Source organism: Orcinus orca, chromosome 11, assembly GCF_937001465.1.
Source record: "Orcinus orca chromosome 11, mOrcOrc1.1, whole genome shotgun sequence".
Classification (NCBI taxonomy): Eukaryota; Metazoa; Chordata; class Mammalia; order Artiodactyla; family Delphinidae; genus Orcinus; species Orcinus orca.
This window is the reverse complement of record NC_064569.1, coordinates 9974868-10046956: the sequence shown is the minus strand read 5'-3', so window position 1 is coordinate 10046956 and position 72089 is coordinate 9974868. Positions and strand designations below refer to the sequence as shown.

The 72089-nt window shown below is 43.2% G+C and overlaps 2 protein-coding genes across 4 annotated transcripts in view; both read right to left on the bottom strand.

Moving 5' to 3' along the window:
- Nucleotides 1–30138: 30138 nt before the first annotated feature.
- DDX47 (DEAD-box helicase 47) lies at nucleotides 30139–50399 on the bottom strand. The gene is made up of 12 exons (XM_004281132.4): nucleotides 50241–50399; nucleotides 49468–49561; nucleotides 38798–38986; nucleotides 38479–38550; nucleotides 38142–38260; nucleotides 36511–36582; nucleotides 36269–36385; nucleotides 35569–35715; nucleotides 34883–35020; nucleotides 33135–33205; nucleotides 32428–32557; nucleotides 30139–30719 (listed from the first exon to the last, which is right to left on the bottom strand). The coding sequence occupies exons 1-12, from the start codon at nucleotides 50325–50327 to the stop codon at nucleotides 30588–30590; spliced, it is 1368 nt and encodes a 455-aa protein (XP_004281180.1). The 5' UTR covers nucleotides 50328–50399; the 3' UTR covers nucleotides 30139–30587.
- Nucleotides 50400–68277: 17878 nt separating this feature from the next.
- The window catches only part of APOLD1 (apolipoprotein L domain containing 1), a 5357-nt gene continuing 1545 nt past the window's right edge, over nucleotides 68278–72089 (bottom strand). For all 3 annotated transcript variants that reach the window (XM_049693889.1, XM_049693892.1, XM_049693890.1), the window contains exon 2: nucleotides 68278–72089. This exon is cut by the window's right edge. In XM_049693889.1, coding sequence (XP_049549846.1) covers nucleotides 71524–72089 — 566 coding nt within the window. In that variant the 3' untranslated portion in view covers nucleotides 68278–71523.

Here is a 72089-nt window from a genome sequence, read left to right as displayed (position 1 = left end):
AATGTCCTTATGGGTTGGAAAATTAGCAGATTATCACCTTGTGTTGCCTGTCCTTCGGTTGCTAAGTGTATTCAGTGTGTTGGAGGGGGACTGCAAGGAATATGGCCCAAAGGGCTAATGTCCCACGGGGCTGGAATGAGAGGGGTCCCCAGTCTGCTTTCCAGCCCCCAGGCCACATCCCCGTCTGGTTCTGACCTCATCCCAGAGATGGACAATGGCTAATTCCCAGGACAACACAAACCCAAACTGGAGTGAAACTCCTGTGGAAAGATTCTGGGCTGGCACTTGGGTGACACCCCGGGGCCCCCACCAGCAGAGACACACTGCCGTGGCACCTCTAAACCACCCTGGCCCACAGCAGGTGCAGAGCAAACTAAGGGTGCTGTTGGGCTGCCACCTACGTGCCAGTCACTTCCTTATTTATCTGGTGCTGTGCCAAACCATGACTGCTTGAAACGTCTCTTCAAGAAAATGATGGGTGTGACCCTGGGAGGGAACCGTGTAAATAGGTACCTACAAAGGTGAGCATTGAGGAAAGAAGACGATTTTAACGGAAAGTGGGAGAAGACCAAGCTACCTTCAACTTGGTAAAGGCATTTCTGGGTATGACTACTCAGTTTCCCAGAACCAAGGCTTGTCTTGGATCTCTTGAGAAAGAACTTCTGAATTGAGACCTAAGGAAATATTATTTTCCCATTGTAAAGAAATTTGGCTCTCCTCCAACAGAATAATAACCATACTGTGTGTATGTGATATACATATATACACACAGGCTTTGCAATGTTGAAGTGTTAGTTAATAATATTTGGGGGTGAGGGGAACACTTAGCATAATGTGTCTGGCCCATGATATAGCATCAGTAATTAGCAGCTCTAGGTGGGAATAAGCTTGACCAATAATAGGACTGAAGTTCAGAGAATGAGAGACATATCTTAAGTCCCAAATCTAGTGAACTGGGGAGTCAGAACTAGAACCTAGGTCACCAGACTCCTGTTCCAGGCGTCCAGCGGTTGTATCACCCTAATTCCCCTCTCATGACTTATTTAAGGATAACAACTTACATAGCAAACCCTTTTGTACCTTGCATTTTTTTAAATCTTGCATTTTTACTCCAATCTGCCAAAAAAAATGGAAGAAATTCCTTGATATTCTCAAGGACCACCAACATTCCCTATTTTCAGTAGCGCAGGGGTTCATGGTCCATGGACCATAGACACACAGACACACACCAGGGATCCAAAGGTGGATTTCAAGTTGAGAACCCCTCTCCACTGTCAGAAATACGTGTGCATTTTCCTTGAGAAAGTACCATAGGGAATTCCCTGGTGGTCCAGTGGTTAGGACTTCGTGCTTTCACTGCCTAGGGCGCGGGTTCGATCCCTGGTCCGGGAACTAAGATTAAGACTCCATGCTTCCACTGCAGGTGGCACGGGGTCGATTCTTGGTCAGGGAACTAAGATCCCGGGCATGCCGAGCAGCACAGCCAAAAATTAAAAAACAAAAAGAGTACGGTAGTGACATACCAACAAGACTACGCAGGATCTTTTCACTAAAATACATAACATCATGGAATATAAATAACATCACGGAATATACATAACATCACAGAATATCCATAAGAAGGAATGGTTTCTTTCTTTTTTTTTTTTTTTTGCGGTACGCGGGCCTCTCACTGTTGTGGCCTCTCCCGTTGTGGAGCACAGGCTCCGGACGCGCAGGCTCAGCGGCCATGGCTCACGGGCCCAGCCGCTCCGCGGCACGTGGGATCCTCCTGGACCAGGACACGAACCCGCGTTCCCTGCATTGGCAGGTGGACTCTCAACCACTGCACCACCAGGGAAGCCCGGAATGGTTTCTTTTTAACCAGTGTAATGGACTTGATGTTTGTGTCCCCCCCAGATCCCTATGTTGAAGCCCTAACACTCAGTGATGGTATTTGGAGGTGGAGCCTTTGAGGAGTAATTAGGGTTAGGGTCACGAGAGCGGGGCCTTCATGGTGGGAATAGTGCCCTTATAAAAAGAGACACCAGAGGAACTTCCCTGGCGGTCCAGGGGCTAGGACTCCGCACTTCCAGTACAGGGGACATGGGGGGTTCCATCCCTGGTCAGGGAACTAAGATACTAAGATCCCACATGCCACACGGTGCAAGCAAAGAAAAACATGTGAGCACACAACGAGATGGTAGTCACCTGCGGGCCAAGAGAAGCAGCCTCGGGATGAAATGACCTTGCCGGCACCTTGATCTTGGACTTGCAGCCTCCAGAAGAATGAGAAAATAAATCTCTGTTGTTTAAGTCTCCCTGGGCATGGTATTTTGTTAAGGCCGCCCGAGCAGATTCAGACAACCAGTTTACTTTCTTTTTCATGATCAGGACACCTGCTATCCAGAATTTTCAGTTGCCGCAGCACTTGTGTTTTCTGTCTCATGTTCCATCTTTCCAGAAACTCTCCAACGCGGGTGTTATCATCCTCAATTTACAGATGAGGAAATCGAGGCTCAGAGAGGCAAGCGACCTGCACATGGTTCAACCTTCAGAATGTGATGCCACGTCCACGCAGCTGGGCCCTCCTCACTCCAGAGTCAGGCCGTCTTTGGGGCCTCCCTCTGCCCTTGGCCTCCTGGTCCCCCTGCGGCTGACTCTGCAGGGACCTCAGGGCTGTGTCTCTGCTGTGTTTTCCCTGGAGCTCTGGCGGTCTCCCTGCTGGTCTCGCCCTTCTGAGCTCATTTGCAGCTGGTGTTGCCCTGCGGCCTTCAACAGCCTGCTTTTCCACAGTTTAGGTTTGGCAGGAACTGCGGCTCCTCCCTTCGTTTCTCTTTCCCAAGTGAAAAGAGCTGACAAACTGACTTCGCTGGGGCCAGGCTGACATCTCTGAGCAAACACCTCCATTCACCACTTGTTTTCCGTGACTCGGATTTGGTGCTGCTGCTGTATTTCTACACATTCTGAGATACATCCCTGGGCATTAGTCAGGGACTTTACCTCATTTCCTGGTTGCAGCTCACCTGGAATCTTCAGGGCTTCCCAAACAAGCTAGGAAGGGGAGGCTCCCTGTCCTGGGTCTCCTGTCCCCGCCCCCCTACCCCCCACTGATTCCACATCCCTCCCCATAGCTCTTCCCTGTGCCGGAACACCTGCCCCGTCTAATCTGCTCTTCTGTTTTGTTTTCTGTTTTCAGCTTACATCTGTTGGGAACCTTCCTATGCCAGACACAGCGTTATCTCAATCCTTTACATCCATTATCTCAATCCTTTCCCCCTCCCAGGAAGAAGCTGATAAACACCTTTACGACAAGGAATATAGGACAGATAAGGTTTAATGGGTTAACCCTGGGACACTCTAGGGGAAAAACAGAACTTCCACCAAAGCTGTCTGTCCGCTGTAAATACAAATGTATTTACAGTTAAGGAAGGCGGTGCATGGTTTGATTTAGTTTGATAGGAGGTACCTTCCTTTAAGAGCTTGAATCATGTTACCAGGTGCTCAGTCACTTGTAGCCTCTTTTGCAAGGCTGTTTCCTTGGCATGTATCATTACTCAGTAGGATTCAACACAATGGTACTTACTAAGCACCTGCGGTGTGAGGGGATTATATTACTCTGGTAACACAAAGGAGGCTGCTGAACTCTTTTTCTTTTACTTAATTTTATTTTTGGCTGCGTGGGGTCTTCATTGCTGCCTCAGGCTTTCTCTAGTTGCAGCGAGCGGGGGCTCCTCTTCGTTGCTGTGCGCGGGCTTCTCATGGCAGTGGCTTCTCTTGTTGCAGAGCATGGGCTCCAGGCGCGCGGGCTTCAGTAGTTGTGGCTCGAGGGCTCTAGAGCACAGGCTCAGTAGTTGTGGCACACGGGCTTCGTTGCTCCATGGCATGTGGAATCTTCCCAGACTAGGGATCGAACCCGTGTCCCCTGTGTTGGCAGGCAGATTCTTAACCACTGTGCCCCCTTGCCAAACTCTTGAAACTACAGAAAGTTCATGACTGTCTCTTTACACCTCTTAAGGAAGAAGTTTCATATCTTTCTGAGATTTTCAAGGACCTTCAAGCCACTTGTGGTTCAGAACGACTGCTTTACAGATTTCAGTTATAAGCCCCCAGGTGTTAAGATACTTTGTAAAAAGAATGAACGTGGAAGCAGAACTAATACGTAAACACATAGAAAAATGAAGTCCCCTCTCTCTGTCACCATCTGTCATGGAGGCATGCTGTGACCTTCGGGAACAGAAGGACCCTCTCCTCACTTGCACTCTCTCCTCTGCTCATGGAGTATCAGTCTGGACTCAAACAAAGTAAGACACTTGACTGAGTCGGAAAGGCCCATGAGCTGACCAATCTCTTCTTTAACCTCATCCATTTGGTGCTATTACTCCTTATAAATCTACTGTTTAGTGTGTTTTCTTGGCTAGATTTGCCCTGAGTGAAGGGAGTCATCGAGAAAAGCAATTTTTTAAGTTCATGCACACAAACACACACACAGACACCCGTGTACATATTTATATTGTCATTTAAGTCAACAGACACCCTGCTTAGCCAACCGGTTCATTCATTCATTCATTAAATAATCAACATTTATCGTCCTACCTGGAACCAGGCTCTGGAGTTAAGGACAGAAGTAAAGTAGGTTCCATACTTAAGGCTCTCACAGTCTAATGAGAGACAGACATCTAAGCACTTGATTACAAGACAGTGAGTTAAATGCAAAGAAGTAAATAATTGGAAATTCGAAAGAAAGAGAGCAATTTCTCCTGGAAGGATAAAGAAAGCAGGAAAGGTTTCACAGGAAAAGTGACTTATGAGCTGACGAATAAGTGAAGACCAGACTAATAAAAAAGACACAGTGCCTGCTGCCCCCCCAGGGGGCCACCTCATTCCTGCAAAGCACTGACCCAACACACACTGATCCAACACCCATGCACGCTATGCACTAACCATACAGCCTTCAACTCTGCAACGGCAACAACACACAGTCAAAGCACCCACGGCCTCTCCCCCTTTCCCCTTTCCCCACGGAGTGAGAAAACCTATTTGCATTGCAAACATCTAGGCTGGGGTGGCAGACACTTTACAGCAGGGGTTGGTGAGCCCAGGCGCTTTATAAGTCCAATTCAAGCCTACTCCCATTTCTGGCTAAGTGAAAGCCAGACTTTGACATAAGCTGTGTCAGGAAGGCCCATCTACCCCCAAATCTCCTGCCAGAAAGAACCTTGTCATCTGCCTAAAGGTGGACCATGACCATTAGTAAGAGTCTTACTTCGATTTTTTGGGTTTTTTTTTAATTTTTGAATTTTATTTTACTTATTTTTTATACAATCGCCCAATTCATCACCCCACCACCCCCATCCCCCCACTGCTTTCCCCCCTTGGTGTCCATACATTTGTTCTCAAGAGTCTTACTTTGAAATGCCAAGGTGCCATGAAACACCAGTATTTTTTTTTCATTTTTAAATTTTTTATTTTTTTATGTCTTTATTGGAGTATAATTGCTTTACAATGCTGTGTTAGCTTCTGCTCTACAACAAAGTGAATCAGCTATATGTGTACATATGTCCCCATATCTCCTCCCTGTTGAGCCTCCCTCCCACCCTCCCTATCCCACCCCCCTATGTCATCACAAAGCACCGAGCTGATCTCTCTGTGCTATGCTGCTGCTTCCCACTAGCCATCAATTTACATTTAGCTGTGTATACATGCCAATGCTGCTCTCTCACTTTGTCCCAGCTTCCCCTTCCCCCTCTGTGTCCCCAAGTCCGTTCTCTGCGTCTGATGAAACATCAGTATATTAATCTGGTCATTAGCTGATTATTATTCATACCTTGTGTGTAAATTATAATTCAATTCTCCTCTCCTTTTTTTTAAATTAAAAAAATTTTTTTTTGGCCTCACGGCATGGCAACGTGGAATCTTAGCTCCCCAACCAGGGATGGAACCCATGCCCCCTGCATTGGAAGGGCAGAGTCTTAAGCACTGGACCGCCAGGGAAGTCCTCTCCTCTCCTCATAGTTGTTAGATATCATCCACCTTTGGAGCCCACTCTGCCTGCACCTGTGAAGAGGCAGCAGAATCTGGGCTCTGATGCCTGCTCTCCATGGCCCTGAACCCAGGCCCTGCTGTCTGCTGGAACAGGAGTTTGAAAGTCCGGGTCGGTCCAGTCTCCTCACCTCTCACTCCCAGGCAGACTGGCAGGGCCCCACCTTGCCTGGAGCCTTCCTTTTCCCCGTGCGCTGTCCCCCATCCCCCCTGAGAGCACTTCCTTAGGGATCCTGCCCTCAGGTAGCTGTACCAAGGAGCTGAAGAGGGAAGACGGAAAGGCCTGGAAAATACATTCCCGCTGTTGACGGTGTTTCCTGGGGAGGCCCTCTGAGAGGGAACACAGGGGACTGAGACACCGTCTGTGGAGAGTCATGGGCAGGGGCTTCCCTGGCGGTCTAGTGGTTAGGACTCCGCACTTTCACTGCTGAGGGCGCAGGTTCAATCCCCGGTGGGGGAACTAATATCCCACCAGCCGTGCCGTGCAGCCAAAAAAAAAAAAAAAAAAGTGATGGGCAAAGTATCCCAGGGACCCATGTTGTTTTGTTTTTTTAAACTTTTCTTTTTGTTTGCCCTGTATATTTTAATTCACCTTTTTTCTTTCAGCTTTTTGAGTTCCTTTGTTTTATTTTTTTATTTGATATTAATTTAATTTTTTTTTGTCACTCCACACAGCTTGCGGGATCTTCCCTGACCAGGGATTGAACCCGGGCCATGGCAGTGAAAGCTCCGAATCCTAACCACTAGGCCACCGGGGAAGTCCACCAGCGTTGTTACTGGTCCTCATTCCCGTTCCTGTCTCAGGCCTTTAAACAGCCCACAACCGTGGCTGCCGTCCGCCGCATGCCGGGAGGAGGCCCACGCGCACGTTTTCTCATTTAATCCTCACCACGACCCCAGGAGGCAGGCGTTACGTGTCTCCCCACTTTACAGGGACAAAATGGAGGCTTCCTAAGGTTCAGTGACCACAAACCCGGCCAGGAGGAGAACCAGGACCCACCCCAAGTCGCCCTGACCAGAGACAGGGCTTTTCAGCCCCACCGTTGAGGTGAGTGGTCACTCTCTCCAAGCATTTCTGTGGATTGAAACTAGACCCCTAATCCCGGAAGGGAGGCCCAGCCCAGCAGGTCTGAAGGCTCCTGCTGTCCCCAAGGGAGCTTCCTGTGCACCTCAGTCCCAGCCTCCTGCCATGGGGCCTTCAGAGGAAACCAGGAAGGAAGAGGTTTCTGACGGCGCCACCTGGAGGGGAGTAGCGGCTCCCGTGAGGTCCTACCCTGAAAGGGCCGGACAGAGTAAGCTTCCGCATAGGCCGTTGCTCAGCATTTACTGAACAATCTCTTACTGGACATCAACTAGGTCTCACGATCTGTGCTAGGCCCTGGGGTCACCGAGATTTAAATGAAAACAAAAGCATAGGCCCTGCCCTCAGAAAAGGTCATGGTCTCACCTGTAGAGGGGACAGGTAGGTACACAGGTGCTACGAGGCAGGAAGTGATGACACAGGAAGCAGCTGGGAGCCAGACCAGCTGGGTTTTAGTTCTGGGTGTGTTCGGCACACGAGTGCGGTGGGCCTTTTTGAACACCTGTGCGTTTCTGTTTCCTCAGCGGTAAAACGTGGCTACTAGGACCGACCTCTTAGGGTTGTCGGAAAGATTGGAAACAAATGTAAGGGAACTGTTAACTGGGGACCGTTCCCACTTGCCTCCTGAACAAAGGCCAGCCTTCACAAGCTTGGGCAGGTGACTGAACCCTTTCCTCCTCAGCTTCCCAATCTGTAAGTTAGAGCTAACACATCCTCCAAACTTCTAGATCGGTCCCTCAACAGAGGTTGCCTGAAAACTCTGAGACGTGTTGTGGCCACAGTGGAGGGAAAACCATCAACCCTCAGAGGGCTTCCAGTAAAGCTGGGAGATGCTCGGAGTAGCGTCCTTTTGGAGGAAGAACATACACAGCATGTGAGTAAGGGCGGAGTTATATGGCGCCTACACTTCCTCTGGGGTTCTTTAAATGTTGGGGGCGGGACACAGGTGTGGGGCAGTGACCCACAGGGGCTAAGAGAGCGAAGAGAGGTTCCCACAGACGTGGGACCTGAGCTGTGCCTTGAAGGATGTGTAGGCCCCATGTGGAATCAGGGGCAAGCATGGGGTGTTCTTGTGGCTCCTGTCAGAGGCTAGTTATTTATTTTATTTATTTATTTTCTAAATAGACACCTAGCCATTTTATTTTATTATTTTGCCACACCACGCAGCATGCGGGATCTTAGTTTCCCAGCCAGAGATGGAACACGTGCCCCCTGCAGTGGAAGCATGGAGTCTTAACCACTGGACCGCCAGGGAAGTCCCTGTCAGAAGTTATTTAAAACATAATCTTAGACCTTCAGGGTCCCCTAGTTCAGTGGATGAGACACCATGAGGCTCATTCTTTGCCCAAGGTCCCCTTTGCTGCCACTGGGGTCCCCTGTTCCCAGCTGTTCTCAGACCTTCTAAGAACTGTGGGCTCCACAACCAACTTGTGTCTACAAAGAATGTTTGAGAATCACAGCTTGAAAGGCCAAGGATACCCCGGCAGAGTAGCCAATCAGAACTTCCTAGTGTTTTACACACCAAATAAACCAGAAAAAGCAAATAAACACTGCCAGTCCGACCCAAAGGAGAACAGGTGAGGCAGTTATGAAAGACGGGGTGTGACCCTTCCAATACAGCTGGGAAAAAGCTTCTCCTTCAAAGACATTCACTCACCTTGCTCAGTCTCCCTTCAGGGCAGTGGCACCTGCAGCAAGCTATTTATTATTAGCAATTGCAGGCGTAAACAATGGAAATGGGACCCATACCTCCCAGCTAAACCATCTCTTCCCCTTTACTTGTAGCTACTTATCTGTCTCATCAAATTATACACATTAAACTGGTGCCTAAATAAACAAGGGAAAAATGTTAATTTCCTGGCAGGAAATTCCTGTGTAATTAGTCAGCAGCTCCAGTTCCTGCTGTGTCACTAACCAGCACTGTGACCTTTAGCAGGGCCACCTCTCTCCAGCCCTGTAATCATCACCTTAGGCCAGGCCACTTTGTCCCTCTCCTGGACCACACAGCTTCCTACTGATCTCTGTCTCTAGTTTTTCTCCTCCCCCTAGTCTTTCCCACTCTGGAGATCTTTAGGATAGAGATCTCCCTAAATCCCAAATCTCATCAAGTCCCCCCTCCTTAAAATCTCTTCATTTACTCTTGGATAAAATTCACACACCTCTGCACAACTTACAAAGCCGTGCTCCGGCCTCTGCTTATCATTCCAGACTCCTATCTCCCCCTTCCCCTTTTGGAGTCCTATGTTCCAGCCGTGTTTCACCTCCCACATTCCCCTGTATGGTACTAACAATAACCCATGTATTGAGTGTTTTCTATGTACCAGATATTGTTCTAAACAACTCTTTATGCATGAACTAACTTAATCTTTATAACACTACTGGATAATGCTGTGATCCATCTCCATTTCACAGATGAGGAAACCGGGATGCAGAAAGGTTAAATAATTATCCAAAGTCACCCGGCAAGTAAGTGGTAGAACGTGAGTGCACCGTACTTACCGTCCCCTCGTCCCCTCTTCTTATCTCTAAGTCGTTGTACACGGGGTCCCTTTCACCTGGAAGACTTCTCTTCCTACCCTTTCTCTTCCCACCCTTTCTCTTCCCCAGCCTTTCACCACTTGGCTAACTCCTACCCTTCGTCTGAGATTCCCCATGTATGTATCTCCTCCTCTGAGCTTTCCCTCCCCAGACTGCCCTCTCCCCAAAGATGGCCCCCCACGAATGATGTCTCCTGACCGTCATGCCCTGATGTAGTTCCCTCACGTATTTAATCTCAGCGGGCCCCGTGACTCACAACAGAATATGGTAGACGTGATGCTAACTTCTGGGCCTAGGTCGTAAGAAGTCTGGCAGCTTCCACCAAAATCTTCTGGATCACTCACTGTGAGATAAATCAGACACTGTGTAAGAAGTACCTCATGCTGTGGGGAAGCCAAGGTAGCCACATGGAGATAGAGAGACACCCAGCCAATTCTCAGCTGTTCCAGCCATCCAAGGCCATGCACCAGGTGGGTGATAGAGCAAGTGTCTTGGACATCCAGCTTGGTTGAGCCTTCAGATGACACCATCCTCAGCCACCCACTGACTACAACTGTATAAAAGACCCCAAGAGGGAGCCACATAGCAAGTCCAGTCAACCCACTGAACTGTGACTTGTTACTTTAAGCCACTCATCTTTGGGGTGGTTTTGTTAAGCAGTAATAGATAACCAGAATGATGGGGATACAGTGGTGAACCATAGATTGTGTCTACCCTCAAGGAGTCTTAGTCTAATGGCAAAATCAAGCAAACAGGCAAGTACAAGATGCAAGTACAACACAGTGTGATGAGTTTGAGTGGCGGGTAAGAGCAAGGGGATGACTGTCCAGTCCTTAGCGCCACCAAGCTGAAAACCAACAAAAGAAAGGAGAATGGTGTGGGTGATAAAAGCATGGGCTTTTGAGTCAAAAGGAGGTCTTCGAATCCTGGCCCTGTACTTGCTTTTGGAGTGACTATATTACATATATATCACATGTGATTAAATATAGTTAAAGTTAATTACAGAAAAAGAATATGGTCCAACAATAATCCGGGCTTGTCAAAGTTCACATCAAACTAACACAGCGGAAAATTCCCTCTAGACATATGACCTCATCTCCAGGCTGTACATTTTATGACTAAATCATTCATTCTATTCCATTTACTGGAAAACCCATATCTTTGGGAAGAGCATGAAGAGGGGGATTATTCCTTAGACTTTGGTGCATATTAAACGGGAGACTGGACTGGTCACTGTTTCAGGGAGAGAACTGAATCTCGGTCATCCTCGTTTCTCCATGCTGATAACGGCATCTGGTACGTGGTAGCTGCTTACTAAGGGTAAGTTGAATGAATGAATGAGTGAATGAATGAACAAAGGAGAAGGAGAACTCACAATATGAAGTGCAAGATCTAGGCTGAGAATTTTACCTAGAATATCTCACCTACTTCTCAAAACCACCCTATGATATAGGTTATATAGCTGCTTCTGATTGAAACCACTCTCCAGCATTCAACACCTTGCTTTATATTACTTGTACCATGGATTCAGGGATGATGTTTTTCATCTATTTTTTTGGGCTGCGCCACGCGGCATGTGGGATCTTAGTTCCCCAACCAGGGATCAAACCCTCAACCCCTACATTGGAAGCGCAGAGTCAACCACTGGACCGCCAGGGAAGTCCCCAGGGATGACCTTTTTCAGAAAGGAAAAGTGTGGCTTGACTTAACTAGCTAGAGAGCACTTTCACTGCCACAGAGAGTTTATCTTCAAATCATTACATAAATATGTAAATAACCTTTGAAAGGTAAGATAAGTTGGTGAAGGCAATCTAGCTGAGATAACTGTCCAATACTGGAGCAGAATGAGGGCCAGGCATGTAGATACCCTCAGAATCATAACTGAATATGTGCAATTCATGGATGAAAGGAATCCCAGTCTGGGAGATCAAACAAGTTATCAGGAGACAAAGAACCTCTTTAGTAAAACAGAAGGCTCTGCATTTTAGCTTCCGGTCAAAGAGGGGATGTACCTGTATCAGTCTGGGTCCAATCAGGAGGCAAAAACTACACAGTAATTTAACAGGGAAAGTTTAACATAAAGAATTATGAGGCTGGGCTTCCCTGGTGGCGCAGTGGTTGAGAGTCCGCCTGCCGATGCAGGGGACACGGGTTCGTGCCCCTTTCCGGGAAGATCCCACGTGCCACGGAGCGGCTGGGCCCGTGAGCCATGGCCGCTGAGCCTGCGCGTCCGGAGCCTGTGCTCCGCAGCGGGAGAGGCCACAACAGTGAGAGGCCGCGTACCGCAAAAAAACAAAACAAAACAAAACAAAGAATTATGAGGCTAAGATAGGAGCATAACTATAAGATGTAAAGAGAACTCTAAAGGGTACTTTAGAGAATTCCCTGGCAGACCAGCGGTTAGGACTCAGGGCTCTTACTGCCAAGGGCCCGGGTTCGATTCCTGGTCGGGGAACTAAGATCCCGCATACCACATGGCGTGGCCAAAAAAAAAAAAAAAAAGGAAACATAGTTTTTATTTGTCCAGCTAAAAATTAGAGGATTTATTACCAAGAAAGAATGGATGGAACAAATATTGGAGTACAATTAGCTGTCTCTGTCACAAGGATTATCAAAAAAGGGATTTGATTAGATAATACATGCAAAAGATTTGGCATACAATAATCACTCAGTAAATATTAGCTATATTTTGACACAGAGTTTTCTCACTGTATGTATTCTTGGGAGCTACTTGTCCTCTGCCTTGAATGCTTCCTCTCACCTCTGCAACTCTTTTCTATCATTAGGCCCCTCCATGTTCTAGCTGCAATGTGGAGTCTTCCTTAACTTATCCTTCAACTCATTCCACAAATATTCATTGAGTGCCCATTATGTGCTAGGCATGTTACTTGGTGCTGAAAGTACAATGATGGGTAAAAACATATTCAGTCTTACGTCTCATTGTGCTTATAAAGTAGTGAGAGAAATAGATACCACTCAGATAACCAGGCAAATATAATACATGACAAGTGTTAGTTACCAAGTTACCAAGAGATGATACTAGGAGGATTTAACCTAGTCAGTGTTGTCAAGCAAGACTTTCCTGAGGAAGGGTATGACTGAGCTGGGATCTGAAGGATGAGTAGAAGTTGCATAGGTGAAGAGAGCAGAAGAGGAGAGCAGGTAGAGAAAACAGCATGTGCAAAGGCCCTGTGGCAGGCAAGAGCTTTGGGACTGAAAAAAGGCCCATGGGGAGGAAGGACAAGTGAAAGAGTTGCTGGAGAGGTCAGTGGGGCCATGTAGAGCCTTGTAGGCCATGCTAAGTGGCTTTGTATTTATTCTTTCTCCAAAGAGCAATGGAAAGACAATGAAGGGTAGATGGGTGGGTGGGTTAGTTGTTGGTTTGTCTTTTTGAGGGTTGACAAGTATTGCTTCACCTAGCAAAGAACTCTGGGAAAAGACCAGAATTAGTGACAAACCTCTACTTGGGCTGACATTGTCTGCCTCCTCTGGACTCATCTACTCTGTGTTGTTTTTGTGCCCCCTTCCCTGTGCAACCTTGAGCAAGTTATTTGTTTGAGCTTTAACTTCCTCTTCTGAAAAGAAAGATACTGATAGTAGCTACCTTTGAGAATTTTTGTGTAAATTAGATTAAATTAAATCATGCATATAAAGCACTTAGAAAAGCATCTGATAATAGCATGGGCTCAGGAATATTAGCTGTTGTTATTTCACTATTACATTGTAAGCATTATATTATTTATTGATCCATTCTTTAATTATATGCCATATAACCAGCACTCCATTTAAATTTTCTTGAATCATCCTTTAATTGCATACTTAATTTTAAGTATACAATTTAAGACTGAAAGCTCCTTAGAGGTAAAAACTATTAGCTCTCTCATCATCTGACATGCTGCTGACCTAAATATTTGTTGATTGATTAGTTTTTCAGAGTTTGATCTGCATCTACTCCCATTTATTTATTTAAAAAAATTTTTTTAACATCTTAATTGGAGTATAATTGCTTTACAATGGTGTGTTAGTTTCTGCTGTATAATAAAGTGAATCAGCTATACATATACATTTATCCCCATATCTCTTCCCTCTTGTGTCTCCCTCCCACCCTCGCTATCCCACCCCTCTAGGTGGTCACAAAGCACCAAGCTGATCTGATCTCCCTGAGCTATGCAGCTGCTTCCCACTAACTATTTTACATTTTGGTAGTGTGTATATGTCAATGCTACTCTCTCACATCGTCCCAGCTTACCCTTCCCCCTCCCCGTGTCCTCAAGTCCATTCTCTATGTTTGCATCTTTATTCCTGTCCTGCCCCTAGGTTCTTCAGAACCATTTTTGTTTTTGTTTAGATACCATATATATGTGTTAGCATACGGTATTTGTTTTTCTCTTTCTGACTTACTTCACTCTGTATGACAGTCTCCAGGTCCATCCACCTCACTGCAATGTTCTTGGTTTGGAAGAATCAACATTGTGAAGATGACTATACTACCCAAAGCCAGCTACAGATTCAGTGCAATCCCTATCAAACTACCAATGGCATTTTTCACAGAACTAGAACAAAAAATTTCACAATTTGTATGGAAACACAAAAGACCCCGAATAGCCACTCCCATTTATTTTGAATGATGGAGGCAGCATAGGAAAGTGGAAGAATGATGTGGGCAGGTGAAAAGAGGTCGGAGAAGGGAATTTGGTTCTGATTATGAGCATTGATCTTCAGAGTTGAGTGGTCCAAAGTGCACATGCCAGGGTGCACTTAGAAACTGCTCAGGACCCAGAAACAGAAATCATCATCATCATGATGATTACCATCATCATTAATATTTACTGAGTGTCTATTAGTACATGAATTAATTCTTTTAATCCTCACAATAACCCTGCAAGGGTGGTATCATTACTGCTACCCCCATTATACAAGAAGGAAGGTACAGCAGTGCAGAGAGCTTAAACACCCAGTGTGTTACAGCCCACACGTAGCACAGCCATGTCACGGAAGTATAGAGGACTCGAGGTTTCTGCCACCACCTTGGGTCTCTGCAGGACTCCCTTTGCCTTCCCTATTCCTTCACAGTCTCTGCTGCATCGGGCTTGCACCGCAGGCAGCAGGGTGCTGCCCAGGTCAATCCTGGTTGTGTTCTGCTCCACCTAGTTAGAGGTTTAAGGCAAATCACCTGAGTTCTCCATTTGCCGTTTCCTAATTTGAAAGGCAAGAGGTGAAAAGAAGGGACTCTCATCGGAAATTCACATTTCAACAGCGTAGAAGTGAGCTGTAGCTGTTCTCCACATTTACCTCTCAACCGTTGGGATAAGGTCAGACACGCTTCTGTGCCATACATTTTCCTGGCCTCTGTAATCCCACTGCAGCCCCTGTAGCTAGTAACTTGGTTTAATGCTGTGCTTTGTACAGTACTTTGTGCATTTTGGCATCTGATAAAAGTTAAATTAGAAAACCTTATGTGGCATCACTGCATTTATTTTGACTTTTTAAAAAATTAATTATTTATTTTTAAAAGTTTATTTATTTTTGGCTGGATTTGGTCTTCATTGCTGCACGCGGGCTTTCTCTAGTTGTGGCGAGCGGAGGCTAGTCTTCGTTGTGGTGCATGGGCTTCTCATTGCAGTGGCTTCTCTTGTTGCGGAGCACGGGCTCTAGGTGCGCAGGCTTCAGTAGTTGCAGCACACAGGCTCAGTAGTTGCAGCACGCAGGCCCTGGAGCTTGTGGGCTTCAGTAGTTGTGGTGTGTAGGCTCAGAAGTTGTGGCTCGTGGGCTCTAGAGCACAGGCTCAGTAGTTGTGGTGCAATGGCTTAGTTGCTCCGCGGCATGTGGGATCTTCCTGGACCAGGGCTCGAACCTGTGTTCCCTGCATTGGCAGGTGGATTCTTAACCACTGCACCACCAGAGAAACCCTATTTTGGCTTCTAACTTGCAGAAGAGATCCTCATGTTATTTTTCCAAACTCAGGTGATGAAGGGGAAAATGAGCCAAGCCACTCCAAGTTGAATTGACAGAGGGCTGAAAGCAGAGATGAATGAGTATTTTTATCACCCACTTAGGCAGCTCTTCCAAAGGAAAGTGGGAGAGTCATGCACCATATAACATGGCGGCAATCCTAGGTTTAGGTTCAACACCAACCAAACCTGTCTCTGATTCACAAGGTGTGGCAAAAGAAGATGCTGCCTACAGGGCAACCTGAGTTGAAAATAACAGTACAAATTCATGATTTTTTCCTCTTGAAAAAAATATACAAGGAACAGCAAGACAGTAGGAACAGAAAACAAATGAGCATTAGGAAAACTTCGGGAGTTATAAGTGTTCTAAAACTGAATTATGGTGATGGTTGCACAAATTACCAGACCAGAAAGGGTAAGGGTGAGGTAGGATGGTATGTGTACGGGAAGGGAAGGGGTGTCTGGAGCAGAGCCAAGCTCAGCCTAGGATCCTGAATCTGCTAATCAACAAAAGTTAAATGTCCCAAACCATTAGGAAGTGGGTCATATAACTAACAATAAACCATTTGTGAGACATTGGCTTCTATAGTTTTTCACCTCCCTTTGATATAGCAATTATCACTGCATCAATTACATTATAGTAATTTGCATACTTATCTTTTCACTCCCACTAGGTTATAATCCCCTTAAGTGTAGGCACTGGGATTAACTGTTTATGAACTCCACAGTGCCTAGCTAATTGAGGATATTCATTCAATAAGTTATATTTACATGTTACTTATTTTTGTTTTTGATACGTATTCACATTGTTCAAAACTCAAGTTACTTAGGGGCATATATGATGATTTTCCCTTCCTCAGCAACCCCAGATCTACTGGCAACAAATTTCCTCCACGTTGTCTGAGAAAGTCTTTGTTTCTCCTTCATTTTTGAAGGATAATCTCATAGGGTACAGAATTCTAGGTTGGTGGGATTTTTTTTCTCTTAATGCTTTAAATACTTCTCTCCACTTTCTTCTTGCTTGCATGGTTTCTGAAGAAAAGTTGGATGAAATTCTTATCTTTGTTCTTCTATAGGTGAGGTATTTTTTTCCTCTAGCTTCTTTCAGCATTTTTTCTTTATTTTTGAACTTCTGTAATTTGAATATGATACGCCTAGGTGTATGATTTTTGGCATTTATCTGCTTGGTGTTTTCTGAACTCCTTGCATCTATGGTTTGGTGTCTGACATTAATTTGGGGAAAATATTAATAAAGAGAGAAAACCTAAAAAGAAACCAAAAACAAATTCTAGAACTGAAAAGTTCAATAACTGAAACGAAAAAATTCACTAGAGGAATTCAAAGGCAGATTTGAGCAGGCAGAAGAAAGAGTTAGTGAATTTGAAGAAAGGAAAATGGAAATTATCAAATCTGAGGAAAAGAAAGAAAAAAGATCGATGAAAAGTAAACAGAGCCTAAGGGACCTGTGAGACACCATCAAGAAGACCTGCATACACATAGGAAGAGTCCCAGAAGGAGAAGAGAGAGAAAAGAGGGCAGAGAGAATAGTTGAAGAAATAACAGCTGAAAAACTTCCCAAATTTGATGAAAGACATGAGTATAAACATCTAAGAAGCTTAATGAACTCCAAATAAGATAAACTCAAAGAGATCCTCACTGAGACACATTATAACCAAACTTTCAAAAGGCATAGACAAAGAGAGAATATTGAAAGCAGCGAGAGAAGTGAATCATCACATACAATAAGAGTATTAATATTATTGATCCTCAATAAAATAATCAGCATAGTTCTCATCAGAAACTTGGAGGACAGAAGCCAGTGGGCTGATAGATATACTCAAAATGCTAAAATGACAACAACAGAAAACCTGTCAACTATGAATCCTAAGTGGCAACTGTCCTTCAAAAGTAAGGGATAAATTAAGACATTCCCAGATAAACAAAAGCTAAGGGACATTGTGGCCACTAGACCTGCCCTGCAAGAAATGCTCAACAGAGTCCTGCAAGGTGAAATGAAAGGACACTAGATAGTAGCTAGAAGCCATATGAAGAAATAAGGACCTCAATAAAGGTAAATACATGGGCAATTATAAAAGCTAGTATTATTATAACAATGTTTTGTAACTGTACTTTTTGTTTTCTACATGATTTAAGAGACTAATACATTTAAAGGAAAAAAATTATTTGTGTAAAAGCTATTATTACTATAACTTTGGTTTGCAACTCCAAATCTTGCTTTCTACATAACTTAAGAAACAAATGCATTTAAAAGAATTATTAGCTCATGTTTTGGGGCACACAATGTATAAAAGTCCAGTTTTGTGGCATCAACAGAAGAAATGACTGGGGACAGAACTGTAAAGAAGCAGAGTTTTTGTATGTTATTGAAATTAAGCTGGCATAAATTCAAATTAGAGTGTTATAACTTTAGGATTTTAAATGTAATCCTCATGGTAACCACAAAGACAACAGCTAAAAGGAAATGAAAAAGGAAAGGTAAACACTTCATTACAAAAAATCAACTAAACACAAAAGACAGCAATGCAGAAATGAGGGACCAAAAAAAGCCATAAGGCATATAGAAAACAAACAGCAAAATGACAGAAGTCCCTCCTTATCAGTAATTACTTTAAATGTAAATGAGTTAAACCCTCCAATCACATGACAGAGATTGGCAGAATGGATAAAAACACATGATCCAATCATATACTGTCTACAAGAGACACACTTCAGCTCCAGAGACACAAACAGATTGAAAGTAAAAGGATGGAAAAGATATTCCATGAAAATAATAACCAAAAGAGAGCAGAGATGCTATATTAATATCAGACAAAATAGACTTTATTTATTTAGGCTGAACTGGGTCTTAGTTGTGGCATGCAGGATCTTTGTTGCAGCATGTGGGATCTTTAGTTACAGCATGCGGACTCTTAGTTGTGGCATGTGGGCTTTTTAGTTGCAGCATGTGGGCTTCTTAGTTGTGGCATGTGGGCTTCTTAGTTGTGACATGTGAACTTTTTTTTTTTTTTTTTTTGCGTTACGCGGGCTTCTCATTGTTGTGGCCTCTCCCGTTGTGGAGCACAGGCTCCGGACGCACAGCCTCAGTGGCCATGGTTCACGGGCCCAGCCACTCCACGGCACGTGGGATCCTCCCAGACCGGGGCACGAACCCACGCCCCCCGCATTGGCAGGTGGACTCTCAACCACTGTGCCACCAGGGAAGCCCCATGTGAACTTTTAGTTGCAGCATGCATGTGGGATCTAGTTCCCCGACCAGGGATTGAACCCAGGCCCACTGCATTGGGAGTGTGGAGTCTTACCCACTGGACCACCTGGGAAGTTCCAACTTTAAATCAAATAAGTTTACAAGAGACAAAGAAATGCGTTATATATTATAAAATGTTTAATACAGCAAGATGATGTAACAACGATAAACATTCACGTACCTAATGATAGACCATCAAAATATATGAAGCAAAAACTGGCAGAATTGAAGGGAGAAAAACTTCTACATAATAGTTGGAGACTTCAATACCCCACTCACAATAATGGATAGAACAATGAGACAGAAGTAAGGAAATAGAGGACTTAAACAACAAAATAATCCAACTAGCTCTAGCAGACAAACACAGAACACCCTACTGAACAACAGCAACATACACATTCTTCTCAAGTGCATGTGGGACATTGTCCAGGATAGTCCACAAATTAAGTCTCAGTAGACTTTTAAAAACAGATATCATACAAAGTATGATCTCTGACCATAACCAGATGAAGTTACAAATCAATAACAAAAGGAAAGCTGGAAATTGACAAAATTGTGGAGAAACTAAACAACACATTTTTAAACAACCAATGGATCAAGGAAGAAGTCACAAGAAAAAGTAGAAAAGACTTACAGTGTAGTGAAAATGAAAATACAACTTACCAAAACTATGGAATGTGGCAAAAGTGGTGCTATGGGGAAACTGTACAGCTATAAACACATCAAAAAACAAAAACAAAAAGGAAGGAAAGAGGAAGATAAAAATAGGATCAAAAAAAACAAGTGCAATGATAAGAAAATAGTTACACATGGTAAATGTTCATCTAGCTATATTAATAATCACTTTAAATGTGAATGGTCTAAACATACCAATTAAAAGACAGAGAATGCCAGAGTGGACCAAAAAACAAGACCTAGTAATATGTTGTCTACAAGAAATCCACTTTAAATATAAAGACACAGGTAGATTAAAAGAAAAGTGATAAAGAAAGGAAAAATAAAACCAACAAAGACCTCAAATCAACAACCTAATTTTACAACTTAAGAAACTAGAGGGCTTCCCTGGTGGCACAGTGGTTGAGAGTCCACCTGCCGATGCAGGGGACACGGGTTTGTGCCCTGGTCCGGAAAGATCCCACATGCCGCGGAGCGGCTGGGCCCGTGAGCCATGGCCGCTGAGCCTGCGCGTCCGGAGCCTGTGCTCCGCAACGGGAGAGGCCACAACAGTGAGAGGCCCGCGTACCGCAAAAAAAAAAAAAAAAGAAAAAAGAAACTAGAAAAAGAAGAAACTAAACTCAAAGCTAGCAGGAGGAAGGAAATAATAAAGATTAGAGCTGAGAGAAGCAAATATAGAATAGAAAACAATAGAGAAAATCAATGAAACCAAAAATTGTTGCTTTAAAAAGATCAACAAAATTGACAAACTTTTAGCTAGATGGACTAAGAAAAAAGAAGGCTCAAATTACTAAAATCAGAAATGAAAGTAGAGGGACTTCCCTGATGGCACAGTGGTTAAGAATCCGCCTGCCAATGCAGGGGACACAAGTTCGATCCCTGGTCCGGGAAGATCCCACATGCTGTGGAGCAACTAAGCCGTTGCACCACAACTACTGAGCCTGTGCTCTAGAGCCCACGAGCCACAATTTCTGAGCCTACACACCACAACTACTGAAGCCCACGAGCTCTAGGGCCTTCATGCTGCAACTACTGAGCCTGTGTGCTGCCACTACTGAAGCCCGTGCACCTAGAGCCTGTGCTCTGCAACAAGAGAAGTCACAGCAATGAGAAGCCCACACACAGTGACAAAGAGTAGCCCCTGCTTACTGCAACTAGAGAAAGCCTGCATGCAGCAATGAACACCCAATGCAGCCAAAAATTAAAAATAAAAAGAAATGAAAGTGGAAACATTACTCCTGATTCTTCAGAGATAAGAAGGGTGGTAAGAGGTACTATGAACAACTGTATGTCAACAGATTGGATAACCTCAATGAAATGGACAAATTCCTAGAAACACAAGACCTTATGAAGACTAACTCATGAAGAAATAGAAAATCTAAACAGATCTATAACTAGCAAGGAAAGTAAACCAGTAATAAAAATCTCTCAACAAAGAAAAGCCCTGGACCTGATGGTTTCACTTATGAATTCTACCAAATATTCTTTAAATGACTTTAAACCTCTTTAAAGAACTGATACCAATCCTTCTCAAACTTTTTCAAAAAACTGAAAAACTGAAAACTTTTTTTTTTGCCATGCTGTGCAGCTTGCAGGATCTTAGTTCCCCAACCAGGTATTGAACCCGGACCACAGCAGTGAAAGCACCAAGTCCTAACCACTGGACTGCCAGGGAATTCCCAGGAAGGAATACTTTCTAAGTGATTATCTGAGGCCTGGATTACCCTGATACCAAAGCCAGACAAAAACACTACAAGAAAACCACAAAACAATATTCCCCATGAACATTTATGCAAAAATCCTCAACAAAATAGGAGGAAACAGAATTCAGCAGCATATTAAAAGGATTACAAGTGACCAACTGGGATTTACTCCTGGAATGCAGGAATGGTACAACATTGGAAAATTGATGGATATAATGCATGACATCAACAGAACGAAGGGGAAAAGACACGTGATCATATAATTAATGCAGAAAAAGAATCTGATACCCTTTCATGATAAAAACATTCAGCAAACTAGGAGTAGAGGAAACTACTTCAACATAATAAAAGCCATATATTAAAAAGCCATAGTAAACCTCATATGCAATGATAAAAGACTGAAAGCTTTTCCTCTAAGACTGGGAACAAGGTAAAGATGTCCGCTTTCACCCTGTCTATTTAACATAGTACTAGAAGTGCTAGCCTGAACAATTAGGCAAGAAAAAAGAAGTAAAAGACACCCAAATTGGAAAGGAATACATTATCTCTGTTTGCAGCTGATTCAAAACTGAGCAAAGGACTTGAATACTTTTCTCCAAAGAAGATATACAAATGGCCAGTAAGCACATGAAAAGATATTCAACATCACCTAGGGAAATTCAAATCAAAACTACAATGAGATTCCACCTCACACAAATTAGGATGGCAGCTAACAAGAAACAAACAAAAAGCAGAAAAAAAACAGCTTTTGGTGAGGATGTAGAAATTGGAACCCTTGTGCACTGTTTGTGGAAATGTAAAGTGGTACAGCTTCTGTGGAAAATAGTTTGGTGCTTCCTCAAAAAATTAAAAATAGAATTACCTATGACCCAACAATTTCCCTTCTGGGTATATATACCCAAAAGAATTGCAAGCAGGGTCTCAAAGAGGTATTTGTACACCCACATTCATAGCAGCCTTATTCACAATAGCTAAAACATGAAAGCAATCCAAGTGCACACTTAACAGACGAATGCATAAGCAAAATGTGGCTATACATACAAGTGGTCTATACATACAACTCTTTATTGCCTTCTTTAAAGGAAGGCAATTCTGCAATATGCTATAACATGGATGAACCTTGAGCATATTATGCTGAGTGAAATAAACCAGTCACAAAAAGACAAACACGGTATGATTCTACTTACATGAGGTACTTAGTCAAAATCATAAGGATGGATAGTATAATGGTGGTTGCCAGGAGTTGAGGGGAGGGGAGAAAGGGGGGTTATTGTTTAATGGGTAGAGTTTCAATTCTGCAAGATGAAAAGAGCCATGGGGATGGATGGCGGTAGTGGTTGCACAACAATGTGAATGTATTTAATACCACTGAACTGTATACTTTAAAATGGTTAAGATGGTAAATTTTATGTTATGTGTATTTTACCGCATTAAAAGAGAAGTAGGGGGAGGAAAAACCTGCACAGGAATGTTTATAGCAACTTTATTCATAATTGCCAAAACTTGAAAGCAACCAAGATGTCCTTCAGTAGGTGAATGGATAAACTATGATACATCCAGGCAATGGAATATTATTCAGCGCTTAAAAGAAATGAGCTATAATGCGATGGAAGCTAACCGGAAAGGCTATATATATACTGTATGATTCCAACGATGTGACATCCTGGAAAAGGCAAAACTATGGAGACCGTAAAAATATCAGTGGTTGCCAGGGTTTCAGGGCACAGGGAGGGACAAACAGGTGGAGCACAGAGGATGTACAGGGCAGTGAAAATACTCTATGATACTACAATGGTAGATACACATCATTATACATTTGTCCAAACCCATAGAAGGTACAACACCGAGAGTGAACCCTAAGGTAAATTATGGACTTCAGGTGATTATGATGGGTCAATGTGGGTTCAGTGATTGTTAACTGTACTGTGGTTAAATGTACCACTCTGGTAGGGGATGTTGATAATGGGGGAAGCTATACAAGCATGGAGACAGCAGGGTATATGGGAAATCTCCATACCTTCCTCTCAATTTTGCTGTGAACCTAAAACTGCTCTTTAAAAAACAATTCTTTTAACTGTAAGGATATATCAGAGTTTTGTTTGAAAATTAATTTCAGAATGAAACGTAATTCTTCTAAAGGACTGTTGTCAGAATAATTTCCTAGGGCTTTAGTCTCCAACTTTCCCAATAGTGCACCCCTAATTAACATTTTTAAGATACTTCCATACTTGTATATGTTGTCATTAAAATATTATTTTATGTGCATTATAAAAAATATACAAGAATAGAAATTCAAAAAGGATGAATTAAATATAAGTAAAAATTCTAGTGTCTTCTTCTCATACTCCGATAAACTGTCATGCACTCCCCTGGATGTCTGTGCTCCACTGTGGCCACTGCTCCTCGAGGTCAGAGGAAAAAGAAACGAGCCCTGGCCACGGGCCACTGACCAGTGAGTGACTCAAGGAGTCTGCAGAGTGGAAGAGAAGAGGCAGGAAATGACGGTACTCCTGCCAGTACCATAAACTCGGCAGCCTACGTCAGGCTGTCAATCTCAGAAGATACACTCACTCCTTCTTTCCTCTCCCTCCCCACACCCTACCCAGGTTATCAGCCCAGAGGTGGCTCTTCTCTCTTTCCCACGTAAACTGCTGGCCTGAACCTTGTCCTTTTGGGGCTTTTGGCCTCCTTCCAGGCCGCTCTTGGTGATCACATCAACTGGAGTTCACCTGGGCAAAGATGTTAAAGAGGTGAGCTATGAAATATGACTTACCCGTACTCCTCCCAAGATAGCACCTGGAACCTGGCTGGGGACAACACTGGCGTTCATTAGGAAAATTAGGCTAACCAGGGCCATCTAAAACACGTATTTGTGCCTCAACGTCTTCCACCACGTTTCTCAAAAAGGAGACTTCAGTCTTAAGCTATTATCCTGAAAAGCAAGCGTTTTTCCCCTTTAGGCAGGTATTATGAACAAAATTCCATCAGAGCTTTTTTTTTTTGGCTGTGCTGCATGGCTGGTGGGATCTTAGTCCCGAAACGGGGGATCAAACCCAGGACCTCAGCAGTGAGTAGAACTTTTTTGAAGAATAGTGTCTCTCTTTAAATTGTTATAACCTTGTGAGCATGTTATAAAACAAACACAAACTTACACATTGTAAAACATACACAAACTTACAAAGATACACATACTGCCTTTAAGTATCCTCAAAGGAAAAATGAACGATCTGGTTGACCACCAAGGTCCCCTCAACCCTAAAATTCTGGTTTGGGGTGAGGTTTCACATGAATATTATGATAGAGTCCAAACATCAAATTTATTCATTTTATAGAGACTTGGTGAAAATATAAAACTATGGTGAAGAGAGGCATCTCTTCCACTCCCCCCTCACCCTCAGGCCTTTGGATTCTACCCAGATCAACGAAATGGACAGAGAAGTCACAGATTATCTCTGATGTGATTAAATCTCTCTTTCATTTTGTCAGCATCAGCTCACCATGCTAATTTCCTGAACAGCTTTGGATGAATTAAAGAAATCACGGAAGACAAAGAATAAGGAGTGACCAGGTTGTGATTTTAAAATATCACAAACAAGCTTTTCTGTTTCCTCAAGAAATGACTCATTATCTCCAGTAAATGGAACAGTATATGCCAAGCACCTAGCAAATGCCTAGCACACAGCAGGCTCTCCACATCCTTATGTAAAGAACAACAAACAATCCATTACAAATATACAAGTAGAAATATGTCAAATAAGAAGCCTTCTCCTGGTCCCTGCTGTTTTGACCGACCCAGAAAACACAATAAGGATGTTGGTTTGAAGTCGGCACAGGATAGAACAGCTTGGGTTGGAGAGTTTCTAAGAGGTCAGGTATTGGGCAGGAGTCACCAGTGGACTCCTCCCCCAAAAGGAATGCGTGAAGAGCGAGCCAGCACAGAAATCAGTGACGGTGGAGTTAGCGCCGTTATTTCTGACCACCACACCTGAAGGCTGCTACCACTCTTCTGGAACCAGAGGGACAATGGCCCATCACTTGGAGCTGAAAGATATGTCTTTAGGACAGAATGAAGGAACAAGTGGCTCTCCAGTTCACCAGCACCAGGCTTATCTGACAGAGGAGTGAGGGCTATGGACAAAGCTTACTAGATGGATGTGCAGTAAAAGACAAGGTTCAACAGAAGGGGGGTTCATGGCTCGGCAAATTTACACTCAGAAACACGAACACGTAGTGGGAGTAGGCAGTGATGTTGGGGGGAGAATAACAGTACTCTGAGGTTACAGACTGGGGTGGGAGCTGGAGGGGGCATAAACGGAGGACAAGGGACTTAAAATCCCAGGAGGGAAGGGCAGACTTTTCAAAAGAACAAAGCTGCTTGCAGGCTGAACACTAGGGAATGCAGGCTGGGAGCGTGAGGAAGAGATAACAGTGGAATGCAACTTCTTCTTCTTACTACATCTGAGCCTCAGTTTACTTCTATCCCCAGTCCCCATCTTCTGGGTCGACCTAGTAGACCTTCTTGAAGGCTGACACCTTCAAATACCTGAAGGTAGTTCTCATACCCACCCTGACCCCCGGGCCCTTAGTCACTGTGGGCCAAACATTAGACAAAGAGCTCTTTTAATCAGCCACTGTGAAAACTCCTCCCATTTAGGGGTATCTTTTCTCCCTTCTGCCATCTACTGGTGGAAATGAAAATGTCATATTCTCCCACCTGGCCGTTCCAATCTGCAAATATTGAATAGGCTGGAGTCCGAAAGCTCATTTGTGTCATACTTGTTTGTTATGTGGAATACATTTTTCCAAAGGAAGAAATTACAAATGATGGCTCAGTCTTCATGCAATAAGCACTTGCTGAATGAATAATATGAAATTATATGCACACACTTACCACACACATAGTGTATTTAGCATAAAGAGTAGAGGCTTGAAATCAAATTTGGTCCATTACAAGCTGTATGACAAGCTGTATGGGCAAGCTACTTAGCCACTCTTCATCTGTAATAATAGTAATAATAATGACAATCACAATGGCTAACACTTACTGATCACTATGAGGACAGCCGCAGTAGAGTTCATTTAAACCTCACAAGGTAGGTTTATTACTATCTGTGTTTCTTCAGATAAGGAGATTGAAACAAGAAAAGGTTGAATACTTTGCCCAAGGTCTCACAGCTGGTAAGAAGCAGACTGGATAGTCCGGCTCCTTAGCTTATAATGGGAACAGTAACATCCACCTTTCAGGACTGAAGGGAACTAAAGACACGTGTGAAGATGCCAATACACAGTTTCAGAAAAGGACAGATATTGAACCTTCACTGGGTGCTGGGCCCTGCGAGATGTTAGAGTCACACCCACGAATAGGCCCTGCTCCCTGGGCAAGCACGACCACAATACCAGGCTAAGACTGAGTTCATCCAAGACAGCGTCTGACCTTTCTCTTCAGTGTGGTCTTCCTGGTACCTGGCACAGTGGCTGGGACAGAGCAGACACTGGAAGGGAGAGAGGGAGGGAACAGAATTTAAAAATCAATAAAACCAGCTTCAAGACTCTGAGGCAGATTGGCAAGATGCTCTTATTTTCGTATTAACAAGTGAGAGAAATCGAGGTTCAGTAACTCTCACGAGGTCACAGAACTACAGCGTGAACAAGTCTCTTAACACTTTCCCCACACTTTGCTGTGTTCCGCATCCCTCCAGTTTCTTCCAGTCCCTAGATGGCATCCACAGGTTAATGAAGAATTATAGTTTTGGAAGGTATTGGGTGGACTACAAACAGATAAAAACTTCAAGAATATGAAGACATCAGGGCCCAGCAACTAGAGATTACACAGTCTCTACATGAGCCCGTTTTTCCCCATCTCTCTTCCACTGGGCACAAATCAACTCTTTCTTCTAGGTGAGACTGTTCAGTGTGATTTCCCAGAGTTCAAGTTTCTGCAGTTATTTTTAGTGCATACCTGGGACAGGTGAGGCATGAAAAAGAATGTGGGTGTGGGTAGCCCTTGAGTCTCTAGTGCCAGGGTCTGGGTCTCTCGTCATTCCTACTGAAGAGGGGTGACTCACACCCTGATTTATTATCAGCCCTGAGGCTAGATTTCACCTTGAGAACTATGTGGATTAAAACTTCTCGTATACTCTCTAATTCTGCATTCAAGTCTTTGGAGCATACTTGCTCGATGTTATTTTGTTACCTGCTTTTGATAACTTGGACGCCTTCATTTTCTGTAACCAATACCACAGCCTGTGGTTCTTTCTGGTCTCATTTCCCAGGGCTTTGAGGGACCTGGGGTACACAGAGTCTTTGATTTGGATTTTTGGATATATCTGCAGGTAGGAAGCTACCTGGAAAACACTCTGGCTGTAAGCCAGATGTCTTTATAGAGTCAGCCAAGTTCTAGGATATTCATCACATTTTTGAGGGACTAAGAAAAGAATCATCAAGATCTAGTTGAGTCTAGATCCCTCTGGGCAACTACTAGAATCCCGAGCGCCCTTAAATTCGAGAGCCTGGAATTCTGGGCCTGCTTTTAAGCCTCGAATAGCCTGCTCAGCTGGAACCCCATCACTGGGATCCTAAGACCCCTTCACAAGGTAGAGATATTTTCCTCGTCTCACTTTAGCTCTGTACAGAGGAAGTAAAACCACGTTAGCTAGTATGAAGCCATGATACAATGAATACTGTATAAAGTGGTTTTATGATTCGGATGAGAAATAAGGGAGAATTTTCTCTGGGCCAGCATTATTAATGACTATTGCAAGATACTCCCTTTAAGTCATAAAAGTTAGGTGTGGGAATCGTTTGCAATTGAGGGAGGGGGAGAGGTTGGTTGGTTGTTTTGAAGCCCTCAGTTTCTTAAATCAGGAAAGCAGAATTAAGGAATTACACTAAAATGGGACAAGAAGAAAGGCCGGAAACCTTCTCCATTTCTAAAACGAGACCCTTTGGGACCTTGACTACAAAACAATTTACATTTCATTTCAGAGCATGTCATTGTAAATTTCTCTACTTCTACCCATCCTGTTTCTGAAGACCTATCTCCTGTCTTTTCTCCACTTTCTTTGTAATTAACTCTATCTACCACTTGTATTCCACAACACAATCTTAAACCCCCCAAAACACAACACTCCAGAAAGACGGTTTGTACTGGGCTAAATGGTGTCCCCCCCAAAATTCATGTCCACGTGGAATCCCAGAATGTGACCTTATTTGGAAATAGGGTCTTTGTGGAGGTAATGAGTCAAGACGAGGTCATACCGGATTAGGGTGTGCCCTAGATCCAATGATCGCGTCCTTATAAGAAGGCCATGTGAAGGCAGACACACAGGGAAGAAGGTTACGTGAAGACATGGAGGCAGAGACTGGAGCTACGTTGCCACAAGCCAAGGACCCCTGGCCACCACCAGACGCTAGGAGGCAGCAAGGACAGACCCTTCCCGAGACGTTTCAGATGGAACCCTGCTGATAACTTGGTCTTGGACATCTAGACTCCAGAACTGTGATCCAACAAATTGCTGTTTTAAGTCCCCCGGTTTCTGGTACTTTGTTTCAGCAGCCCCAGGAAACTCATAGACACCTCGATTAGGGTTTCAGCCTCAAGACTTCTGCAATCTTGCCTTTGCAGACAGGGAGCATGAGAACAGTTCAGATTAGTGATACAAACCAGCAGCTTTGCCCTCCTTTACTACTAGGTCGCATTCGTTTATTTCTGTGCCTCCTGCCTTCACAATGGCATTTTACCTGTTCTGCTTGGGACTCTAGTTTATGGTCTGGGCCTACTAATATGCCTGAAGACACATCATCCACCTTTCTCCCCTTAGAGTCCTATCTTCCCATCCTAGTAAAGCATAATACGTATATACTTCAGAAACAACAGATAAGCTTTAGAAGAGGTTTTTAACCTTTTTAGTCTCCCCAGAAATATGCATATACCTCAGGGGTCCACAGACCCTAAGTTAGAGATCCTGCCCATTTAGAAAGTTCAGACTCCTTCAGGATAATTCCAATCCCTTCTTATCCACCACCCATAACCCGATTCAAATTCAGCTTGCTTCTGAAGTCTTCCACTGAGCTGAAACAGCACCCATCCACTGGCTTTTACCCATCAGCCCAGAGGGAGAGAGAGCTGCTATTAGCTAACCCACTCTGGAGAGTCCCATCAGGGAACAAATGGAGAATTAGCCCCCCAGAGGTAGGCACCCCACCCCCTATTTTTATAAAGATCTTCCTGCAATCAACATCCACACTTGACTCCCACAGAGAATATATTTTTTTAATTTATTTATTTTTGGCTGTGTTGGGTCTTCATTGCTGCATGCGGGCTTTCTCTAGTTGCGGCAAGCGGGGGCTACTCTTCGTTGCAGTGCGTGGGCTTCTCATTGCAGTGGCTTCTCTTGTTGCAGAGCACGGGCTCTAGGCGCGTGGGCTTCAGTGGTTGTGGCACGTGGGCTCAGTAGTTGTGGCTCACGGGCTCTAGAGCACAGGCTCAGTAGTTGTGGTGCACGGGCTTAGTTGCTCCGCGGCACGTGGGATCTTCCTGGACCAGGGCTCGAACCCATATCCCCTGCATTGGCAGGCGGATTCTTAACCACTGTGCCACCAGGGAAGCCCCCCACAGAGGATTTTAATCCAAGGAGCCAGGGATGTGAATCTATTCAGGGATCTAAGAGACTGCTCCATCCCCAAGAAAAACACAACCTCCTTTCAAGCAGGACTTCCCTTTCAAAGCCATCCATCCTCTTGTTTCTTTGTTGATTTTTTTAAAGTCATAAATAATGTTTACCTCAAATTAAGGACAACCAATGAATCTGCCATGGAATCACCACTGTCAGTTTCTTACCTATTAGGAAGATCTTACTAAATCTATAAAGTCTGTAACCCAAAAAGGTCCTCAAGGAGTTTGAATTTTTTTTTAATAATATTTAAATTTATTATTTCCCATTTGGTCTCACGAAACACAAGCTGAGACTGCGGAAGTATCACTGTTTTTAGATCTAGAAGCTCCTTTCCTTTACAATCACAGGTCAAGGGCTTCATTAGCCCAGTCCTTGACTTGCAGCTGAAAAAAGCACAGGTCTGTGTGAAGGGATAGGAGAACATATCTTACTAGTGTCAGGAGCAAGGAACCAAAGCTGAAGAACAGTCCGAGTCTTGACATCAGCACTTCAAAAATATTCTGCAGGCAACGATGTTCTAACACACGGAAAGGGGGATGAGCACTGAGTGAGCTGGGCAGATTCTGGACACAATTCTGATGGATTTCGGCCTGCAGCACTCTGGAGGGAGAGGTCCCATTCTCTCCTTCAATCCTCTTTACAGAACAGAAAGCAGAAGTCAAGTCTTTATAAAAAAGATTAATGGCCTTTCCGTTTCTTCATTTTTCCTCCAGCCACCTTGTTCCTGACACCGATTGCACCCTCCCTATCGTCACCATCCCCAGCAGCCTCCCACGAGCGCTTCTTCTTCTCTCCATGCTCCCTTAACTCCTGCAAGAAACGGAAAGGATGGGATTGAAAATGAATGGCTGTCACTGAGAGTGACACATCCTAGTCTCTGCTCCTTAAAATCAAACACTAAGTAACTCCCTAACACCTCACATTAGCAAAGGAATAAGACCAAAATCCCAAGATACAAAAATGTTAATCTTATTAGTAATCAAAGACAGGAAGATTAAAACAATAAGCTATTATTATTATTCTGGCAAAGATTTAAGAGAATGGTAATACCTAGACCTGGTCAGGTGTGCGGACAGTCACATACACCGTCGCTCATCGTGTAAAAGTGCTTTAGCTTTTCTAGGGGGGCAGTTTGACATTATGTATGAATTCGAATTTTAACTGTGTATTCTCCTCCACCCAACAATTGATTCTACTTCTAGGAATTTATTCTAAGGAAACAAGACAAGTGTGCAAAGCTGTACATATCAGGATGTTCAACAGAGTTCTAGTTAAAATACAAAAAACTGGGAAAAGCATAAACACACATCAATGTAAGTCACGTTATATATTCATGACAGAATTCTCTGTAGCCATTAAGAAATGATCCCATGAGAATTCTAAGATGCTAGCGTCTAAGATATCAGTTTCTAAACTTGCAAGCAGTGCTATTTTTAAAAAAAACTTAATTCTCTCCCCTCAGATTACCAATTTTCAAAACATTGGAAAGTAATAAAATATACCTAATGCAAAGTCTAGAAGACCCAATTTGGTTTCCCTTGATGAGTCAGAAGGCAGTTAAGGACCTTGCAACAACTCCAAGAGATTACTCCTGCCACTGGTGTTTAGGAAAGTTTGGTAACTGAATCGATTCAGGGCTAAGACACAGCCTAGATGACATTTTTTGAATAAAGTTTAAAAATGTGAAAAAAAAAAAAAAAAGAAGTGATCGCATGAATCTCTGCTAGTTCAAATAGAAAAATGATATACATTTAGATAAAGTCATATACAATTAGATAAAGTCTAATTATGGCTAAGGAAAGAAAAATAGCCAACTGTTATCAGGTTTTCTGCGGGGGGTGGCTTACGTGTTTCACTTACTATTTTAATCCTTTGTGTATTTTCTAAAAATGTTTCCCAACGCACATGCAATATTTTTATAAACAAAGATACCAAACAAAGAATTCCATGTGGGGAGAAAAACAAAAACAAGTCCACACCTCAGCTACTCAGAAAGCACCCCACGGGCGAAGTTTCTTCACCCCTCAGACCAGCACCCCAGAGAGCAGACGCCACTTGGAAGGGGCTCCTTTAGAACCTTCTCATCGCCACTCCTACCGCCACCGCTATCAGTAACTACGCTGTTTACATCAGCTTGATCGACGCTCATAAAACCCTGTATTCAAGGTAACTATTATTCCCAATCTACAAATGAGGAACTGACTCTGAGAAGTTAGACACCTTGTCCAAGCTCACAGTTCACAGCTGCACCTCCTGATCTGATCTCAAGTCCAAAGGTTTTTTTTTTTGCCTCATGTGAAACATGAACAGTGGCTGGGAACGTGGTCACTGTGGTCAGACTGAGTCCAAACCCTGATTCAACCATTTAGTTGTACAGTCGAAAGCAAATTACCTACATCTGCACTTTAGTATGCTCATCTTAAATTTGGAATCAAATATTCCAAGTTGAGGGTTAACACAATAAAGTGTCTTGCATGTAAGTCAATTTCATTTGCTGGTGAGAAAAGGCATTGCATACCATTCGGGCAAATCTTTGGGCCTCAGACACACGTTCTGTCAGCATCATAACCTCGTCATCCTGGGTTGGAAAGACAGGCAATTTCTTCCCAATTAAGTGTTCTATGCGCTGGAAGAGTTCCACGTCGTATCTGAAAAAGGAAAACTGCCATGGCTCTGGCTGGCTGACAATGCACGTGTCTGTCCATTCCAAAACTATGACGCAACAGGGGCCACAGTTTTCAACAATATCGAACCTATTATTCCTATTCAGAATACTAACTAATTGCAATCTTCTGTGCACAGCCCAGCAGAAAACCACCCAACATACCCCTTACTCCCAGAAAAGCCCTGGGTACATAACAATTTGTTCCCCAGAAAACAAAATCAGAAATAGTTATTGTAATACTGTGAGTTGAGGGAATGGTCACTGTTCTCTGGCTCCAGCATTTAAAAGAAATAACAGGGTTTTTTGTGTGTGTGCTTCTATATGCCAAGTACTATACTACACATATGCAGTATAGTATATGCTCTTTACATATACATCTCCAGTCTTCATTAAAACCCTGCTAGATCGGTATTATTATTTCTATTTTACAAACAATGAAGGCGGGATGAGGGAGGTTAAGTGACAGTTACAGTAAGTGGTGAAGTCAGGTTGCAAGTCTGTCTGCCCCACAGTTCTGCTCTTTTCTCTACATTGCTCTGCCCCAAAGTCGGGTCACTTACTGTGTGACAAAAGTAATAGACTTTCCAGAGCGCCCTGCTCGAGCTGTTCGACCTACGCGATGGATGTAATCCTGAAACGAAAACGGTAAGTAACTTTGAGTTAGCTGGAAGATAAATTTAAAACTGTATGTAAATTCTTCCTGCAAACCTTTGAAAGAAAACAGATTTGTGTTGGAACGTGGAGAGATGAACTGGCAATCTGTTACAGAGATAAATCTACTTCACTTTTCTTATTCTCCTCACAGCACAAAACTGACCCCCTTTTTCCTTTCTTTTATATAAAGACAAATCTACAAAGCAAATCTCCATGGACATAGCACAGGCAGAGGAAAATGGCACTAGATCTAGAGGCAGACCTGGGTCACAGATCTGCTTTTCCCACCGACCAGCGACACAACTGTCTACAAGTCCAGAACTTCTCTGAACCCTGGTTTGTATCTATAAAACAGGGACACAAATACATGGCCAAACTCACACAGAGTTACTGTGAAAATCATGAGACAGGACCCTGTCTACAGCAGTTTAATACGAAGTTGAGACACACTAGTTGTTCACAACTGGGGTCAGTTTCATCCTCCCCAGCGGGCATTTGGAAATGTCTGGAAATATATCTGGTTGTCACAATGTCACCTGTGAGTAGAAGCCAGGAATTCTGCTAAGCATCCTACAATACAAAGGACAGCCCCGCAAGGAAGAATTCCCAGACCAAGATGTTAACAGTGCCGAGGCTGAGAAACCCTGGGATACACTGAGGACCACAGGCTGCCATTTCTCATCAGATAGACCAACAGAGGTGAGCACGCGGTGCGTCTGCGCCTCCGACGGTGAGCCTCTAACCCCTCTCCTGGGCTCCTTCATTCACATTCATTAATATCACATCCACAGGCATGTGCAAGATGAGGAGCATGAAAAGATCTAGAGCTTTCCCTATTTTTGACACTTAACTAATCAAGGACACACACACACCAAAAAAACTCCAATACTGTAACTAAGGAAAGACAGAAAACATTCCATTAAGAAATACACTTTGGATATGATGGAATAGTATTCGGCCATAAAAAAAGAATGACATCTTTCTATTTGTGACAACATGGATAGGCCTTGAGGGTGTTCAGCTAAGTGACATAAGTTAGACAGAGACAAATACTGAGACCTCGCTTACATGTGGGATCTAAAACAAAAACAAAAAGCTGAGCTCACAGACACAGAACAGATTTGGTGGTGGCCAGAGGCAGGGATGGGTGTGTGTGAAATGGGTGAAGGGGGCAAAAGGTACAAATTTCAGTTATAAAATAAATAAGTCAGGGGGATGTAATGTACAACATGCTGACTAGAGGTAATAATACTGTACTGCATATTTAAAAGTTGCTAAGGGAAAATGCTAAGGGAAAATTCTCATCATAAGAAAAGACATGCGTAATTATGAATGGTGACAGATGTTAACTAGACTTACTCTGACCAATCTGCAATATATACGAATATTAAATCATTACATTTTACACCTGAAACTAATATAATGTTATATGTCAATTACATCTCAATTTTAAAAAAAAGAAGAGGAGGAAGAAGGAGGTGGGGGAGAGAGAGAGAAAGAGGAAGGGAGGGAGGGAGGGACGGAGGGAGGGAGGAAAGGAGGAAGTGAAAGAAAGGACAGGAAAGGAAAGAAAGGGAAGAGAAGGGGAAAAGAAAAGAAAAGAGAAAAGAAAAGCACTTTGGGGCTAGAAAGTCAGGTCAGCAACAGGACTCACCTTGGAATGGGTAGGAATGTCAAAGTTAACAACTACATCCACATGAGGTATGTCCAAACCACGGCTTGCAACATCAGTTGCTAAAAGAATGGAACGAGCTTTTGCCTTAAATTTATTAAGGGATCCTAGGCGCTTGCTCTGAGACGATGAAAAGAAGAAATGGAAAGAATTTTAATCTTGAAAAACTTGGAATCCAAGACACACAAACTAGACATACTAAATAAATACAAGAACCAAGAGAAATTTTTAAAAGGATGTTTCCCCCTTAGTCTGAACTAGGCTTCACAGGTCAAAAGGAAACATGGAAGCAATAAAAAGATATTTAAGACTAAAGCTAGAAAATACTAGCATGAAACAGAGTTTGTTAAACATGACAGAAGGATAACTGAGAAATAATCTACTGAAAGTCTTCAGAGACGAGAGAGTCACTATTACCATGAGGGCTGAATAAATCAACTCAGTAGCTTCCATCCCAGACAACTACCTGTGGAATATTTTAATTTGAGCCTCTTGCTATCCTGAAAGGAGGAAGTAGCAACCAAAGCAACACTTTAATGCCCATAAAATCAGGACAACTATGGGAAGACGCATTAATGTCATGTGTTGCTATTGCAGAAATCTCCTGCTACAAGATTTAGCTTTCTCATGCCCCCAGTTCACCACTAATGATTCCAAAGAATAGTTACCTGACTCATCTGTCCATGGAGGGGAATGGCAGTGAATCCAAGATTTCGGAGTAGCAAAGCTGTCCTCTGAGTATTGTTACAGGTGGTGCAGAATATCATAAAGGAGTTTCCAGCCAATTCATTTAGAATATAAACCAGGTAGGTATCCTAAGTCACAAAGCCAAAATAATATATGTAACTGAACCTGGAAGAAGGTTGGCGTCCTGGGCATACAAATTATGTAAAAGACTAAGCCCATAGCTGCTTCTCAGTTATCCAGACCCCCAGCCGCCAGCTTTGCACTCCTTAACTGGCATTATCATTATCATCTCTGTGAACCATGAGTTTCGCACACAGCCTGAAGCCGAGCACAAGGAGATCTGTACTCAGCAAGCACGCAAAGCCCTGACATCAAAGCACAAAACTAGGTCCTTTGTCTATAAAAAAGCCACATAATAAGCAGGCAAAAGAAAAACTACCTCAAGGATGGGGTTAGGAAGGGACTGTGTCATGACTTCATTACTGTGGTTTAATATGTTGTGAATTCCCGGAATGTTTGACTTTATCAGTGATAAAATAAAGCACGGCATGAGCTCTAAAACAAACAGAAAGGACTCCAATCTGTAGCACAGCTCTTAGCTAATCAAGAGTTGACACATTTTCAGATGTCTTGGTGAAGAAGGAGAGGGAGAGGCAGGAATGATCAAAGCAAACACTTTACCTTGAACTTAGAAGGAATAAAAAGATAATATTGCTGTAACTTTTCAACCGTCTGGTATTTAGAGGAAACGGCACATTTCACAGGATTCTTCAGCGCTGCTCGCTGAAGTTTTTGCACCTGAAGAAAGAAAACCTAGAGTAGTACACTGATTCCTAAATACTCTATTTTTATTATTGTCACTGTGACTGTTTCCACTTATCAATTCTTATAAAGAAGAAAAGAGAAGTCCTAGAAAAGTTCACCTTCTTGGTCATCGTAGCAGAGAAGAGAAATGTCTTCCGATCTCGGGGAATCACTTTCAGGATCTTGTCAACCTAAACGGCAGAAAGAGCAACAGTACCAACATAACATTTAGACTGGACACCTGCAAATGCTGCTTGTGAAGGAGATGAGGGGTAACAAACTAAATACATCACTGTGGGGATTTGGGGACTCAAAACTTTGATTCAGTTCAGCTAAAACTGACTATTTACTATTTGATACCATACCAGATGCTACCAAAAAATAATGCCAGTCAGAGAAAAGCACAGTTTAAATCAGCAGAGTAGAGCTAATCTAAGAGAAAAGTAAAGAATAAGCATTAATCAACTAAATAAGCTATGATGAATGGGTCATCAAAGAAAAGATGGAAGAGGTTGAAATCAAATGAAATGGAAAAAGAAAATCTGGTTTTGGTATTTCTCATCTCTGAAATCAAAGTCAGTCTGTATGTATGTATGTATGTATGTATGTATGTATGTATGTATGTATGTATATATATACATGTTTTTTGCCCAACTGTCTTTTTTAATTGAAGTATAGTTGATTTACAGTGTTTCAGGTGTACAGCAAAGTGATTCAGTTACACATACGTACATATTTACACTTTTTCAGATCCTTTTCCATTATAGGTTATTACAAGATATTGAATGTAGCTCCCTGTGCTATACAGTAGGTCCTTGCTGTTTATCTATTTTATATATAGTAGTGTGTGTATGTTAATCCCATATTCCTAATTTATCCCTCACCCCCCAAGTCAGACTATATTTGAAAGAGGATGCTGAGACTATTTACAATACCCAAGAGATGGAAGCAACCTAAATGTCCATCAACAGATGAATGGATAAAGAAGATGTGGTATATATACAGAATGGAATACTACTCAGCCATAATAAAGAATGAAATGATGCCATTTGCAGCCACATGGATGGACCTAGAGATTATCATACTAAGTGAAGTCAGACAAAGACAAATATCACATAATACCACTTATATGTGGAATCTAAAATATGATACAAATGAACTTATTTACAAAACAGAAACACATTCACAGACATAGAAAACAAACTTATGGTTACTAAAGGGGAAAAGAGGGAAGGATAAATTAGGAGTTTGTGTAGGTATATGTATATACACACATACACACATATATATATGTGTATATATACACATATTTATATATGTATGTATAACTGAATCACTTTGCTGTACACCAGAAACACAACATTGTAAATTAACTATACTTCAGTAAAAAATTAATTAAATTAAATTTAATTTAAAAGCAACAAGGATATATTGTACAGCACAGGGCAATATAGCCATTATTTTGTAATAATTTTAAATGGAGTATAATCTACAGAAATACTGAATCACTATGTTGCACCTAAAAATAATATAATAATATAAATCAACTATCCTTCAATAAAAAAGAAAGAAAAAGTAAATAAAGAGGATGCTGAGGCAGACAGTGTAAAGAGCATCAAGAATGAAAAAAGCAGCAGAGATGTTAAATTAACCAACAATGGTTAAGTGCTCCACAAAAGCAGGTATGCAATGAACCAGATTTTGAACAGATTTTGAGATGCTCTAGGAAGAGGAAAGATGTTGAGCTCACCTCTGTCTCAAAATCCATATTCAATATTCGGTCTGCTTCATCCATGACCAAGTACTTGAGAGCTCTTAAGTTGAAACCTTTTGTATTTTCCAAGTGGTCAATTAGTCGACCAGGAGTTGCTAACAAGAAAAGTTGAGGAGAGAGGGCAATGTTTAAGAAAAAGGACAGAAAGAAAGTGACCACCCCCTCCCAACCAGAATTTCAGAAATTAAAAAAAATTAAACAAAAAATTAAATCCATTTTTTGAACTCTTTCCGCACAAAGAAGTTGCACCCAATATCAGTAGATTTTCTCCAATTCATCATCACCAGTGTCTTCTACCGTTGTCATTACTCACCTATTACTATATGTGGCTTTTTGGCCAGGGCCAGAGATTGGGACATTGAATCAATTCCACCTACAATCACAGCTACAGAAAGAAAAAGAATATTGAAAAGAGATCCTTAATTTTTTTCCATAGTTCACTGTAAAGCCAATGACACATTTCTACTTTCATTTTTCTTCCCTTACAATTACAACTTTCCCCGAAGCTAAAATACCAAATCAGCCCTTTAGGTCAATGAACTTATGTTAACGACACTTCCTTCCATTCTCCTTTCACACTCATTCTCAACCTGTGAAGAAATTCTGAAGATTCCTTTCCTCTGGACACTTACCACATTGCACCCCAATAGAAGACCCCAGGGCTTCAAACTGCTCTGAGATCTGAAAGGCTAGCTCCCGAGTGGGGGTGAGAACTAAGGCAAACAAACGCTGGGGCGTCTCCAGCAGCACATTCAGAATGGGCAGAGCAAAGGCCCCTGTCTTCCCAGAGCCGGTTTCCGCCAGCCCAATAATATCACGACCTAGAAGACAAAGAAAACACCTAATAGCAAAGAAATCATCTCTGCACCATTTCCACATTATTCCACAAGGACCCAATGCTGGCACAAAGTAGACCATGAATAAATATTTGATGAATTCAGGGGAGGGGGAGTTGATGAGACAGAAGACATGGTCTCTGTCTTAAATTAGCTCAAAATCCAGGGCTGAAATACACAAGTACGTTCTAATATGATAGGTCCCTACAGGATACAGTGAGAACAAAACGGAATGAGCAACCTACTGCCAGGAAGAGTCAGGAAAGGTTAACAGAGGTGATGAGTAAATTAAATCTGGAAGTAAGCAAAGAAGGAAAGGAAGGGCAGTCCCTTATAAGGAAAGATGCTTTAAAGAACACAGCATGGGACTTCCCTAGTGGCGCAGTGGTTAAGAATCCGCCTGCCAATGCAGGGGACACAGGTTCGAGCCCTGGTCCGGGAAGATCCCAAATGCCATAGAGCAACTAAGCCCGTGCACCACAACTACTGAGCTTGCGCTCTAGAGCCTGTGAGCCACAACTACTGAGCCTGTGTGCCACAACTACTGAGCCTGCGCTCTAGAGCCCAAGCTCCGCAACAAGAGAAGCCACTGCAATATGAAGCCTGTGCACTGCAACGAAGAGTAGCCCCCGCTCTCCACAACTAGAGAAAGCCCGCGCACAGCAACGAAGACCCAATGCAGCCAAAAATAAATAAATTAAATAAATTAATTTTAAAAAAAGAACACAGCATGAGTTCAGAGAGGGAGAAGTACAACGTGGCCAGAACACAGAAGTCAAGGGGGAAAGGGAGAAGAATAAGGAAACCCACAGCCATACTAAGGAGTTTTGACATCTTCCTATAAGAGAGAGGACCTGAAGGATTTTAAGCAGGGAATATCATGACCAATGTTATTCATTAAGAAGATAAACCCCAGGCCTGATGGCATAAGAAGGACCCAAGGAGCCTAACAGTAAAGCCACTTACACTGCTCCTTCTGAGGGAAGAATGCCAGAAGTAATACCTTAGGAATGGGTCCCCATGGTTTGTTGTCACCAATCAAGCCATAACTGAGAAGATCTGGCAATCAATTTCGAAGCCAAGACCACCGCCTCTGTGCTGCAGCTCCCAAAGTAGCTGAGCACTAGGACAGCACCCAGTGGGAAGCCTTCCTGTCGAGTAATGACTTCCACAGTTGACTGCTGAGGCTTCCTCACCTAGAGAATAACCCGCTTTCCCTGAGGTAACCTGAATATGACTCTCTTCCCTACAACTTAAAATGAACTAAAGTGCAGAATGGGGAACACACAGGAAAATCAGAGCTCAGTTAGGGTACCAGGGGAGCTATGATGGTGGCCTGAATGGAGGCCAGCCGAAGTGAGAATTACAAAGTACGGAAAGAGGTCTGTGGAACCAGAGAGTTGGCACCGCAGGCAACACCTTTGGTATTTATGCCTTATGTCTTTTTCACACCTTAATTCACTGGCAAGCATCCTTCGTACCAAGTTGAGCCAAGTGCCTAACAGGGTCTTGGTGCTCTGGCTGGGTGTCAGGCCTGAGCCTCTGAGGTGGGAGAGCCGAGTTCAGGACACTGGAACACCAGAGACCTCCCAGCTCCACGTAATATCAATCGATGAGAGCTCTCCCAGAGATCTCCATCTCAACGCTAAGACACAGCTCCACTCAACGACCAGCAAGCTCCAGTGCTGGACACCCTATGCCAAACAACTAGCAAGACAGGAACACAACCCCACCCATTAGCAGAGAGGCTTCCTAAAATCATAAGTTCACAGACACCCCAAAACACACCACCGGATGCGGACCTGCCCACCAGAAAGACAAGATCCACCCTCATCCACCAGAACACAGGCACCAGTCCCCTCCACCAGGAAGCCTACACAACCCAGTGAACCAACCTCACCCACTGGGGTTAGACACCAAAAACAACAGGAACTACGAACCTACAGCCTGCAAAAGGAGACCCCAAACACAGTAAGCTAAGCAAAATGAGAAGACAGAGAAACACATAGCAGATGCAGGAGCAAGATAAAAACCCACCAGACCAAACACATGAAGAGGAAATAGGCAGTCTACCTGAAAAAGAATTCAGAGTAATGACAGTAAAAATGATCCCAAATCTTGGAAATACAATGGAGAAAATAAAAGAAACATTTAACAAAGATGTAGAAGAACTAAAGAGAAAACAAACAATGATGAACACAATAAATGAAATTAAAAATTCTCTAGGGCTTCCCTGGTGGCTCAGTGGTTGAGAGTCCGCCTGCCAATGCAGGGGACACGGGTTCGTGCCCCGGTCCGGGAGGATCCCACATGCCGCGGAGCGGCTGGGCCCGTGAGCCATGGCCGCTGAGCCTGCGCGTCCGGAGCCTGTGCTCCGCAACGGGAGAGGCCACAGCAGTGAGAGGCCCGCGTACCGCAAAAGAAAAAAAAAAAAAAAAAAAATTCTCTAGAAGGAATCAATAGCAGAATAACTGAGGCAGAAGAACCGATAAGTGACCTGGAAGATAAAATAGTGGAAATAACTACCGCAGAACAGAATAAAGAATGAAAAGAATTGAGGACAGACTCAGAGACCTCTGGAACAATATTAAACGCACCAACATTCAAATAATAGGGTTCCCAGTAGAAGAACAGAAAAAGGAAGGGACTGAGAAAATATTTGAAAAGCTTATAGTTGAAAACTTCCTGAACATGGGAAAGGAAATAGTCAATCAAGTCCAGGAAGCAGAGAGAGTCCCATACAGGATAAATCCAAGGAGAAACATGCCAAGACACATATTAATCAAACTATCAAAAATTAAATACAAAAAAAAAATATTAAAAGCAGCAAGGGAAAAGCAACAAACAACATACAAGGGAATCCCCATAAGGTTAACAGCTGATCTTTCAGCAGAAACTCTGCAAGCCAGAAGGGAGTGGCAGGACATATTTAAAGTGATGAAAGGGAAAAACCTACAACCAACGTTACTCTACCCAGCAAGGATCTCATTCAGATTCGATGGAGAAATCAAAAGCTTTATATTCAAGCAAAAGTTAAGAGAACTGAGCACCAAGAAACCAGCTTTACAGCAAACACTAAAGGAACTTCTCTAGGCAGGAAACACAAGAGAAGGAAAAGAACTACAATAACAAACCCAAAACAATTAAGAAAATGGCAATAGGAACATACATACTGATAATTACCTTAAATGTAAATGGATTCAGTGCTCCAAACAAAAGACACAGACTGGCTGAATGGATACAAAAACAAGACCCGTATATATGCTGTCTACAAGAGACCCACTTCAGACTTAGGGACACATACAAACTGAAAATGAGGGGATGGAAAAACATATTCCATGCAAATGGAAATCAAAAGAAAGCTGGAGTAGCAATTCTCATATCAGACAAAATAGTCTAAAATAAAGACTATTACAAGAGACAAACAAGGACACTACATAATGATCAAGGGATCAATCCAAGAAGATATAACAATTGTAAATATTTATGCACCCAACATAGGAGCACCTCAATACATAAGGCTAATGCTAACAGCCATAAAAGGGGAAATCAACAATAACACAATAATAGTAGGGGACTTTAACACCCCACTTTCACCAATGGACAGATCAACCAAAATGAAAATAAATAAGGAAACACAAGCTTTCAATGATACACTAAACAAGAGGGACTTAATTGATACTTATATGACATTCCACCCAAAATCAACAGAATACACTTTCTTCTCAAGTGCTCATGGAACATTCTCCAGGAGAGATCATATCTTGAGTCACAAATGAAGCCTTCGTAAATTTAAGAAAATTGAAATCGTATCAAGTATCTTTTCTGACCACAATGCTATGAGACTAGGTATCAATTACAGGAAAAAAACTGTAAAAAATATAAACACATAGAGGCTAAAAAATATGCTACTAAATAACCAAGAGATCACTGAAGAAATGAAAGAGGAAATAAAAAAATACCTAGAAACAAATGACAATGAAAGTATGATGGACCAAAACCTATGGGATGCAGCAAAAGCAGTTCTAAGAGGGAAGTTTATAGCAATACAATCCTACCTCAAGAAACAAGAAAAATCTCAAATAAACAACCTAACCTTACACCTAGAGCAATTAGAGAGAGAAGAACAAAAAAAAAAAAAACCCTAAGTTAGCAGAAGGAAAGAAATCATAAAGATCAGATCAGAAATAAATGAAAAAGAAATGAAGGAAATGATAGCAAATATCAATAAAACTAAAAGCTGGTTCTTTGAGAAGATAAACAAAATTGATAAACCATTAGCCAGACTCATCAAGAAAAAAAGGGAGAAGACTCAAATCCACAGAATTAGAAATGAAAAAGGAGGACTAACAACTGACACTGCAGAAATGCAAAGGATCATGACAGATTACTACAAGCAACTATATGCCAATAAAATGGAAAACCTGGAAGAAATGGACAAATTCTTAGAAAAGCACAACTCTGAGACTGAGCCAGGAAGAAAGAGAAAATATAAACAGGCCAATCATAACCACTGAAATTGAAACTGTGATTAAAAATCTTCCAACAAACAAAAGACCAGGACCAGATGGCTTCACAGGCAAATTCTATCAAACATTTAGAGAAGAGCTAACACCTATCCTTCTCAAACTCTTCCAAAATATAGCAGAGGGAGGGACACTCCCAAACTCATTCTATGAGGCCACCATCACCCTGATACCACAACCAGACAAAGATGTTACAAAAAAAGAAAACTACAGGTCAATGTCACTGATAAACATAGATGCAAAAATCGTCAACAAAATACTAGCAAACAGAATCCAGCAACACATTAAAAGGATCATACACCATGATGAAGTGGGGTTTATCCCAGGAATGCAAGGACACTTCAATATATGCAAATCAATCAATGTGATACACCATATTAACAAAATAAAGGATAAAAACCATATGATAATCTCAATAGATGCAGAAAAAGCTTTTGACAAAATTCAACACCCATTTATGATAAAAACTCTCCAGAAAGTAGGCATAGAGGGACCTAACCCTTTAATAAAGGCCATATATGACAAACCCACAGAAAAATCATTCTCAATGGTGAAAAACTGAAACCATTTCCACTAAGATCAGGAACAAGACAAGGTTGCCCACTCTCACCACTCTTATTCAACATAGTTTTGGGAGTTTTAGCCAGAGCAATCAGAGAAGAAAAAGAAATAAAAGGAATCCAAATCAGAAAAGAAGAAGTAAAACTGTCACTGTTTGCAGATGACACGATACTATACATAGAGATTCCTAAAGATGCTAACAGAAAACTACTAGAGATAATCAATGAATTTGGTAAAGTAGCAGGATACAAAATTAATGCATAGAAATCTCTTGCATTCCTACAGACTAATGATGAAAAATGTGAAAGAGAAATTAAGGAAACACTCCCATTCACTACTGCAACAAAAAGAATAAAATACCTAGGAATAAACCTACCTAAGGAGACAAAAGACCTGTATGCAGAAAACTATAAGACACTGATGAAAAAAATTAAAGGTGATACAAACAGATGGAGAGATATACCATGTTCTTGGATTGGAAGAATCAACATTGTGAAAATGACTATATTACCCAAAGCAATCTACAGATTCAGTGCAATCCCTATCAAACTACCAATGGCACTTTTCACAGAACTAGGACAAAAAATTCACAATTTGTATGGAAACACAGAAGACCCCGAATAGCCAAAACAATATTGAGAAAGAAAAACGGACCTGGAGGAATCAGGCTCCCGGACTTTAGACTATACCACAAAGCTACAGTAATCAAGACAGTATGGTACTGGCACAAAAACAAGTATAGATCAATGGAAAAGGGTAGAAAGCCCAGAGATAAACCCATGTACATGTGGTTACCTTATCGTTGATAACGGAGGCAAGAATATACAATGGAGAAAAGACAGCCTCTTTAATAAATGGTGCTGGGCAAACTGGACAGCTACATGGAAAAGAATGAAATTAGAACACTCCCTAACACCATATACAAAAATAAACTCAAAATGGATTAAACACCTAAATGTAAGCCCAGACAATATAAAACTCCTACAGGAAAACATAGGCAGAACACTCTATGACAGCAAGATCCTTTTTGACCCACCTCCTAGAGAAATGGAAATAAAAACAAAAATAAACAAAGGGACCTAATGAAACTTCAAAGCTTTTGCACAGCAAAGGAAACCATAAACAAGATGAAAAGACACCCCTCAGAATGGGAGAAAATATTTGCAAATGAAGCAATTGACAAAGGATTAATCTCCAAAATATACAAGCAGCTCATGCAGCTCAATATCAAAAGAACAAATAACCCAATCCAAAAATGGGCAGAAGACCTAAACAGACATTTCTCCAAAGAAGATATACAGATTGCCAACAAAACACATGAAAAGATGCTCAACATCACTAATCATTAGAGAAATGCAAATCAAAACTACAATGAGGTATCACCTCACACCGGTCAGAATGGCCATCATCAAAACATCTACAAAAAATAACTGCTGGAGAGGCTGTGGAGAAAAGGGAACCCTCTTGCACTGTTGGTGGGAATGTAAATTGATACAGCCACTATGGAGAACAGTATGGAGGTTTCTTAAAAAACTAAAATTAGAACTACCATATGACCCAGCAATCCCACTACTGGGCATATACCCTGAGAAAACCATAATTCATAAAGAGTCATGTACCACAATGTTCACTGAAGCACTATTTACAGTAGCCAGGACATGGAAGTAACCTAAGTGTCCACTGACAGATGAATGGCTAAAGAAGATGTGGCACATATATACAATGGAATATTACTCAGCCATAAAAAGAAACAAAATTGAGTTATTTGTGGTGAGGTGGATGGACCCAGAATCTGTCCTACAGAGTGAAGTCAGAAAGAGAAAAGCAAATACCGTATACTAACACATATATATTTAATCTAAAAAAAAATACAAAACGGTTCTGAAGAATCTAGGGACAGGACAGGAATAAAGACGCAGACGTACAGAATGGACTTGAGGACACGGGGAGGGGGAAGGGTAAGCTGAGATGAAGTGAGAGAGTGGCATTGACATATATACACTACCAAATGTAAAACAGATAGCAAGTGGGAAGCAGCTGCATAGCACAGGGAGATCAGGCCATGCATGCTTTGTTACCACCTAGAGGGGTGGGATAGGGAGGTTGGGAGGGAGACGCAAGAGGGAGGGGATATGGGGATATATGTATACATATAGTTGATTCACTTTGTTATACAGCAGCAACTAACACAACAATGTAAAGCAATTATACTCCAATAAAGATGTTAAAAAAAAAAGTCATAGATAAAACTTACTGAAATTATTTCTTACAATTCTTTAAACAGGCATTTAAAATTGTTACTGTTGAATATATTCAGAGAAATAGGACAGATACTCTATTTGCATAACTTTTGCTCTCAGTTTGGAACATGAACAACAAAATGCCGTGATTAATGATTTTTACTATTCTTTTTGTTTTCCTGCAGATAGTTGGCATAAAAATGGGCTATCAAGCACATCAAGTTGAAGTTAGTAGGAATAAAATACATCAAAATCCTTAAGTTGAGTCAACTACAGAGTCAGAATATGATACTCCACTGGACAAATTTGCATCCAATTTTGGGGGGCAATTTTTGGTCATCAAAATAAGTGCATTTCCCATTAAGTTGGCAATAAAGCTTGAGGGAGAAAGATCATATTGTTTACTGTAAAACTGATACGATAAAGATTATATGAGATCACATGTATAGATACAGATATGTAAACTGTGATGGGATTTCAAATAACAATAATTATGAATTTCATATTTTCGTTTATATGCAATAAAAGTTAATAGTACAGTATAGATCCAAATCTCTAGGCCACAGGCAGATAACCTGCTGTTAACATCAGTGATTGGAATTTTGTTTAAATAATAGCTATATAATTAGGACCACACTGCCTGACAAATGTCTGGCACATACAGCTTCCTAGGTTTCACACACCTTGGAGAGAAAGAAGGAAACATCTAACAAAAGCTGATAATAGCCAAAACAATGTGGAACAATAAGACCTTCCTTCCTCCCTCCCTCCCTTCCTTCCTTCCATTCTTCCATTTATTTTTTTGTCTCTACGCTGGAGAATATGTGTTAAGTGAGCTCTCTGATGTCTTGCCTTGAGGCTCATTTTATGCTTCTAAAACTGAATAATGGGATGGCACACCAGACTGCAGTGGGGAATTTTCCTTTGTAATCAGAGCTCTGAGGAGATATGTTATACTGTATCATATTAGAAAAATTAAAAAGGTCATCCATGCCTTTCCCGACTATTCTGTTCTCCCTTAGTGGGCAAGAGTCGAATTTCCTGAGGAAGGATGCTCTCTGTCAGGCAGACAACCCAATGCCCAACCAAAATAAATGAATAAACAGATTAGCTAATTAATTAATTTAAAATAAAGAAATAAATCAAAGGCTCCACTTTGCTACTTTATCCCAGACTGCCTTTCAACCTTAAACACCAGACTCTGCCTGGGGATCTCAAGCCCTCTTTAGGTGGTTTTTCAAGAGCTGCTTCCGTAACACTAGGCCTGACGTTAAATGTTACGTGGCTGGTTAGAGACTGAAAAATCATCAAGCTGTAAAAGTCTATTTTGTTGCTGAGACTCCAGAGGACTAAGCAGTATTGGATAATAAACTCAAGTTGTATGAGAATTGGAACATTACAAAGCATTACAACATGAAATTCTAATTTATTTGAATCAACACATATATGATTATTCACAAAATAACCTCTCTCGTGAGTGTTACTTTGTTTCTATAGACCTTTGGAATCATTCTTATGTAGAAAGTTCATAGGTGTGATGTACACAATTTATTGTTTCTGCTGGTATTACTACTGTTGGCCTGTTACTTATTCTCATCATATTTTCCATGTACATTTTTGCAAATATAAATGTAAAGTTCACGTATTCTCAAAATTGTTAAAAATATACTGAATACATTTTCTTTCTTCATGCGACTTCCAAAAAAAAAAAGGAAAGAGAAATTAACACAACATTGTAAATCAACTATACTTCAAGAAAATAAAAGAATAAAAGAAAGTAACAAAAGAAAATGTGATTGACACAGAGGTTTCTAGCTTGGGAAACTCAAAAGCCATATACTGAGATAAGGGCTACACGGAAATTACTTCTGGTGAGAAAAATAAGGACTCTGTTTTGGACATAGGGAACTTGAGATTCCTGCAGTAAGCTTAGAGAAAAGTATCTAAAAACCAGTTGGACATACTTGTTTGGAGCTCAGCAAAGAAATGTGGGCTAGAAATATAGACATGGGAGCCATGAGCATCTGACCAGTGCTCATGTGTGCTCCCCCAGGGGAAGACACATTAGAATAAACTATTAAGTTTTTTTTTAATTAATTATTATTATATATTTTTTTACGTTTGGCTGCACTGGGCCTTCATTGCTGTGTACGTGCTTTCTCTAGTTGCGGCAAGCAGGGGCTACTCTTTGTTGCGGTGCACAGGCTTCTCATTGTGGTGGCTTCTCTTGCTGCGGAGCACGGGCTCTAGGCACGCAGGCTTCAGTAGTTGTGGCTCACAGACTCTAGAGTGCAGGCTAAGTAGTTGTGGTGCATGGGCTTAGTTGCTCCACGGTATGTGGGATCTTCCCGGACCAGGGCTCAAACCCGTGTCCCCTGCATTGGCAGGCGGATTCTTAACCACTGGACCACCAGGGAAGTCCCAGAACTATTAAGTTTTGTATCTATATATGCCTAGGTCCCACGCCTGGAAATTCTAATTCAGAAGGTCTAGGTTGGAGCCCAGAAATCGCTAGTGTTTTAAAAGTTCCACAGGTGATTCTAATGAGCACTGGCTGAAACTCACTGATGCAAACAGTATTAAAGCTTCAGGACTGGATGAGAAATCTTAGTAACATTTTAGAGTGAGAAAAAAGGATAAAGACAGAATTAACACCGCAAGGGAAAGGGAAAAGAGCCAAAAGAAACTGAGAAACAAAAAGCTAGAAAAACAGAAGACAACAAACCCCCTCGTAGAAAGTAAGCTCCGTAAAACTGGGGAATTACTGTTTCAAAAACCAATAAGCCGTGCTTCCCTGGTGGCGCAGTGGTTGACAGTCCGCCTGCCGATGCGGGAGACGCGGGTTCGTGCCCGGTCCGGGAAGATCCCACATGCCGCGGAGCGGCTGGGCCCGTGAGCCATGGCCGCTGAGCCTGCGCGTCCGGAGCCTGTGCTCCGCAACGGGAGGGGCCACAGCGGTGAGAGGCCCGTGTACCGCAAAAAAAAAAAAAGCAATAAGCCACAAACTTTTTATCTTTAGGGACCATATTTTATTTCACTTGACGTATGCAAAGCAATAGCTCTCAAAAGTGGTATTTAATTGAATATGTGTAACTTCATACTGAATCTGAAACAGGCCACACACTTAATTTCAACCTACCCTGTAAGGCCAAAGGAATAGCTTCAATCTGGATCTTTGTTGGCTTTGTCCATCCCAACTGGTCACAAGCTTCACACAACACATCTGTCACACCCTTAGAATTCGGAAAAACACAGTTTAGCAAAGGAAAACACACACTCACCTCCCACATAATTAAATGACTGTTAGGGCCGCCTTGCTGGCGACATGTGCGTCCCCTACGCTTTCATTCAAAAGGTTTTTGTTGTGAGTCTACCCAGTCTTCTCCTTAACTCTGAGAACTGGGACAGGAACTTAAGACTTACCAATCACTCTCCACTCGCCGGGGCCAAAGCCAAGTTCTTTGCCTGTGTTACTTCATTTAATCTAAACAGCTCTATGCGGTACTTATCATAATCCCCCATTTACAGATGTGGAAAGTGAGGCACCGAGATAACTTGCCTCTAGTCAGTGACTGGGTCAGAATTCAATACCGGTTCATCTGAATCCAAAGCCCAAAGATGCACAAAATTCGGATTCGCCGCATGGACAACACCCTGCACAGACACAACGCTGCCACACCGAGGTGGAATTCAAAAGGGCAAATGGGGGCTGCCGGGCACGGCCGCCCTCCCACTACCCAAACTCAGAGCCGAGGGAGCTCGTCCGGAACCCGAGCTTCGGACACCCCGGGGGAAACCTGAGCTAGGCCCCGGCTGTTTTTTGCACACCAGCGGCCTGTATCGAAGGCAACCGGACTCTGCCCGCGCCTGGCGCCAGTAGGAAAAAGGGAAACCGGCGTCATCTACACTTACCAGGTCTTTAAATGTTTTCGTTTCCGCCTCCTCCACCGCCATCTGGGGCACCTCAGCCGGTGAATCGCGCTCCTCGGACGCCGCCATGCTGTCCGCGGGCTCCGGAAGTGGATCGGCGGCGCGCGGGATGCTGGGAAATGTAGTTCTCGTTCTCCCGGGTGGCGTGTTGTGGGCGCCCCCTGCGGGCTTGGAGGGGTTTCGCGGAAAAGCAGTTAAAAAAAATTAGGTATGGGTATAAGCGTCTGGAGTTGCGGAGCTGAGCCAAGTGCAGAAGGGCCTGATGACCAGGACCTCTAATCTGCCCTTTAGGTCCCTTTAGAAAGTTTTCCCCACCTTTCACAACCGCTGTGCTCCTCCCTCTTCTAACCATAGAGTTTTGAACATGTTCATATTACAGTACTATTTATTTATTATAAATATTATTTCATTCATTTATTCAATAATATCTTGAGAGGGCTTCCCTGGTGGCGCAGTGGTTGAGAGTCCGCATGCCGATGCAGGGGATACGGGTTCGTGCCCCGGTCCGGGAAGATACCACATGCCGCGGAGTGGCTGGGCCCGTGAGCCATGGCCGCTGAGCCTGTGCGTCCGGAGCCTCTGCTCCGCAACGGGAGAGACCACGACAGTGAGAGGCCCGCGTACCGCAAAAAAATAATAATAATAATAAATAAGTAAATAATAATAATAATATCTTGAGAGCCTACCATATGCTAGGGCTATGCTAAATGCCTACTGAACAGGACAGCGACCTCTACCGTCATGGAGAAGATAGATGATTAAATAAGTGATCACAGATCATTTCAATTTGTGGAAAGTGTGATGATGCAACAGATATAAAAATGATAGAGATTTGATTTGCATTCCTCTAATAATTAGCGATGTTGAGCGTTTTACATGTGCCTGTTGGCCATCTGTATATCTTCTTTGGGGAAATGTCTATTTAGGTCTTTTGCCCGTTTCTCGATTGGGTTTTTTGGGTTTTTTGTTGTTGAGTTGTATGAGCTGTTTGTAAATTTTGGATCATTTATATGTGGATCTAAAATATGACACAAATGGGGACTTCCCTGATGGACCAGTCGTAAAGAATCCGCCTTCCAACACAGGGGACGTGGGTTCCATCCCTGGTTGGGAAACTAAGATCCCACGTGCCGCGGAGAAACTAAGCCCTCACGCCACAACTACTGAGCCCGAGCACCTCAACTAGAGAGCCCACGTGCCGCAGACTACAGAGCCCATGCGTTCTGGAGCCCATAACCAGAGAAAGAAAACCCGCACGCCACAACTAGAGAGAAGCCTGTGGTGCCGCAACGAAGATCCCGTGTGCCACAACTAAGACTGATGCAGCCAAAAATAATAAATAAATAAAATAAATAAACATTAAAAAAATATGACACAAACGAACTGAGCTACAAAACAGAAATAGGCTCACAGACATAGAGAACAGACTTATGGTTGCCAAAGGGGAGGGGGTTGGGGCAGGGATGGATTGGGAGTTTGGGGTTAGCAGATGCAAACTACTATGTATAGAATGGATAAACAACAAGGTCCTACTGTATAGCACAGGGAACTGTATTCAATATCCTGTGATAAACAATAATGGAAAATAATATGAAAAAGAATGTATATATGTGTATAACTGAATCACTTTGGTGTACAGCAGAAATTAACAGAATCTCGTAAAACAGCTATACTTCAATAAAATAAAATTCTTTCAAATGATGGAGAGCAACTTGGGGGGGTGGATTATGGGGATAACAGCAAGATTGGGGAAGGCCTCTCTGAAGTAGTGATGTTTGAGCTGAGACGTCACTGGGAAGCAGAAGAAAGTTCCTTCAAGAACCCAGGGGACAATGATTTCAGGCTGAGGGAACAGCAAGTACAAAGGCCCTGAGGCTCGGGTCAGACCCTGCAGGGCCCTAGAGTCGAAGGTATGGGGATTGGATGTTATCCTAAATATGAAAGAGGCCACTGGAAGGTTTTGAGCAGGTGAGTGACATGATCTACATATTTAAAATATCACTCTAACTTTATATGCAGAGAGGAAATAATGAAAAAGAGAAGGCCATCTAAGAGGCAAGAGATGATCTGCATACCCCCAGCCTGACACGAAATAGACACCCAGGAACCCCACCTGGATGAATTACAGCTCAGCGGAGCGTTGGGATCAGGCAGGGTGGCAGATCAGGAAGGACATCGCTGGCTGTTTCTTTAGGGAATGAAGTTGTTTCCATCTTTGAGATTACACCACTGCAGAATAGGCCTTTTGTCTTTTTATGTTGATTTACTCCAAGTTAAAGGTAAGGAGAGAAGACACACATTGTATGAAACAAGAGGTCACCTTGAAATCGGCTCCACCAGGCAGTCGGAAACAGGTGCTTACGCCGTGGCAGCCTAAGGTGCTCAGGCCCGCTGTTCAGCTCTCCCTCACGGCCACCTCTCCATTTTCCTAGGACCGGGATTAGGCCACTTTAGATGATGTCCAAAGCAGATAACATGCTTTGAGATAAGAGGGAGTTGATTTATCCTAAAGAAAACCCACCCAAAAAGCTCTGTCTCTTCCTCTTCCTGTTGTGATAAAAACAAAATTCAACTGAGTATGAGACAGGCTGGGACCCGGGTGTCAGGAGCAAAAGCAGGGTACTACCCATGGTCCCTGCACACAGCACCACCAAGGGGGTGGGCAGGCCACCTAAGCCGCCCCTCTGACCCCACCCCTGTATCCACCTCTACGCTCACCCCATTTAAGGGACCAGCTCCACCACTCCGGGGAGTGAGCAAGGGAACCTGTTACTTATTTTCACTCCCTTGTTCCCTCGTGCTGCAGCACGAGTCCCAGTAAAGCCTTCCCTGAATTTCGCATCTAGCCTCTTATCAATTTCTTCCCCACCCCCCACCCCCGGACCAGGAATCGAACCCATGCCCCCTGCAGTGGAAGCACGGAGTCTTAACCACTGCACCAGCAGGGAAGTCCCAGCCTCTTATCAATTTCTATTGATTAAGGAGTCCAAGAACCCTGGTCGGTAACAAGTCCATTTTAAAGATCTTACTGGCTTTATTCAGTGATTCATGAATTGGGCAGCATCCCATCTAGCAGATAGAAAGGAGCTCTAAAGAGTTATACAAAAGGGCAGGCTTTTATAGGCAGGAGGAGGTGGGACAAGGAAGTTGTTCTATCAAAGAGCTGATTGTTTCAGGCCACGTCATCTTCCTTTGGGGCACAGTATGGGTCTATGAGGCCAGTTACCTCCCTAGTTCTGACCAGGTAATTCTAAAGTGACTGGTTAAGATTACTTTCCTGAAAGCATCTGAAATTGCAGTTAGGTTAGGTATTAAGTCTGGATTTGGTGACGTGGCCTTAGCATAAGTGACTCCATCTTGGGCCTGTTGTTTCTTTTTTTTAATAAGTTTATTTATTTTTCGCTGCGTTGGGTCTTCATTGCTGCACGCAGGCTTTCACTAGTTGCGGTGAGCGGTGGCTACTCTTCGTTGCAGTGCGCGGACCTTTCATTGCGGTGGCTTCTCTCATTGCAGAGCATGGGTTCTAGGCACACGGGCTCCTGTAGTTGTGGCACGCAGGCTCAGTAGTTGTGGCTCGCTGGCTCTAGAGCGCAGGCTCATAGTTGTGACTCACAGGCTTCGTTGCTCCGCGGCATGTGGGATCTTCCCGGGCAAGAGCTCGAACCCATGTCCCCTGCATTGGCAGGCAGATTCTTAACCACTGCGCCACCAGGGAAGTCCCTGTTGTTTCTTTTTTTAACACTGTTCTCTGCTTTGTAGACCTGCTGGGGAATCTGTGCTCCTTGTTTGACAAAGGAGGAACTCGAGTCCCAGAAGGTAAAAAGACATGTCACATGGCAAGGTAACAAGAGACAGGACTAGAACCCAGGCCTCTTGAGACCCAGACCAGTGCTTTTACTGAGAGAAACGTCGCTTTACACAACAAGTAATTTCCCCTCCACAGTCACACTCGGAATTCCTCTGCCACATAGATTTTTCTGTAAAAACAAAGAGAGAAGGACTTACTTTGCTTCCCTTAGGCTCACACTCTGATTTCATGTAGGAGAGTGGAATGGGAATTAAAAGTGCTGGGAAAAGGTGAACGACTCAATCGTAAAATTCAGGGAAGCAGAGCGAAGAGGCCTGGAAAAGGGGACCCAGATGGAAACAATTGGGAGGACTATAAAACTGTGTATAATACCGGGTCTAAAGTTACCCAAGTTTTGGTAAAATGTGTTACAGGAACGAAAAAAAAAATTAGGCCTAAGATTTCTGGGACTCTGGGGCTGCTCTAAAGGGAAACTGATTTAAACCACCAAGCTGCTATTATAACAGCAAATACTGCTCATTTTAGCCAGGAAAAAGTTCTTCTGTGTGTTCTTGGATAATCAGACATGGGCTCCTTTTCAAACTTCCTCTGGTGCCAGTGCCCACCTCGGTGACAGGATTCACGTCAGACCAGCAGGGTAAGCACAGGCGGATTCCAGCAGAGAGGACTGTCTGCTTTTGACTATTCCTACCAAGTCTGGAGTAATTTGGACATTTACGTTCTGGTCGTGGAAATAATAGAGGTCCATTCTAGTAACTGAACCGTGTCATATCCTGTACTTGCAGAACAATGAGAAAGGTTAAAGAGGAAATCCAAATAAACATTCAAAGTAAGGGACAAAGCAGGCCTGAAACAATACACTGGCCCCAGAAGGAGAGGTCAAAGTGACTGACCCCATCTCCCTCTGAAAGGTTTTTTTTTTTTTAATTTCAATTTTTTTTATTGAAGTACAGTTGATTTACAATGTTGTATTAGTTTCAGGTGTACAACAAAGTGACTCATTTATACACATCATATTCCTTTTCAGATTCTTTTCCATTATAGGTTATTACAAGATACTGAATATGGTTCCCTGTGCAATACAGTAGGTCCTTGTTTATCTATTTTATATATAGTAGTGTGTATCTGTTAATCAACAAGTAACCATAACCCTCCGAAAGGTTTTCATAGGCCTTCATGTGCCCCTTCCTCCAAACACACAAAAATATCTAGTAAAAATTATAGTTTATCACTGCCTTAAAATAAAGATAAATATATTAATGTATATTATAATATGTTCTTGGACTTAAAAGTTTATCTTTTTCTTTTGATTTTTTAAAAGAAATTAAACCTTGGGGCTTCCCTGGTGACTCAGTGGTTAGGAGCTCGCCTGCCAATGCAGGGGACACAGGTTCGAGCCCTGGTCCGGGAGGATCCCACATGCCGCGGAGCAGCTAAGCCTGCAAGCCACAACTGCTGAAGCCTGCGCGCCTAGAGTACGTGCTCCGCAACAGGAGAGGCCACCGCAATGAGAAGCCCGTGCACCACAACAAAGACCCAATGCAGCCAAAAATAAATAATAAATTAAAAAAAAAAGAAATTAAACATTAATGTGGGCCTGTGAAAGTGTGGTGGTCTCCCAGGCACTGTGGCTCCCGGCCCTAGTGGTTGAGGGAAGGGCGTGAGGACCACAGGGAAGCCTTCAACAAACCAGTGACACAGGCTGCTGTGGGGTGAGAGCATGTGAGGATAGAGGTGGCTCCTGGACCAAAAGTAACATGAGCCCAAAATTACGACAAGAGTTCTGTGGAACTGATTCAGATAAGAATAAATTCTTAATCAGTTTCTGCTCAAGATCTTCCCAGAAGCTGCATACCCTGTAGTCTGGAGAGTTTTGGAGAGAGCTCCCTCTAACAAAGTGTCCTATACTCATCATGAAGGAAGCAATGCAAAATTTAATCCATCAAAAAATTATCTTTAACTTATGAATTGTTTTTTATTCCCTTTGGCTGCCCCGCACAGCCTCTTAGTTCCCCGACCAGGGATCGAACCTGTGCCCCCTGCAGTGGAAACATGGAGTCCTAACCACTGGACAGCCAGGGAATTCCCCATAATTTATGAATTCTAATCTGTTATGAGTAGGTATGTCCAAGGGGAGAAAGGAGGTAGATGATGTAATAATGAGGGCAGAGAGAGAAGAGGACAGTCTCCAAGGAATCTAGAAAAAGAGAGATGATGTACAAAATACTTCATGATCGAACCAATTTGTGACTAGGGAAAAAAAGATAACTAGCTCTGGTTACTTGTTGATTTCTTTCCTTTTTTTTTTTTTGTCTTTAGTTTGGAAAGTTTTTTAAAATACAGAAAATCTGTATGTTTCTTTTTTTATTCAACAAACATTCTCAAACACTACGGCAGGCCACGGACCACACATTAGGAACCAGAAGTAAGCATGGAATTTATGCTCCAGTGGTAGGAGGGGCAGCCTATGTTTTAAATAACAATAAATAAATAAATCCTCACAATCAAGTGGGACACAAAAAAGTAAACACAAGTGAGATGCATGGTAAAAAGGAAAAGAGCAAGATGCTAGAGCAACGTATGATGGGATGACCCGGCCTTTCTCTGCACATCGGGGACATTTTCCTCGTGGAAGGGACTTTTAAACTGAGACCTGGAAGATGAGCACCACTCACTGGCTGTGTAGGGAGCGATTTACTTTGTTGCTGCAAGTGGGCTTTCTTTAGTTGCAGTGAGCGGGGACTATTGTGCATTGTGGTGCGCGGGCTTCTCATTGCGGTGGCTTCTCTTGCTGTGGAGCACAGGCTCCAGGTGCGCGGGCTTCAGTAGTTGTGGCATGAGGGTTCAGTAGTTGTGGCTCACAGGATCTACAGAGAGCCTGCCTTGGCAGGCAGATTCTTAACCACTGTGCCACCAGGGAAGTCCGATGATGGCATTTTGGACCAGATAGGGGCAGTGGGGTTGGGGAGAACTGGACAAAGTTCAAGGGTGTGTAGAGGTTACATAAATTCTCATGACTGATTTAACATGGAGGATGAAGGTCAGGGATGTGTCCATGATTTCTAGGTTTCTGGCTTGAGCAAGTAGAGACTTGGTGGAACCTTTACAAAGCTAGAAAACACCAGAAGAGGGGCAATTACGTGGGAGGATAGGGAAACAAGGTCATGATCAGAGGGTAATGGTTACTGTAGAAACAAAGACTTGCACCCAAGCAGACTGGTTTGAGATCCCACACTCTTACCACCATAGTGTATTGTCACTGTGTTTCCCCTAGTGTGACAAAGGGAGTTGGAAATATAAGTAACGTGCCCTTAAATTTTTCAGTTAGCTTAAGCCAAATTATTGTGTCCTGTGTAGTTACACACCCCAAAGGGTGTCTCTTCTGTGGATAGCTTTGAGTCTTAACTTGGCCTTGTCTTCCAATGAACATTAAGACACGAGCATCTGGATTTCTCCTCCACACTTGTTTCTCTCTGCATCTCTTCGTCTCACCTCTTCCTTTCCTCCAGCCTCCACATCAGCAAGTCCTGCAGACTCAGCTGCCTACATTTATCTTGAGTCCCTCTAGGCCTCCTCCCTTTCCATCACTACCACCTAGTCCAAAATGAGCTTCACTCTATTGTCTGATTTGCTAGCAGACTATAAGCACTCCATTCCCAGCGCCTTGCACAAAGCAGGCATTCAGCAAATTTTTGTTCAATGAATATGAGAGTGGTTTGTAAATTAGTCTCCTGTGAGCGTGCTTGGCACGAATAAATCCCCAGAGCCTATTTATTCGCTAACTATCTGAACAGGGAATTTCTGAATCTCGGGAAAAAAAATGGAGACACTGACCTTGGAATGTGGTCGTTTAACAAGGCAGGCTGCAGCCACTCCCATGGTAGGCATCACCCCGTAGGCAGGGGCCAGAAGCAGCTCAGCATGGCAGTAAAGCCACTTCTCTACCAAACTTGCCACTTGGGCCCTGGAACAGTGGTCAGAAACCCTTGTCTACTACCATCCTTGGATTTTTAGGATGAAAGATTTTTATGTCCAGTACTTGAAAAAACCTGATGTCTCAGACTGAGAATTACAATGAAGAGATCAAAGATACTCTGAGCTGTAAATAAAATATGTAAGGAATGGGTTTAACCTGAATTCAACAACAAGCAGGAAACTCAAATGTTATTTTATAATCCTTACAAACCACAGAGGCTAGAGTTTCAAGGTCACTTCATACTACGGGGTAGCTAATAAAGGGAAGGCAGCTTGGACTCATTTCCTGATTTCCTGGTTGTTTCGTATTCCTTTCATATGAGTCTTATTTTAAATGAGGACACAATTGTTTAGAAAACAACTTGCTAGAAATGGAGGTATTTAAGAAATTCCTTGGCAATCCAGATACCATTGCCGCAATGAAATAGTAAGTATAATACACAGCAGCTTCCAGCCACACTTTCAAATGGAAGCGTAGGAATTTAAGTAGAAGTTTAATGTCTAAGTGTTTGAAATAAACAGATAAAATAAAGCATTAACTGCTATCCTGGACAATTTCTCATGCTTGGTGATAGCCCAAAATCTTTTGAACAATTTTCCAATGATGTGCAAATTTCTCCCCGTACAAGTCCTTCTCCTTGAGTGGAAACCAGAAATTCACTCTCCCACTCTCCCTCGCACCCAGGGCACAGACACATGACTTGCTCTCTACCAAGCAGACACACCCCTCCGGAGCTTAGTTCAGAAAAGAGCAATGCGAGGAAGTGGACACTGACATCGGCACAGGTGTCCAGCTCAAGTGGGCAGCAGTGGCAAAGGTTCTGGTGTCCAGAGCGTCTGTGGGACATGCGGTCTGAGGTATCCTAGCTTAGTGACAGTGGCACTGTGATCTCCAGCTTGGGGCACTGTTTCTGGCTGCATTGCCCCCAAACCTGACTTTCACCTTCTTGGAGACTCTTCCTCGTTATGCTTTAATGCATTAGCAAGTAATATATAACGTCTAAACATAAATGAATAAATTCCTTTTCTGCTTAACTAGTTGGAGGAGCTTCTGCTCTTTGAATCTAAGAAACCTAACTCGCCAACCTTCTGAGGGAAAAGAACTATGCTTCCCCAATGATACATCATTAAAACACATTCACCACACTGTCCCTCTGTAAGTGGCCCTTCATGCTTCCTGGCAAGCTTAGTGCATTTCCTCAGCCCATCCTCTCCTAAACGACCTGTCAACCATCCCGTGTTCCTCTCCCATTGTCACTCTCATCCCATGACCTCACTTCCTATTTCAAGGGAAAATGAAGAAAACCTCACGTTTTCCACTACAAGTTCCCACACCCATCTAATCACCTGCCCACCTTCCCTCTCGTTCGGAGGATGTGCCTTTTTTTTTTTTTTTTGGCATGCGGGATCTTAGTATCTTAGTTCCCCGACCAGGTATCAGAACCCAGGCATCCTGCAAAGGAAGCTCAGAGTCTTAACTGCTGGACCGCCAGGGAAGTCCCGGGTGTGCTTTCAATGCTCCTACCAAACGAAGGCCACGCCTCCACCTGTGCTCTGGGGCTAAATCCCACCCCCACTTACTCCTTCCAGGACGTTCCTCTCAAGTCTCCCTTTTCCCTCCCGCACTATCAAGTCTTCCCTCTCCACTGGATCATCCCCATAGCATACACACGTGCTATTATTTCTCCTCATCTTGAAAAACATTTCTCATGACCCCACATCCCCCTCCAACTAAGGCCCACTTCTCTGTTCCCCTGGACAGCAAAACTCTTCAAGAGAGAGGTCCACCTGTGCTGCCTCCAATTCTTGTCCCTCAAAACCACTTTCGCCTCTGTTTTCCCACTTGGCAGGTCAGGAGTGACCTCCATGCTGCTAAACCCAATGGCCAATTCTCATCCTTCATTTGACTTGACCCTTCAGCAGCATTTGGCGCTGTCCTCCATGAAAAATCCTTTTCACTTGGCTTCCAAGATACCAGAGACACCTGATTTGTCTCCTACCTTGCCGGCTACTCCTTCTCAGTCTTCCCAGTTAGCCCCCTTCATCTCCACTGGCTCCTCACTCAACGGTAGAGGGCCAGCTGGGGCTCGAACCTAGTCTCTCTATTCTCTAGTTCCACTTATTCCCATAGTGGTCAATCTACTCTCATGGCTTGAAATGCCTCCTGTTTGCTAAGAATCCTCAAGTTTATAGCTCCCCCTACCTCCTTCCTTGAACTGCATATATTCATATATTCAACTGTCTCATCATCTTTCCTCCTGCATACATCAGGTAGCTCAAACCTGACGTCTCTAAAACTGAACTCCTGATTCCACTTCTCCATGACCCGCATCTCCCTGTCCTCTCCATGGTAGGTGATAGCAGCGTCACCCTTCTAAATGACTCAGGCCCAAACTCCTCTCTCTCTCTCCCCTCCCACATCCAATCCGTCAACAAGTCCTGTTGGTCCACCTTCACCATATATCTGGAATCTGACTACTTTTCTCCACTCCCAGCCACCAACAGCTCTCACCTGGATTACTGTGATAGCCTCCTAACTAGTCTGCTTGCCTCCTAACTAGTCCACTTGCCTCCTATCTAGTCTGCTAACCAACCTCCTAACTAGTTCGCTTGCCACTATTCACACTCCCTTAACTGCGAATTCTCAACATAGCAGCAAAGGCATTTTTTAAAACCTAAGTCTGATCAGATCACTACTCTGCCCAAAACTTTCCAAAGATTTCCCATCTCAGAGTCAAAGTCAAAGTCCTTACAGCTGTCCGTAAAGCCCTACATGTTCCAGCCGACATCCCTCCGAACTCATTCCCTCCCTGCACTTCCCCTCCCCTACTCCACTCTCACTGTTCCTTAAACACATCAGGCATGCATCTGCCTCAGACTCTTTGTCCTTTCTGTTCCCTTCACCTGGCATGCTCTGTCCTCAGATACCCCCTTGGCTCTCTCCCCCACCAACTTCAGGTCTTCACTCAAGTGTCACCTTGTCATCAAGGTCTTGCAAACCATCCCCTCCCCATACTCTCTCTCTCTCTCCCTGTTTTGTTTTTCTTCGTGGCACTTATCGCCGATGGTAAGCAGAATAATGACCCCAAAGATGCACACGTCCCAATCCCTAGAGTCTGTGAACATTTTATGTTACATGGCAAAGGGGAATTAGGTTACAGATGGAATAAAGGTCACTAATCAGCTGACCTTAAAATAGGGAGAGAATCTTGGATTGTCCAGGTGGCCCCAATGTAATCAAAGGGCCCTGAAAGTGGAAGAAAAGGCAGAAGTTCAGAGTGGCACAGTGGGGAGGCACTCAATCATCATTGCAGGCTTTGAAGAGGGTGGAAGAGGGTCATACGCTGAGGAAAGCAGCAGCCTGTAGACGGTGGAAAAGGCAAGAAAACAGATCCTCCCTGAGATCCTCCAGATAGGAGCATAGCCCTGTCAACTACCTTATGTTAGCTCAGTGAGACCCACATCAGACTTCTGTCTGTAAGAAAATTAGTTTGTGTTATTTTAAGCCACTAAGTTTGCAATAACTTGTTACAGCAGCAATCGCAAACAAATACACACCACCTTGCAAACCAGACGTTAATTCCTTTATGTCTGTGCTCCGTCATCACTAGAATCAAAGTCCATGACAGTCAAGACATTTGACAGTTTTTGTTCACTACGCTATGCTCAGTGCCTAGAAATAGACCAAGCAAATAGTAGGCACTCAATAACTATTTTGTTGAATGATTATCCGAGTGTCTGCAGGTGTGTAGTGTATATGGGCGGGGTTGAGAAGGAGAGATGAAGCAGCCATTGTGATGTGGAAAGGCCATATCCTTGTGTGTAAAAGATGTCATGAACTAAACTGAGCTTCTGGAGACAGGTTATTACCCTGAGCCAAGCTTGGTCATTCCTGCTGAGGACAAAAGCCCGACAGCTTTCCTTGTGTAAGGCAGTGGTATGGGGACAAGGTCCACTCTGATGGTGGTACACAAAGGAAAAACCTCACTTAGCAGCTCCTGCACACTGGTGTCCCCCTCTCCCGTTCTGAGAGGTGAATGTGGATTAGCAACTTCAAGACAGAGCTTACAGAACTGGTCACATTGGAGAGGAGGGACATGGAACCCCAGGTCACTCTGAAGCCTTCTCTTCTTTGGATAACATGCTTTTAAAAGGAGGCCTCTCTGGGGAGGAAAGCTTTCAGAGGTCAGGAAGTTCATTGTCAGCTCCATAGATTTATGATTCAGCTACAAAATAGTGCTGACCTAGATCTGGGCGTGCATTTTCTTTTTATGCCAACTGCACAGGTTTAAGAGCCTGTGGAGGTGAGACATCAATTTCAACCACCTTTCCTCTCTGCTCCTGTTTCTCACCACTGAAGGTCCTGCAAACAGTTTGTTTTGTTGGTATGTGGTGGTCTGATTCTTCCCTCCAGGTCGCTCAAAACCAGGATACCTGCAGCTTCATGGAGGATATTCCCCTAGGGATGGCCCAACCCTGCCTATCCCAACTGCTTGCCCTCTGCTTTCCACCTTCATCCCCTTCCTAAGGCTCCTCCCCCCTTGGACCTGTTCTTCCAGACCCTTTTTGCAAAGTCCATAAAGTACTTTATTGTTTTTTCCATTAAAACCACGGGATTGGGACTTCCCTGGTGGTCCGTGGGTAAGACTCTGCACTCCCAATGCAGGGGGCCCGGGTTCGATCCCTTGTCGGGGAACTAGGTCCCACGTGCATGCCCCAACTAAGAGTTTACATGCCGCAGCTAAGAAGTCTGCATGCCACAACTAAGACCTGGAGCAACCTAAATAAATAAATAAATAAATGAAATGAAATGAAAAGAACTCCACAGGATTAAGTTTGTCTTAGCCCTTCTCAGCATCACCCATCATAATCCACGGTTAAAATATAACAAACATCGCAGGAACCCTCTCTGGGGTGTGTATTCAAATTCAGACTCAAGTTTTAGGTAAGGTGATGTTCCATTAGACTGTAATATGAGGAAATCCATGATTTATGTCAATGAATCAGGATTGGAGTATAGCATGAATTTGAGCGGAAAGAACCTGGAATCGGGAAAACCAGTTTGAAGGTTGTTGGAAGCGTTAGGAGGTAAAAGCCTACATGGGTTAGGGTAGCAGTAGAATGGATCAGAAAGCACTAGAGAGACATTTAAGGGGAAGGATACACCTTGGCAAAGGTATATCAGAGAAATAAGGGAGGGAAAGACTGGGAGATAAGAATGAGATTTCAAGGTAGGCAGCTGGGATACCGATGTTGCCTTTTTTTTTTTTTTTTTTTTGCGGTACGCGGGCCTCTCACTGTTGTGGCCTCTCCCGTTGCGGAGCACAGGCTCCAGATGCGCAGCCTCAGTGGCCGTGGCTCACGGGCCCGGCCGCTCCGCGGCATGTGGGATCTTCCCGGACTGGGGCACGAACCCGTGTCCTCTTCATCGGCAGGCGGACCCCCAACCACTGCGCCACCAGGGAAGCCCTGATGTTGCCTTTGACAGAAGTAGAAGGGTTGTGAAACTGGGCCAGTTTTGCAGAGGAGAAGGAGGATGTGTCTAGCTTTAGATGTGCTGAGAAGCGATGCCCATATACCCATGTGGATGAACAGTGCTTTTTCGTTGGTTCATTCAGTCGACAAATGCTTATGGAGCATCTCCTGGTGCACAAGCTGGAGAGACACTGTGCGGAGGCTTAATGATATCTGAGACATTGTTTCTGTCCTAAAGAGCCTTCGAGTAGGCACAAATATCTCTAATAAAAGGTACCATGTGACAAGTCTGTTTGAGACAGAAACAGATTGCTCTTAGATATCCAGATAAGTACAAGACCACATCTGGCTGAAATCAAAGTATAGCACTCCAATGAGGAGAACAGGGTAGGAGGAAACAGCTTGGACTGTCTTTTTCATACATGCTCCCTGCACCTGCTTTACTCAGTCAGGGATCTTCACCTTTGTTTTTATCTCATCTAATACCTAACAAATTCAAACTGACACAAGAGAATCCTTTAACACTGCTTTCATTCATACCAACATTCAACCTAGGACTAGTGAAACACTGGATGTGAAAGACTCAGACTACATGATGGAAGTGGGAGAGTAGCAGGCTGGTATGAAGTTTAGGAATAGAAGAGAAAGAAAGCAATTAAAGAAGCTAAACAGAGAGAAAAATAAGAACGGCATTACAGAATTCAAGATAGAAGGGTCTTCTAAGAACTGGGTAGTCAACAATGTCAAAACTGCAGAAAAGTTAGAAAGAATGAAAGTCCTATTTATTGACCATCTGCACATGTTTTTCCCTTTTTATATTGTCTGTTAATGTCTTTGTTTGTTATTCTTTTGGGGTACACAATTTTAGAGAAGACTGAATCCTTTCATAATATATAAATAAATGTGAAACAAATGAAAGATAAAATCACTTTTTATACTATTTCACCTTTTTACAATGTCACCTAAAATATTCAATATACTCTAAAATTCTACTTAGGGGAAGAAAGTCTTAAACATAAATTAAATTGTAGTTTAAAAGGTTAGTAATTTTTTTTCATATAGCTACATCAATCTTAACATATCTGCTTCAGATTTTCCAAGACTTCATGCCCAATCCTGCTCCAGTGATTTTTTTTTTCTGGCCATGCCACACGGCTTATAGGATCTTAGTTCCCTGAGCAGGGTTCAAACCCAGGCCCCTGGCAGCGGAAGCACGGAGTCCTAACCACGTGACTGTCAGGGAATTCCCTCCAGTGATAATTAGATGATGGTAGAGTGTGAATTGCCAGAGGTGCTCAAACATCAAAGAAAGGTCCTTTGAGTAACAGAGAAATCAACAGAAATGCTTTCCTTGAGGTCTTGAAAATTAATAACTTGTTGATGGTTGAAAAAAAAAAAGAAAGCAAGTCCAACAATTAATAGTGTTCGCCATGCAAAAGCTCAGGGAGCAATGTCAAAAACAAATCATCCAGAGACAAAGCATTATTATTTTGAATAATTTTATGATTATTAGAGTCTTATTCCTATTCACACCTGTCTACTCACCCACAAGTGTCCAGCAGATTTAGTTCATAGCTACCATACTGAAATTGAATACACACCCCTAACAGGAAGAAAACTGACAAGCAGGTTCAGTGGTAGTTTCGATGGAATGACCCCAAGAAGTTTCATTTTCAGAGGTTTTTATGCAAGATCTGGAAAGACCTGTTGAACCAGTAATTCCTTTATTCATGTCTGTGTGGGCTTTTTCATACCTTCATCCCAACACATCAACAGTTAGCAAAACTCTCTTATTTAATCACATCCTTCCGTTTCACGTGTTTTGTTCACAAGAATGTTGCCATGTCTGGGACGTCTGGGGCAGCATTACAAAATACCTATGCACAAGTTTTTACAATCCAAACTGAAGTTTCATCATTCTCAAATTGCACCTATATTGCTGTTCGCACATCCTAGCCATTTGCAAAACTGCATTCTAATTTCTTATCAATTAACCTACTGGTATCAGAGTATACCCTACCTGAATGACTAGATTGTTGGGGCCATAAGATCTAGAACCCTGTCTGCATTGCTCACAAATGACAGCAGGTGATGCAAGGTGAGTACTCAATAAATGTTTTCTGGATGAATGAATCTGTCAGCCTTGTTATTAATGTTGTCACTCTTGTGGGCCATTATTTTACATTAGGAATATACTTGGTCTCAGAAGAACTAAGGGCATAACTCCGGAGTCAGGCTACCAAGATTCAAATCCTGGGGCAGCTCTTGCTAGCTGTACAACCTTTCAGCTCTTTACCCTCTTTATCTAATAATATGGGGTAATTATAGTGTCTACCTCATAAGATGTTTGTGTGATAACACATGTCAAATTGTACTTAGAACAATACCTAGTAAGTTTTCCATAAATGTTAACTATCATTATCATCTTTAAATATCCACATTTATTTTCTAACTTTATTATCTAAATGTCATTTTATTTAAGTATTTAGAAAAGTATTGTTCTGTAATGAAATTTTGACAGTGCAGTTTTTTGTTTGTTTGTTTGTTTTGCGGTACTGTTGTGGCCTCTGCCGCTGCGGAGCACAGGCTCTGGACGCGCAGACCCAGAGGCCATGGCTCACGGGCCCAGCCGCTCCATGGCATGTGGGATCCTTGCAGACCGGGGCACGACCCCGTGTCCCCCGCATCAGCAGGCGGACTCTCAACCACTGCGCCACCAGGGAAGCCCCGACAGTGCAGTTTTTTTAATTTTAATTTTATTGGAGGATAGTTGATTTCCAATGTTGTGTTAGTTTCAAGTGTACAGCATAGTGATTCAGTTATACATATATTCATTCTTTTTTAGATTCTTTTCTCATATAGGTTATCCCAGAATATTGAGTAGAGTTCCCTGTGCTACACAGTAGGTCCTCGTTGGTTATCTATCTTATATATAGTGTGTGTGTGTGTTCATGCCAATCTCCTGATTCATCCCTCCCCCACCACCCACGTTTCCCCTTTGGTAACCATAAGTTTGTTTTTGATATCTGCAAGTCTGTTTCTGTTTTGTAAATAAGTTCAGTGCAGTTTGAATAACAAGATCAGTTTTAATAAATGTCCCCATGTCATCCAGGGAAACTGGCACAAGAAATTTGGAGCCTAAAAGAAAGATTTTAGATATCACTGCCCTTCCCCAACTCCCTTGACACAAGAAGCTTCTCCCAATTACAACTGTTTTATTAATTCAGCAACTGGATGCGCACAAATGCTGGAACAAGTCCTGCTGTGGCTGCCCTGTGCTCTTGAGAGTCAGAGGCCTTGGCCATGACTCATTGCTAAAGTTCTGGGGCAAATCAGGTTGCAGACCTGCCGGCACTCCCATCCCTGGGGTTACACTGGAAATACAGAATGGGATTAAACATCATTCTCTGCAGGCATAGCTTCGTATGGACAAGCTTTTTCTGTACAGGCAAGACCACGCTGGAGGGGCTTCTCTCCACAACCCAGTGCTAATGCCAGTCAGAACTGGGGGATGCTGAGGGTCCCTAAGGTTCATTCCTGCCCCTTAGGGGTCTCGCTTCAACAGCACAATTTCCCCTCTTCTAACAACTCTCTGGTTGCTAAGGGATTATTTCCAGATCTTAGGGCTCACTCTTTGTCCTAGTCCAGACCACAGCAGGGTTTACTTTCCTCTTATGAGTTTGCCAGGAGCAAAAAGTAACAATTTTCCAACCTCCTGTCAACTCAACAAGGAGAGATTTATTGCAACTAACTAAAAGGTTACTTCTTATGACAGGAATACCATATGCTTTAGCAAAGATATGGTCCCAGCTTGTGGCTGGCCTTTGCAAACAGCCAGGATCCTGCCAGCACAGCCTTTTTTTTTGTTTGTTTTTTTCGGTTGCACAGTCATTAACAGTGCAACATCCAGGGATGTTTCCAAGATGCGGACTCAGGCTGGCACTCAGATGACGAGATTACCTCCAGGTTACCTTCAGCAGAAGTTCTCAACTCACTGCAGCAACCACTGTAGGCTCTTTGTTTGGACTGCTGGCCCCTCGACCCAATGTCCATCCTACTTTTTGTCCTTACAAACAGAATCCTAGGTATTTTGGGAACAGCTAGTTCTTAGCTAAAAGGACTACATTTCCCAGCTTGCTTTGCACGGTTAAGATCAGTGACTTGCCAGGTGAAGTCCCGTGGAGACTCCTGGGAAAGTTTTGCCTTCCTAATATAGATGCTGGCCCTTGCCTTCCCTCTCTGCCTCGATCTCTAATGTTTGGGTTTTGTGAAGCCTAATTTGGCTGATTCTGGGATTCTTTTCAATTACTTCTCAGGTTGTAATTATGTTCAAAGGTTTGAAACTGCTGGAAGTCTGATTTCTAGATAATGAGAGAATTCCTATACATGAGTCGATAACTCTTTAAAAATTGATCTAGGGCTTCCCTGGTGGCGCAGTGGTTGAGAGTCCGCCTGCCGATGCAGAGGACGCGGGTTCGTGCCCCGGTCCGGGAAGATCCCACATGCCGCAGAGCGGCTGGGCCCGTGAGCCATGGCCACTGAGCCTGCGCGTCCGGAGCCTGTGCTCCGCAACGGGAGAGGCCACGGCAGTGAGAGGCCCGCGTACCGGAAAAAAAAAAAAAAAAGAGGTTGGGAATTCCCTGGCGGTCCAGGGGTTAGGACTCGGTGCTTTCACTGCCGGGCCCAGGTTTGATCGCTGGTTGGGGAAATAAGATCTCACAAGCCAGCATAGCACGGCCAAAAAAAAAGAAGAAGAAGATGTTTGAGGACTGGGCAATTTATTTCAATAAAGGGAAGGACTGATTTTGCTACAATGGGAAAAAAATGTGGAATTCAAAATTTGCTGCATTTAATGGTATCCCCATTTATCTCTGCACAATGTCTTTCTCTCAACATCTCCATTCCTTCTACTTTCTTTTCACGCCAAGGCTTTGAGTGAGAAATATATCAAGTTGGCAAATTGTTTGACATATCTGATCTACAGTGCCTTCTACACCACTCTTCTCTCTTTTTTCTCCCAGTAAATACTTTTGACTTTGACATTTACCACGTTGAAATAACAGGTGCCTGAGGACAAATGCATCAAAGTGATTAGAATCAGAAATGTCTGCTAAGGATTATCTTTTTAAGAGAGTAGAATGTAGCTTTATTGAACCCTTGAAATGCAGAACCAAATGAATCTCCTTTATTGTGAAAGAAAACAATCCGCAGGATTGTAAACCCCAGAAACCAACAGAAGCACTTAAACCTTCAATATGAACATATTTATTTTTCGAACTCGGGTATTTTTCTGAAGTACACTTGTAATCTAAATACCCCTTTCTCTTCTTCCCTTTACAACATACCATTTCAATCTGTTTTATAGAACGAAGGCCTTAAGGAAAAGCCTTATTCACATTCCCACAAAAGAAATAAAGAAAATGCTTGTCTCTAGGATCCATTTAACTGAACTTGACTTAAATCCTGGTAGAGGCTTCCATCTTTATAACAGACACATAAGAGGATAGATGCTCTTTCATTATCAACAAATTCCTCTTAATATGGTTAAGCAGTTCATTAAATTATTCAAATGCATTTACTGAGCTCCTATAACGTGCAAAGTATTGTTCCAAAGCAGACACCCTGCCTTAGATGTACAGTGGGTCACTGAAATTATAACTTCAAGAGTTTAAGACTTTGATACACGCAAAATACCCTAATAATATGAAATGGTTGCTGTTACTGCCGCTGAGGCTGGGGCTTCCAAAAATGCCCAGTTTATTTCTAGGGAACAGCTCAGGCACTGGAAGAATATAATTTAAACTTAAGCATTAATAAAAGATGAGGTTAGGCAGTGATTGTACCTTTATAACATAACACAACCCTGTGAAGTACATTCTGGTCATCTAAAATGCTAGCATCTGTGCAAGGCAATCTAGGAAATGACACCAGTTTAAAAAAAACACAACTGGTACCAACTTCAGAATAAACCAGGATACAGATCCATTGCCATTTATAGGAAAAATAAAAATATAGAAACATCAACCCCTCTCCCCAGCACTGAAATTACACTTCCTCAGACACCCTGCCATCATTGGGAAGCATGAGGGTCAACTGGGTAAATTTAAAGCATATTAGATAATTAAATAACACAGCCAAGTTTTATTGTGCGTGTGGTCCCAAAGACTTTTCAACAATACATTTGTAGGAATGGAAATTGAAGAAATTGGAAGTATTTTCTAAGAGACAGTTTACAGATTTCTTACAGCTCCCAAAGTGAAAATATAACACATCACCATCATAACACAAGCTAATTTGTCTAGTGCCCATAAAACCCAACTTCACAGGACATCAGGCTTCCAAGTGCTTCCTTCATATGCCTCTAATTGGTTTTTCTCCCCCCGAACGAAATAGGGAAGGCTTTTCAGGTCAAGTGTTATCTGCTGGCAAAGTCTTGTACCTTCAGGATAGATACGCTTGCATCATCTGTATATTGACAAGTCAAGCCTCCGTCTGTAAGCTTAAATTCAGCTCCTGGTCTCTCTATTCAGAACTTCCCACATTTACTTAAAAGGTTCATTTAAAACACTGGGGGAAAAAATTCCCCTCTGAAGGAGAGAGACTTATTCAAGGAAAGCAATGCTATTTTCAGCTCATGGCCCACCTTAGAAAGGCAAACTCAACTTCATCTCCCGAAAAGAACCTCAGTAGTCTCCCATTCAGCAACTTGCTATTCCTATTATTTTCTAATGTGGTTAAATAAAATTAAAGGTTAATAATAAACAGTAATTAAATAAGAAACTTAAAATAAATAATTAAAAATGGTCTGGAGGTTTTCAGAGAAGGTAATAAAGGTCAATTTCCATTAAATTCACATTCCTTTCTGTACCAGTTTTTACAACGAGTGGGCAACACTGCCCTCTAAGGGCTGATTCTGTTACATCCCTTAGTTCACCTGGCAGGAAATTGCCCCGGGAAGCATTGACACAGCCGTCCCCACGCACCTTCTTTCTTTTACCTCTGGGACACTGTCCTTGACCTTTTGTGAATGACTCTGAAGACCACGGAGCCCAGAGAGGCTATAGACTTCGTGAAAGCTCATCAGAGGATCAGAAACCAACATCCCTTGCAGCGGTTTTCAAACCTTATCCGGCATCAAATCACCCCAAGAGCTTGTTTCAACACAGGTTGCTGGCGCCCCACCTCCAGAATTTCTGACTCCTTAAGTCTAGAGCTGAGGCCAAGAATTTGCCTTTCTAGCAAGTCCCCAGGTGATGCTGCCAGCCCAGGGGGCCACACTATGTGACCCAGACACCGTGCTTGGCACTTTATCTCACTTAATACCTCCCAACAGGGTGAGGTTTTAGCATCCATTTTACAGACCAGTAAGCCAAGTCTTAGACAGTAAACCCAGGACTAACTCAAAAGCCATTGCTCCCTTCTCTGCGCTATGATGTCAGTAAACGAAGCTGTTAGTCATTTCCTCTTCCTTGGCCTCAGTTTCTTCTGCAAGGGGGCGGGACTTAGGTGACCATTTCGTTGGTTTCCCCTCTCAGAGTACCTTGGAGGTCTGGATATGAAGACACCCAGGAAGCTCCGCTCCATCTGCAGGCTGGATCTATGAGTGGGCACGCTGAGAGGGGAGGGGACACGTGTTAGCGGGAGGTGCCTCTCTTGGGTTCTGAACCCTCCCACACAGTTCCGAGAGGGTCTGATTCGCTCTGGATTCTGGATTTCTTTGTACTCAGAAACTCTGGCAGAGAGGTTTTAAAGCTAGTGTCTCCTCTTAGAGGTTTTTTGAGGACTTCAAAGCCTAGTGGGGCTTGGAGAAGACCCAAAGGGTGGCAATGTCTGCACCCCTATCCAGCCTCGGCTCAAACCACTGTTCTCAACCTGTTGAAGAACAGTTTTTCTCATCCTTTGCATTCAGCTCCTAACCCAACTTGGTGTTTTCCTGAGGGAGCTACAAATCTGGGGCATCCCATGGGGATGGTTTCTGGCCTCGGTCATTAGGGGGAAAAGATATTCTCAGAAAAACAGCCCAGCGGACTGGTTAGCAGAGATCTTGAGGTCGTGGCCACGGCTGCTCTTCGTGTAGAGCTGGACTCTGGACTCCAGTTGCTCGCTGAGCTTGTCCAGAGCCCCGGTGCAGGACTCCAGGCTCTCGGCCAGTTTCTGGATCTTGGCCTTCAGCACGGCCTGGCTAATCCTGGTGGCACCCTCGGCCCGCCTGGGGATGAGGAAACCGCGGGAGCCAAAGAAGACGATGAAGTAGACCGAGTTGTACAGCGCGATGGAGGCGTTCCTCCCGCTCTGCAGCAGCTGGCGGTCCCCGCGGCCCTGCCCGCGAAGGAAGAAGTCGAGGCAGCTCAGGATCTCGCGCATCTGGTCCTGGCAGGTGGCCGCGATCTCCTGCACCCGCCGCAGCTCCCGGGAGTTGCAGAAGATCAGGGAGAGGTCGGACGTGATGGTGACGGCCCCTCCGGCGGTGGCCACCCCCAGCCCCACGGCCGACGCCAGCAGAGAGACCCCCAGGGTGACGGGGCTGAGCGAGAGTCCCACGATGGCTGCGACCGCGCCCGCCGCGCTCAGCG

Coding starts and splice junctions, on each gene's coding strand:
- DDX47 (XM_004281132.4), bottom strand. CDS start 50,327: ATGGCGGCGTCCGAGGAGCGCGATTCACCGGCTGAGGTGCCCCAGATG. Junction 49,562..50,240: donor CGAAAACATTTAAAGACCTG/GTAAGTGTAGAT, acceptor CCGAATTCTAAG/GGTGTGACAGATGTGTTGTG. Junction 36,583..38,141: donor ATATGGATTTTGAGACAGAG/GTGAGCTCAACA, acceptor TCTGCCGTTTAG/GTTGACAAGATCCTGAAAGT.